The 71,862-nt window shown below is 46.3% G+C and overlaps 3 protein-coding genes, 1 long non-coding RNA gene, 1 other non-coding gene and 1 pseudogene across 6 annotated transcripts; 4 read left to right on the top strand and 2 right to left on the bottom strand.

Moving 5' to 3' along the window:
• Positions 1–1,407: 1,407 nt before the first annotated feature.
• LOC136527109 (uncharacterized) lies at positions 1,408–1,854 on the top strand. Its single transcript, XR_010776676.1, has 2 exons — positions 1,408–1,475; positions 1,614–1,854. It is a non-coding gene; the product is annotated as an uncharacterized lncRNA (long non-coding RNA).
• Positions 1,855–9,176: 7,322 nt separating this feature from the next.
• LOC136526250 (UDP-glycosyltransferase 90A2-like) lies at positions 9,177–15,615 on the bottom strand (annotated as a pseudogene).
• A 1,397-nt stretch (positions 15,616–17,012) lies between these two features.
• Positions 17,013–18,827, top strand: LOC136528737 (glucan endo-1,3-beta-glucosidase 8-like). Its single transcript, XM_066521714.1, has 2 exons — positions 17,013–17,517; positions 17,650–18,827. The coding sequence occupies exons 1-2, from the start codon at positions 17,144–17,146 to the stop codon at positions 18,743–18,745; spliced, it is 1,470 nt and encodes a 489-aa protein (XP_066377811.1). The 5' UTR covers positions 17,013–17,143; the 3' UTR covers positions 18,746–18,827.
• Positions 18,828–50,191: 31,364 nt separating this feature from the next.
• Positions 50,192–51,568, top strand: LOC136529601 (syntaxin-124-like). Its single transcript, XM_066522679.1, has 2 exons — positions 50,192–50,738; positions 50,813–51,568. The coding sequence occupies exons 1-2, from the start codon at positions 50,304–50,306 to the stop codon at positions 51,305–51,307; spliced, it is 930 nt and encodes a 309-aa protein (XP_066378776.1). The 5' UTR covers positions 50,192–50,303; the 3' UTR covers positions 51,308–51,568.
• Positions 51,569–52,050: 482 nt separating this feature from the next.
• Positions 52,051–55,332, bottom strand: LOC136528524 (uncharacterized). 2 transcript variants are annotated; one of them, XM_066521501.1, is made up of 10 exons: positions 55,127–55,332; positions 54,943–55,004; positions 54,344–54,485; positions 54,131–54,230; positions 53,943–54,023; positions 53,759–53,808; positions 53,497–53,647; positions 52,868–52,924; positions 52,662–52,783; positions 52,051–52,571 (listed from the first exon to the last, which is right to left on the bottom strand). In XM_066521501.1, the coding sequence occupies exons 3-10, from the start codon at positions 54,430–54,432 to the stop codon at positions 52,355–52,357; spliced, it is 867 nt and encodes a 288-aa protein (XP_066377598.1). In that variant the 5' UTR covers positions 54,433–54,485; positions 54,943–55,004; positions 55,127–55,332; the 3' UTR covers positions 52,051–52,354. The 2 variants fall into 2 exon arrangements, with proteins under 2 accessions (XP_066377598.1, XP_066377597.1); XM_066521500.1 differs by having other exon boundaries at positions 52,056–52,571; positions 54,344–54,463; positions 55,127–55,331.
• On the top strand, positions 52,093–52,163 carry TRNAG-GCC (transfer RNA glycine (anticodon GCC)). The gene has a single exon. It is a non-coding gene; the product is annotated as a tRNA-Gly (tRNA).
• Positions 55,333–71,862: the final 16,530 nt, after the last annotated feature.

The following is a 71,862-nucleotide window of genomic DNA, read 5'->3' as shown; positions in this document are numbered from 1 at the left end:
TCACCCCTACCGTGGCACACCTCTACGAGCGAGCCCACGGAACTTACCACGTGTCACGCCACGCATACATAAGCTTCACCAACGAGCTGGACACCCTTTTGCCACAGCATGTAAGTTTCCCACCCTTTTGGCCTAATCGAGGATATGTGCACAAATTGAGCGTCGACTAGTTGATGACGACGTTGTGTACAGGTTGAATGGTGTCCATATTGGCGGAGGCAAATCACGGATCTCAACTTGAGCTCCTTGTGCATGGCAGACGAGGACGTTTGGACGATGAGGACCCCCCTTATTTGTTTCTATGCAGTGGAGTACCATCTCCCTCACCGTGTAGCACGGCAGTTTGGTAGGCTGCAGCCTTCTTCGCTCGAGGATTTCTCCACCAGTTGGCAGCTCCACAAGTACGTAACATGCAATATTTTGTTCGTTTCACATGAATGAATCGTTGAGTAGGCCTTCATATTGCCGCTATGGTGTAAAATTTGCAGGTTCAGCAGACAAAAAAAGAAGAAGATCACCAACTGGCAGCTGGAGCACCAGCGCTACATTGATGAGTGGATGTTGATGGAGCAGAACAACATGAGCATCCACGCCGTCCATTGTGACAAGGCATTCGATGATTATCTTGTTTGGCTTGGTGAACGAACAAGGCTTCAATTGAGGCCCGCTTGGACGGAGCAAGACATTGCTGACATTGCGAGCGAGGATGAGGGCAACAACCCATATGACCAAGCTACCCAAGAAGGCAGGCAAGTTGAGATCACCCCTACGTTAGCCAGAGCCGTAAGTGATACAACTATTTCCATCTCTGAGGTCTTTACTATGATGGAGACTTAAATTCTTGTTTTTGTTGCATAGAGCACGGAGATAATGAGGACAGTGGCCGAGCAAGGAAGGGCATTGATGATTCCTGTGGGCGATCCTGATGAGGCCTCCATATTACGACAACACATTCAGGTAGTCTCCTGTCATTCAGTTGATGTTACATCTTTATATAGTTTTGTGACCAACCCCACTTACTAATAGTGCTTTCAAAATGCAGCGTGCCATGCATCGCCTCCGAAAGGTAGCTACACGCCTTGGATGTAGACGTGCCCCGGATGTGGTAGTCCCACAACAGCTTGGTGCTGGACCTTCTACTGCACATGTTGGAGGGACTTCATCTTCACATGGTGCACATGTTGGCGGGACTTCTTCTTCACATGGTGCAGCAACTAGTGCAGAGGGTGGTCAAGGACATGGTCCTTATGATGATGAAGGAGAACACCAGGGAGAAGATGATGAAGGATAGGGAGTGTACTATGAGCATGAGTATGATGAGATTGGCATGTCCCAGCTTGAAGATGCACCCCAAGGAACTCAAGGCCCCTCCGGTTCTGGACGTCCATAGAGGACGCTCAGACCAGTGGATAGGTACACTCCAGGTACCTATCCATTTAGGAGGGGAAAGCGTTACGCTCGCCGTCCACGTTAAGGTACATCTTTTGATATGGTAATCATGATACTTGGCTCAGATTTTAGCAAACACCAAATAGCTATGTGAAGGTAGTCTCATTAATGGTTTCTAACTTAGCTCAATATCCGCTAAAAGTTGTGAAAATAGACTACTGTAGGAAAAAAGAGAGACAAGGAGAAAATGATGGAGCATTAGACAAGGAGCGAGCTAAAAGATCCAAAGACTTCATATGCTTCTTTTGTGCATGGACTATGTATGCATTGGACCTTATGTAATGCACTATGTATGGACCTTGTACTATGTTTGGACTATGTTGGATGATTGATGAAGCATATGTATGGACTATGTATGGATGTTGAATGTGTTGGACTATGTTGGATGTTGAATGTGTTGGACCTTATGTATGTATGGATGTTGAATGAATGTGTATGTCGGTGTGGTCATTTGTTATGTGAAATTCTGTATGCTCATGTATTCTGTCATGTATTATGTGTATTATGTGTTATGTGTATTATGTGTTATGTGTATGCTCAGTTCATTGTTTTTTGGTGAACCCAGAAGCTCGGCGTCAATTGAACACACGCCGAGGGTGGGCACCTCGGCATTTAGTCAATTGACACCAACCCCTGGTGCATACTGGAATCCTTTGCCTCGAAGTGACGAGGTGCCTAAGCATGGCGTTCCGTAAATTGACGCCGAGCCGTTAATCTCGGCGTGAAAATATTAAACGCCGAGGTAGGCGTGTGGGCTGACCTGACGACGCCCGTGGCCTAAACGTCAGCGTGGCTCGACTCGGCGCCTAGCTGTCCAATCTCGGCGTGGGTCGACTCAACGCCGAGGTTCAGCCCAAACCTGGCGTGGGCCGTGGTGATCCAAACCCTAGGGTTGGCATGGGCCGACTCGACGCCGAGCCTCAGCCCAACACTTCACGTAAACGGCTGAGCCAAACCCTAGGGTTGGCGTGGGCCGAATCAACGCCATGGTCTTCTACCTCGGCATCGTACGACTTAACGCCGAGCCTATAAATCATAAAAAAGAAAGAATAAAGTATTAAAGACAGAGGTCTTCTAAACCTTTGGTATAGGTTGAAATCCTATTTGCATGATTCAAATGAAAAATCTTTCTCAATGATTCCTCTTCTACTAACACGAGTTATAATAATAAGAGTAGACATGCTATATTTATGTTTGTTCCTGCAGGAAAAACCGAAGGTTGGTTCGATTTCAATCCCCTATTTTTAGAGAGAGTCAAATCTTTTTTTCAGTTTGGGAATCAACCATAGTACATGAAACTTAGAGATAGGTAAACTGCAATTTATGAAATAGCGAATGCACAACGATTACACTCACATCAAAACTAACAATGGCATGTCGCAAACTAAACCTAGCATGCCTTAGGGGATTGAAAGAAACAAGTGATACAGACGTTGCAAAGGTACTACGATTACACACTCACATGAAAACTAACAATGTCATGTTGCAAACTAAACCTAGCATGCCTTAGGAGATTGAAAAGAACAACTCATACAAGCATTCCACATTCAGATTGACTAATAAAGGTTGGTCCTAATAATGCTCCCACATATTGAACTGAGTTGCGCCTTCCCCATAGTATCCTCCAGTTGACGGCGGCGGTGGCGGTGGCGGTGGAGAAGGAGGCCCGTGCTTCTTATGGTACGGGCACTGGCAGTACGGATTATTGCATAGTGCCTCCTCTGCATCATTGCTGTTGTCGTCGTCCGACTTGTCCCTGTTACCACTTCTAGGGCCATACTCTAGGTCAAAGATGCGTCCCTGTAGATATGTGATGTACTGTTGATGGGGATAGATAGGAGGAGGGTCGACCCATCTAGTGAAGCCACAGGTGTCTGGACAGCTTGAATCCTGAAAACCCATCTACCAATAAGTACTACTATAAACCAAATGCAAATCTAAAAAAGGAGAGAGTTCAAAGGAAATACAAATCCTCGCGGGCATCTAAAGAAACAACGGCCTCCACCGTCACAGTCGTTGTACATCTGCACAACGCAATCCAAACCGTGGCGGTATTTTGGCCAATCTTCAATGCGCTTGTCATATGATCTAAGAGGTCTCTCACGGATGAAGTCACTCTTCCTCTCCAAAGGAAATTCCTCTATTGGTTCTTCAAAAGAATCAGGACCCAGAGAACCCTCCCACACAATCGGAGGTCCATTCCTCACCCCCTTTCCTCTCCCTCCACCGAAACCCTTTCCACTCGAGGAACCTCCGCTCGACATTTGCTATAACTAAACCAGAAAACAAGTTGTGTGGATGTGGAGCAAGACATGGAGCACTATATATAGAGATGAAGGCAGGTTCACCATGAATGCTACTTGACAAAAAACTTGTGTGCGTACTCATTTATTGAATCTGCAAAGGCTAGATGCTTCATCTGAAAAGCCTACAACCATGACTGGTTATTTCATCTGAAAAGGCTACACCTGTGTTTTGTCACTTCATCTAAATGCAGTACATCACTCTGATATTAATTCATTGCGTATATGGATACAACAGTAAACGAATCTAGGCTTTTCAGTGAGTTTTCAAATAGACTTTTCATTGACTGCAATAGTACTTGTAGCCCTTTCAGTGACTGCAACAGCACAAGTAGCCTTTTCAGTGATACAAACAGTAGCACTACAGTCCTAGGATAGTTAACGAAGTATAGTGCATAAGACCATCTAAAATAAAAGCATAGTGTATTACAACATAATAAAAAAAGTCCAGGGAATAAGTTCATCTGAAATAAAAGCAGAGTGCATTACAACATAGTAAAAAAAGTCCAGGGCTACACGACATCGCTCATGAATAAACCAAATACCTACTGAGTGCAACGAGGCCACTTTCCCTTCCTCTAGGCATCGGGATTCTCCTCCATCGCTACCTTCGCTTGGCACACACACTCAAGCTTCTTCTCCCTCTCCGCCCTGTACGTAGCAACGTGCCTCCTTTCCTCCTCTTCCTTATGCTCCTTTTCTATAGCCTCCTATCTACGTCTCTGCTCAAACCTCTCCTTAACCTCCGCATCCCACTCCTTTAGGCCTTCTAGATGCTACTTGTCCGACTCCTTGATCTTAGTGTCAATCCACTGCTCAAAGTCACATAGTGGTGGAACGGTCTACAAGAAAAACAAATTGTTACAAAACAAATCAATAAGCAATACTTAATATCACAAGAAAATTAATTAACACACAATAAAAATTCCTCACAATCGATGCACGGCGATGTTGCTTTGTAGGTTCCCATGCATAATTGGGACACATCCAGTACCTCTGTCTATATGTTTCCTCATCTTCAGAGATGTCTACCTTGCAAGGATCACCACAAAAACACATGGGTCGAGGAACACCTTCAGGGAGAGGCTTTAGGTCGTAGGGATTTGCCCTCTGGCGACCATAGCTACAATTGAAAGAATTTAGTCATATTAACGGAGAACCAAATCTAAACCTAGGGTTTTCTATTTGTTGCACAAATAATGAATAAACATTGGGATTACCTTGGAATACGAGCTTTACCACGCCTTGGCATCCTAACATTACGTAGAAAAAAAATCAATCCAAAGTACCTTGCAACGAATGTAAAGCTACTAACACTAAATCACCATACCTCCCAAATAAGCTTTTCATTACAAACCCTAAGCAAATTTGAATCCCAACAAACACAAAATTTAACTCAATGATTATAAACCAGAACATATACAACAACAACAACAACCATACATTTGGGTCATTCAATCATTTGAACCACCATACATTGCACGAATGACATGAACATGAACCAAACCTATAATGCCAAGTTCAAAAAAAACACAAACAACCGAATCTAAATGGATGAAATGAAAGAGGGGAAAGAGGAGTACCTTGGCAAAACATCAAAACCCTCGATCTGGCCTCCCAAGAGCTGGATTTAGGATTTAGGGTTCGTGGGAAGAGAGAGGGAGTGGGAAATGGCCACCTGTTGGTTCTGAATGGAGGGAGGAGGAAGAAGGGGGCCGCGGCGTGGCCTCAACTGACCGAACCTTGGCATTGAGTCGGGCCGTGCCGAGGTTAGCGTCTCAGTATCATCTGATCACACGCCGACCTCTTGGCCCACGAAGCGTTGTTGGGCCGCCTGGGCCACGCGCCGGATGGTGCCAAGAGCTCGGCGTGACTCCCCACCGCACCAAAGTTAGGCTTGTGGCGTTGGCTGACACGACGCTGACGTACTGGGCCCCATGTGCCAGCCCCGGAGTCGTCGATGACGTGGCAAGGACTCGGCGTCGTGTCAGTCGACGCCGACCTTCATACCTCGGCGTGATTTCCTAAGACGCTTAAAAATGGTCTATTTGTAGCAAAAGTTTTGGCATGGGTCTTTTTGTAAAAAATGTTTTAAAAAGGGACCAAAATGCAAAAATTTCACGTACTTGTCACACCGTTCTTTTCACCTGTATTGTTATCCGCCATTTACTTTGACTTGTCACACTCACACTTTGTATTGTTTATCCATGCACACCGCTACGCACAGCCACCCACATAAATAATCTCTATCATAACGCATAAATCAAAATTATACTAGATCTTCTCATAAAAAAGACCCCCGCTAAAAGCCTCCAACTATTATATACTCAAAAAAATACGCACAGAAATTCGTCTTCGTTGAAATCAAGACTAATAAAACACCCGAACCAAATTCAATGACCATTGTTAGACATGTGATGGCAGGCTTCTCACCCCGCGGCTTCAAACGCCCGTGCATCTCCCACGCCCGCACGCGACTATAGTCACGGTTCGATACCTCTCCCTTCCGCCGCAAGATTCACCAGGGCTCCCGCCTCTCGGGAGCGATGGCGGCGCAGGTGATGCCAGGCAGGCCGAGTTCGTGCACGTGCTTAAGGGCGGCGGCGGCACATCCAAGGCCGATGTGGACGTCGCGATCGAGGCGCTGAAGGTGCTCAAGGTCGAGGCCGGCGCCGCCGCGCGCTGGCTGCAGTAGGCGCTCGGGGCGGCGGGTGGCGCGGTGAGGGAAGACCTGCGGCAGGCCTTCTTCTTCTCCGGCAGCGGCTCTGTCCGGTGGCTGGCCTTACCGGCGGCGTGTTGCCTCCGCGACAACCCTTCACAGCATGGCGCTGGCCTAGGTCAGCGCAGCTCCAGCCCGAGCGGCTCTCGACACGGGTGGCCCGCCGAGCTACAGCCCCAGGACGAGGGAGCCGATGTCTTCGTCCTGGGGGAGCGGCCCTTGGCACAGCGACGGCATCAACCGAGGTCAGGCTTCGCCCCCTTCATCAAATCTCCTCGCTATCATAGCTGCAGCGGCCGCCGGGGCCTCCTACCGAAGGTGCCCCCCTCTCCTAGGGAACTCAAGAAGATTCGTCAAAGGTGTTTGTGATTCTGTGATATGATACTTTACAATTTGCTCTGTCTATTTTGGATGACGTTATTGTTTGATCATTGTATGTTCTGTAATGCCTAAACTTTATACCATGCACTCTGCTATCAGTCCTGATGGAACGGCCGCAAGTCGACGGCCTCGGCGGAGATGGCGGCGATCTGCGCAGCATCGTCGAGCGGGTTCGTGCCCTGTGGCCAGCACCAGCTGCATTCCTAGCTGCTACTCTTAAATTCTCGCTTGGTTTCTTAGTCCAATCCAAAAAAAGAAAGAAATGAAAAAACTTGAAACTGAGTCATGTCGTTGTCGCTGTCAAGTGAGGAGGATGAAGATCAGTGAGCAGATACGGAAGTTGCAGGAGCTCGTGGCCAACAGTGAAATGTCACAAGATTTTTTTTCCTTTCCACCCCTGATTGAACAGAACAGCGCAAGGTAGACAAACTGACGACTAGTTATTGTGCGTCTGGTTTTCTTGATGACTGCAGCAAACCCTTAGACTACATCAAGGACGTTCAGAAGCAGGTCAAGGTATATGCCCACATCCAAAAACCGTTCTTTTCTACAGAGTGATTTGGGTTATTTTTCTCCTTCCTGAAGGAACTATAATTGCACATACATGGCTTAATTTTATATTGCAGAAATTGCTCCTAATTGCCAATGATATTGCTGGTTATAACGTTGGGCGGCTTATCATGTCTTCAAAAGTTATTGAATTTATCTTTAAGCCAAAACCGATAGGTCAGATTCTGAATCTCTTTTCCTGCTACTGTTATTCATAGTAGTACCATAAATATTCTGTGATGTTACCAGTGGATATAAAACAATGTTTATAGCTACGTTCTCTCCAAACTGTTGTTTGTCCTTTATTATACTCTTAACTTTTGATTTCACTCACCCACTATGAGCTAGCAGCTAGGTATTGATCTATGATCAACCAATAGCTGACGTAAACCTGAAACATGGTAGATGTTGAAGTATAAGAGAGAATGCATATGAATCTTGGCTTCTAACTTTTTATTTAGTGTGTGGTACAATATTACAGATGCGAGATATACCTTAGTGGTTAATCGAGTGCAGGTTATTCTTCTAAACAGCAACATTAGTTACTAGCGCACTTCGTAGTTACTAATAGTTTTATACTTCAGTAGCTAAGCAAGCAGGTCGAACTACACTTGCTACTCTTCGTGTGTCGTCAACAGCTTGTGGTCTCCTGTCTAGATATGCTAACAAACACAGATTTTTTTGTTTGTTTGCTGAAAGTTGAAGATCCACTTCAGAAAGGAACTAACTTCTATAATCAAGGTTCCATCCTAGAGGAGGATACATAGTACCAGCTTATTGTTGTTGTCCTGTGTGTCGTATACATGTGGTCCGGTGTTATGGTTAAAATTGTTTTTTTAACTGTTAAAATTATTGTTGTTGGTACATTGGGTTGCACGTATTGATCTTTTGTAATCTTATTTGCAATGTACATGGACAATGTCTTCTGTACAAGCGGGTGGGGAGGAAATATGTAGTGCAAGTCATGAGAACTCATAAAAAATTGTATTTTGATTGCTCAAAAAATATGAGATGTATCCATATCCCATAGGTGTCTTTTGTTTCAATAGTTGGGATTTCCTCAAATTTTTCAAAAAGTATGAGAATAAATACATTCATATTTGTCATTTTATATGATTTTTTTATAAAACGAGATTGAATTCTAACTTTTGCGACAAAAGTACATCTATGCTTTGTGAACGTGCATCGCTTCAATTTTTTTGAGCTACAGAAATATGTTTTTGATTGAATCTTAGTGAAGTACTTCAAATTTAATAGAATAAACTTTGGACTTCATAACCCCCGTAGCGTTAGCACGGACAAATACTGGTCTAAACAAGAAACACAAGCACCGCAAAGCACGGATCGATCAATTCAACGTATGCAAGTACAAGTGTAGAACTGAAACCTTAAAAATGCAGTACATCCAACGACGAGCTATTTTCAAACTTATGAGACTTCAAACCTCACCGTTTCAAATATCAGCATTACTCATCTGGATACATAAAGCTGTGCGATCACACCATTCACGAAGAAAACATTGTTTGTTTCGCTGAAATTTGGCTTATGCAGCTATTTATGCTGAAATGTTGTGAGGAAAACACTGTTCTTTCGCTGAAAAGTAATGCTGAAGTAGTGCTGCAGAACAGGACGGAAATGGTTTGTGTATATGAGGACACAAGTGTACAACAGGTACCTTCATACAGTACTAGTGTAGTACTTCGACTTGCATGTATGTATCTTACCTATTTGCACTCCTCTTATTCATTGATCAGAAGCAACGACTGCATCTTTCCTTACTCCACGATGCCATAGCTATAGGTCCGTTGAAGCTCGTCCACTAGCTTCTGCAACGCGACGCGTGAAGCACCTCCTTCGCTCACCGCCGACTTCGCCGCTTGCTGCGCCCATGTGGTGCCCTCGCCCTAATCTTCTTCCCGGCCTCGCTGTCCGAGTCCATCAGCCTCCGGACCTTCTCCTCAACCTCCGCCCTCCTGATGATGACGTCGACTGCCGCCGTGCCGCGGGGCTTTGTGTGAACCTTGATGCCGGCGCCGACGATGTACGCCACATGCATTGCGTTCAGGTGCTGCTCGGCTATCATCGGCCACGCCAGGATGGGCTTCCCGGCCGCGAGGCTCTCCATGACCGAGTGTTATGAACGACGTATAGGAATATGAAGTAAAGAATCAAACCACAGAGGAGACACACGATTTAACGTGGAAAACCCCTCCGATGTGAAGGGGAAAAACCACGGGCACCAGCCAGCAACAATCTCACTATCTCAAGAGTTTTGGGTTACACGCCTATGGCGGCTTACAAGAGAATCAAATCTCCACGAAACCTTAGCAAGGGTGTATATACCGTACCGTACCGCGGGGGCTCCGCCCCCCGCACCCCCCCGAGCACAGGGGCGAGACCTGATGGGCTGGCTTCAGACTCCGCTACGCTCCCGCCCAAGCCTCCGGCGACGGGCCTCCGCTTCGCTCCGTCAGAAGCCTGGCCTATATCTTGGAGTGAATTTGGAACAACTCCAACAAACTCCACCTTGAGACAAATTCATCTTGTATCATAAATCAACCCTTCATCCTGAACATAACAAAGATAGAAAACCACTGGTGCCAACAATAGTCTCTTGGACTATCCAATTAAACCAACTAAGCTTGAGCATAGCTCAAACTTAGCAATAGGAATAGGCTTTGTCATCATATCAGCAGGATTATCATGAGTACTAATCTTGCATACCTTCAGCTTACCTTCTTCAATCACATCACGCACAAAATGATACTTGATATCTATGTGCTTAGTTCTCTCATGGAACATCTGATCTTTAGTGAGGTAAATTGCACTTTGACTGTCACAGTGTAAACTTATGCAAGATTCAACTCCACAAAGCTCAGCGTACAAACCTTTCAGCCAAATTAATTCTTTGCAAGCTTCACAAATAGCCATATATTCTGCTTCAGTAGTAGACAAAGCAACAACTAACTGTAAAGTAGCCCTCCAACTCACAGCACAACTGCCAACAGTAAACACATAACCTGTAAGTGATCTTCGCCTGTCCAGATCAGCAGCATAATCAGAATCCACATAGCCAATAAGACCCTTATCAGTTCTTCCAAACTTTAAACAGGAATCTGCTGTGCCTCTAAGGTACCTGAAAATCCACTGAACTGCCCTCCAATGTTCTTTGCCAGGATTAGACATATATCTACTAACAAGACTCATAGCATATGACAAATCTGGACGAGAGCAAACCATGGCATACATCAAAGACCCCACAACACTAGAATAAGGAACCCTTGACATGTATTCAATCTCTGCATCTGTACTAGGGCACTGAGCAGCTGACAACTTAAAGTGAGGTGCAATAGGGGTACTAACAGCCTTAGCATTTTGCATGTTGAAACGCTGAAGAACTTTCTTGATATAATTTTGTTGACTAAGAAATAGCAAACCAGATTTTCTGTCTCTACTAATTTCCATACCAAGAATTTTCTTAGCACTACCAAGATCTTTCATATCAAACTCACTACTCAATAGTTTCTTTAACTTAGTGATTTCAATCTTACTCTTGGCAGCAATCAGCATATCATCAACATATAATAGCAAATATATAGGTGATCCATTAACATGCTTGATGTAAACACAGCTATCATACTTAGATCTTTTAAAACTGTGTGCTAACATAAATGAATCAAACCTCTTGTTCCACTGACGAGGGGACTGTTTCAAACCATACAAGGATCTCTTCAACTTGCACATATATTTTTTCTTGCCAGGCACTATGAACCCTTCTGATTGGTCCATGTATATGTCCTCCTCAAGCTCTCCATGCAAAAACGCAGTCTTCACATCTAACTGCTCAAGCTCAAGATCATGTGAAGCAACAATACTAAGGAAAGTACGAATTGAACTGTGTTTTACCACTGGAGAGAACACATCATTGTAGTCAACACCCGGAATTTGACTGTAGCCTTTAGCAACTAACCTTGCCTTATACTTTGGAGGCTCGCTTGGAGATAAACCCTCCTTTCTCTTGAAGATCCATTTACAGCTGATGGTCTTCTTATTCTTAGGCAAAGGTACAATCTCCCATGTACTGTTCTTCTCAAGAGACTGCATCTCCTCATGCATAGCAGAAATCCAATTCTCAGTATCACCACAACGAATAGCTTCTTTATAGGTTGCTGGCTCATGAACATTCTCCACCTGTTCAGCACAACTCAAAGCATAGTAAGACAAATTACACTCTTCAATAAGACGTTTAGGAGGTGCAATTGTCCTTTTTGACTTGCGTTGAGCAATAGGTAAATCCTCCTCTAACTGCAAAATGGGAGGAGTTTGCTGAACATCATCATGAGCATCATCCTCAGCAACATCATTATCATGGTCACCATGCTCATCAACAGGCTCCACCTGCACACCTGTATCATCATCAACATGCTCCACCTGCATGCGCATACGCTGCAGCTCTTTTTCTGGAACATGATCTGAGGGCAAACTGTCAGTAAACATCACAGATTTATTGAAAACAACACTCCTGCTCATAAAAGTCTTTCCTGTTTCAGGATTCCATAATTTATAGCCTTTGACTCCCGAACTATAACCAAGAAAAAGACACTTAACAGCTCTAGGCTCTAATTTTCCATTATCAACATGAGCATAAGCAGTGCATCCAAAAACTTTCAACTGTGAATAATCAGCAGGCGTACCAGACCATACCTCAATGGGAGTTCTTTTATTTAGTGGAATAGAAGGCGACCTGTTTATCAAGTAGCAGGCAGTATTAGCAGCTTCAGCCCAAAAATGCTTGCTCATCCTGGCATTAGACAGCATGCAACGGGCCTTAGACATGATGGTTCTGTTCATGCGTTCGGCCACACCATTCTGTTGTGGAGTATGGGGTATGGTGTGATGCCTAACAATGCCTTCCGATCTGCAATAATCATTAAATTCACGCGAACAAAATTCTCCACCATTATCAGTACGAAGCAATTTTACCTTCCTTTCAGTTTGCCTTTCTATCATTACTTTCCAGTCCTTAAAAGCAGCAAAAGTATCATCTTTCTGTTTCAGAAAATAAGGCCAAACCCTTCTAGAGTAATCATCAATAATTGTAAGCATGTAACGAGCACCACCAAGTGAGGACTTACGGGAAGGACCCCATAAATCAGCATGAACATAATCAAGAGTACCTTTAGTGGTGTGAACAGAAGTGTTGAAATGTACCCTTTTATGCTTCCCGAAAATACAATGCTCAAAAAACTTTATTTTACTCGAAGTGCAGCCATCCAGCAGGTTTCTCTTCATCAATTCTGCCATACCATGGTGACTCATATGTCCCAAACGCATATGCCAAAGGTTAGTTTTACTAGATTCATCATTAGTAACAGCAGCAACAGCGGAATCAGAACCAGGTAAAGTACACCCTCTAAGGACATATAACTTTGCAGAATTAAGATCACCTTTCAAACAAACAAGAGAACCTTTTGATATCTTCAGAACGCCATCTGAACCGGAATATTTGTAACCTTCTGCATCAAGCGTGCTCAATGAGATAAGATTTCTGGACATCCCTGGTATATACCTGACGTTTTTCAGCGTGCGTGTCATGCCATCATCAGTCTTGATCTGAACTGATCCAATCCCCATAATGTCACACGGGTTATCATCTCCCATCCGCACAACATCCCTTTTCTGCACAGGCTTATACGAGCTAAACCAATTTCTGTTAGTGCAAATATGAAATGAACATGCGGAATCGAGAATCCATTCATCATGACCAGCAACACAATCAGCAAATACTACCAGACAATCTCCAGAATCATCATTAGACGCAGCAGCAGCAACAGAGACTTTACCAGCCGACTTTTGTTTCCTCTTCTCCTTATTCTGTACTTTTCTGCAATCCTCAACATTATGATTTGTCAGCTTGCAATAAACACAGAACTTTTTATTACCATGCGGCTTGGACTTTGAACGGCCTCTTCTTTCGTAGTTCTTTCTACCATCATTGCCATCATTTGAGGATCTGTTTTCAGTTCTGTCTCTCACATGCAAAGCATCGCCCTTGGAGGACGACGTCCCGTCATTCTGCACCATGCCTCTCATCTTCTCCCTAGACTGGAGAGCCTCATAAACTTCCTTTAGGGTTAGTTCATCACGGCTCAAAAGTATGGTGTCACGAAAATTTGCATACGAATTTGGCAAAGAACATAGCAGTAAAAGACCTAAGTCCTCATCATCATACTTCACCTCCATCGACACTAGGTCGGCGACGATCTTCTTGAATTCAGCGATGTGGCTCATCACTGAATCCTCCTCCTTCATCTTCAGAGTGAACAGCTTCATCTGCATCTTACTGGTTAGATCCTTGGACATACAGATCGATTCCAGTTTCAGCCATAGTTCTGCAGCAGTTTTCTCTTTCAGACACTCCTGCAAAATATCATTATGAAGATGCAACTGAATTAGGGCGAGCGCCTTCTGATCCTTGCGGATCTCTTCTGGAGTCCACTCGGCCTTCCTCTTTCCGAAACTATCCAACGCCTCATCATAGTCATGAGTCTGCGCCAGAATCCCCCGCATCTTGACTTGCCATAGCGAGAACCGCGTGTCGTAGTTCAGCAGCGGAAGATCGAACTTCATCGACGTCGTCATGAACCCTAATAGCAACCAAAGCTCTGGTACCACTTGTTATGAACGACGTATAGGAATATGAAGTAAAGAATCAAACCACAGAGGAGACACACGATTTAACGTGGAAAACCCCTCCGATGTGAAGGGGAAAAACCACGGGCACCAGCCAGCAACAATCTCACTATCTCAAGAGTTTTGGGTTACACGCCTATGGCGGCTTACAAGAGAATCAAATCTCCATGAAACCCTAGCAAGGGTGTATATACCGTACCGTACCGCGGGGGCTCCGCCCCCCGCACCCCCCGAGCACAGGGGCGAGACCTGATGGCCGGCTTCAGACTCCGCTACGCCCCCGCCCAAGCCTCCGGCGACGGGCCTCCGCTTCGCTCCGTCAGAAACCTAGCCTATATCTTGGAGTGAATTTGGAACAACTCCAACACCAAGTTCCACCCGCAGTGACTGACGAAGCCGCTCACTGCCTTGTGGCCCAGAATGCTTCTCTGCGGGGCCCATTCACGGACGATCATGCCATGGGAGCCGCCCATGTCAACCGGCGGTGACCACGTGTCGGACATCACCACCCACAGGAAAGGGTGGCCGGACTGCACCAGCCCGGCAGCTATCTCGTCGAGCTGCCCGTCGGAGATGTGGGTCTGCGTGCCGAACGAAACGTACACCACCGATCCCGACTGTCGTCCCGCCCTCTCGTCGAGCCAGGCAAGGCAGCCCTCGGGGTCTTCTTCCTCTTCCTCGAGCTCCAACATGCCGCCGGCCGCGAGGAACAGCGGGCCGGCGAGCCACGCGCGGGCGCCAGGCTGCAGGTAGAATGACTCGAGTGGTGCAACATAGTCCTCGTCCAGCGCCGCGACACTGTTGACCAGGACGCCCCAGCTGAGCACGTCCGAGTAGCCGATTTCGTCGATGAAGAAGCGGGTCACGGGGTCCTCCAAGTCCGCAAGCTTCGCCACTGCCTAGGGGATCTCATCTGCCGTGATCGCCACGTGCTCCGGCATGCCGTGCACGTGGAACGGAGCGCTGAGGTCAACGCTGCTGGCCGCCGCCAGTGGGCGGGTGATGAGTGCCTTGCAGATGGCCATGGAGAAGCAGGACATGCCGTGGAACACGACGCGGCGGACGCCAGCGTCCGTGGCCACACGGTGCGTGAAGCCGAGGAAGAAGTCGGAGACGAGCGCCAGCGGCGGGGACGGGAGCGACGTGAGGAAATTGACCAAGGGCTCCCGTAGGCGCGCCGTCGCACGCAGGAACGACGGGAACAGGGACATGGACGGGAGGGCGTCGGTGGACTCGACGCCGGCTGGCAGCGGCGGGAACGGCAGCTCGACGAGGCGCACCGACGAGGGCAGGCGGCTGGCGGCGAACGCGCAGTTGGCAGGGGTGGTGAGTAGGGTGACGCTGAGGCTCTTGTGGTGCGCCGAGAGAGCCGTGGCGAAGTGGAGCAGCGGGAGCGTGTGGCCTTTCGCCATGAAGGGGGAAGATGACAACGTGGTCACGGCCAGCTGCTGGTGCTGGCGCGCCATTCGCAGCAGGGTTCGCTGCGGTGGCGGCGCCGTTGGCGGCGGTGCTAGTGGCCATTGCAAGCTAAGGCGTTACTGTACGTGGTTGGGTGCTGCAGAGTTGAAGTCTTGATGGGGTTATTTATAATGTATATACATACAAGCTTCATGACATGGTGTGTGACGCACCAAAGTCAAGTATTACTGATTTTTACAGTATACACACTAGGAGTCTACTGGTACATGCCACGTGTTGGGGTTTTGACTACTGTTGAGTTTAAGGATTGATCAGTATAATTAAATAAAATATATTGTTTCCTGAAAGAATATAATGTTATTATTCTTACTTGTCCCAAGTCAAAACCATCATAAGTTTGACCAAAGTTAACTATACAAAGATTAATATTTATCCCATGTCATATTGCATAGTATATATATGTAGATTCATAAATATTGATACTACTTTTTATAAACTTAGTCAAATTTAAGACAATTTGACTTAAACCAAATATCATTCTTTCATTCCAGAATGGAAGTGCATAGTTGTACTATCCTATGTCTAGGCTTGATGGGCCTCTACATGGGAGAGATATGTTGGAGTATAATAAAATTATGAAAGTATATTTTTCTTCTTGATTTTTTCAAGCGGGCTATACGTTGCAGTCATTGACAAGTTGTCCAAAACTTCTATGTTAATGTAAAGATCTCTTCGATGACATCGATATGATTTCAGCTTGATTTTTTTGTGTATGCTGTTTCTCTGTAACCTGTCCAAACCTTCTCCGTATTAAATTAAAGTAGTTAAAAATATCTCCGACAACACCGAGATAGTTTTCCTTCGTTATTATATTCCTGTAGCCTGGATCGCAGTCATTGACAAATTCTCCAGACCCTAACTATGTTATTATATGGTGGAATTTATTACTCGCATAACACCTCTGTGCTGAGGCATAGAGCCGCTCAGCAATCATTTTTCCCCAAAACACAGTACACGGGCAGGTAACTCTAAGAGAAGTATCTGGTCGCTTCCCATTGAAATAATAATTAGCCATAAATAACAAGCTGAGTGTGTCCAAACTGATGAAGTAGGCAATAATTTATGTGTCTCCCAGAAATTTTACGCCAAAACGCGGGCTTTTTGGAGCTCATTTTGTTGGTAAAAATATAAGAATTATTTAATGGTGCAAAAGACTACTAATCTGGGATATATTATTGATTTATTGTACAGAATATAAACAAGATTTGGATGTCATTTACATATGTTTTTTTTTGTGTTCATTCATACTTATTCCCCTAATAACCTTGTGTTGCACGCAAACCTCGCCTGAAAATAGGAATAGAGGTCGTTTGCATGTCCAGCGATGTATGTGTCTGGCCATACTAAAAACTAGCTAGTAAACGGGCGCTCAAGGACGTCTCCAGAAAGGTCCACTGTAGTATTATTTCGTCCTTTTTCTGAGGCCGAGGCTTCCACGTCTCTGTGGAACCGTTTTACCCGGCATTTTCCTCTCCTCTCCCTCCATCTAGAGGAGAGGAGAGAGATGCAGCTCACGAGCTCCACCGAATCCTGACCTCCCAAAGCTGTGATCCATCCAAACGCAAGGAAAATGATCAGGCGACAACGCGGCATGTCTCGGTTCCTGCAGCTGCTGGCCGGCGCGGCCGTGCTGCTGCTAGCGGCATCGCCGGCGGCCATGGCCGACGACTACGACATTGTGGAAGTTGGCGTGAACTGGGGCTCGCAGCTCTCGCACCAGCTTCTCCCCGACTCGGTGGTGAAGATGCTCAAGAAGAATGGCATCGCCAGGGTGAAGATGTTCGACGCCGACCCCTGGCCCGTCGGTGCGCTCGTCGACTCCGGCATTGAGGTCATGCTCGGCATCCCCAACGACATGCTCGAGACCATGAGCAGCAGCTACGGCAATGCCCAGGATTGGGTCAACGAGAACGTCACCGCCTATGGTGACAAGCTTAAGCTCAAGTACGTGACGTACATTAGCGCCTCTCGCATCATCCTGCAATGCCATTCATTAATCATGACCTCGCATTGATTAGTTTTCAATCAAATTAATTAATGACGATCGAAATGTTGTTGTTTGCTTGATGAGAATAGGTATGTGGCAGTGGGGAACGAGCCATTTCTCAAGGCCTACAACGGGTCATTCATGAAGACCACCTTCCCGGCGCTCAAGAACATCCAGAAGGCACTTGACGAGGCCGGCGTCGGCGACACCGTGAAGGCAGTCGTCCCGCTCAACGCCGACGTCTACGTCTCCCCCGACGACAAGCCATCGTCCGGCGCGTTCCGGCCTGACATCAACGACCTCATGACCGACATGGTCAAGTTCCTGCACGACCACGGCGCGCCTTTCGTCGTCAACATCTACCCCTTCCTCAGCCTGTACCAGAGCGACAACTTCCCTTTCGAGTTCGCCTTCTTCGACGGCGGCAAGAACATCAATGACAAGGGCGGCATCAACTACGACAATGTGTTCGACGCCAACTACGACACGCTCGTGCACGCGTTGAAGAAGGCCGGCGTGTCCAACCTCAAGGTCATCGTTGGCGAGGCCGGCTGGCCTACCGATGGCAACAAGAATGCCAACCTCAAGCTGGCGCGGCGGTTCTACGACGGCCTCCTGAAGAAGCTGGCCAAGAACGAAGGCACCCCGGTCCGGAAGGGCAAGATGGAGGTCTACCTGTTCGGGCTATTCGACGAGGACATGAAGAGCATCGCGCCGGGGAACTTCGAGCGGCACTGGGGCATCTTCACCTACGACGGCAAGCCCAAGTTCCCCATCGACCTCACGGGGCAAGGCCATGACAAGCTCCTCTCCCCAGTTACCGACGTCAAGTACCTCCCGAGCCAGTGGTGCGTGTTCGACGACGGGGCCAAGGACAAGTCGAAGCTGCCGGGCAACATCCAGTATGCATGTGCGAGCGGCGACTGCACGGCGCTCGGCTACGGCTGCTCCTGCAACGGGCTGGACGAGAAGAGCAACATCTCCTACGCGTTCAACATGTACTTCCAGATGCAGGACCAGGATGTGCGCGCCTGCGACTTCGACGGGCTCGCCAAGATCACAGACAAGAACGCCTCCACCCGCGGCTGCCTGTTCCCGGTCCAGATAATCAGCGCCAGTGGTCGGGCGGCGCCAGCTCTATTGTTGGCGGCGCTATTTGCATTGGTTGTGATGTTGTTCGTGTAGTGTGGATTTCGTGACTTCGTGTAGAACTGCGTTCGCGTGAAAAAATTATATGCATTATATTCCTTGTTGGCATAAAAGATGGGCCAAACACCAAAACACTAGAGCGTGCTGCAGATTGCCAAACAGCACATCACCGTCACCGCGCTGCTAGGTAGGTTTACAAGCAAACTATACCAAAGGGTAAATATATCACATTTATGTGATAACAAACAAACTTTTATTATAAGCAAATTAGCAAAGAACACTAGTGGAGAAACGGGCTATACTCCTGGTTCTCAACCGCCTTCAGTCCCGGTTTTAAAACCGGGAGTACCAAATCAGGACTAAAGGTCCCATCCTTTAGTCCCGGTTTCGCGCCCGGGACTAAAGGTGCGCCTTTAGTCCCGGTTAGTAAGACCAACCAAGACTAAAGGGCCTCCCGGCCTGGCCACTTGGGGCGGCCCTTTAGTCCCGGTTGGTATTACCAACTGGGACTAAAGGTTTCCTTTTTTTCTTTTTTTGTTTCTATTTTCAATTAATGATTCGTTTTGGTTTTCGAATAGGTTTTCGAATACGCATTGATATACGTATTCTATACGTTTATAATGTTCGAACATTTTATACAAACTAAAGTATGAAACTAACGTATATATTACATGCATATATATATTTTACATTATTTTATGTACATATAATATGTATGTGTTATATATATATATATATATATATATATATATATATATATATATATATATATATATATATATATATATATTACAATTAAAGGTTGCATTGTATATTCTATCATATCCTTGGGATAACAAAATTACTCCATCTAGTTTGGCTTCCATGTTTCGTTGACGTCATTGTAGAACTCGCCGGCGGGGTTGAGGACCTGGTCATTAAGAAATCCTGCTATGATCTCTTGAATTGCTTTCAGTTGGTCACGTCGTATGACTTTTTCCTTCAACCATAGAGTCTTCAATAAAAGTTAACCGAAAAGTATTAATATATATATATATATATATATATATATATATATATATATATATATATATGTGTGTGTGTGTGTGTGTGTGTGTTGGTCACTTGATTACTTATATATATGAGCAACAAAAGAAATTGTGAATATATAAATATGTTTATATAACATACTTTGAGGATCTCTTCAGGAGTTCTTTTTGTGTACGCCCCGATAAACTCGCAAACATAGTATCCACAGTAGTTGTTCCCCTATTCTTACCTCAGAACCCACTTTTATGAGAAAAAAGATCCGGTGAATTGAAAGCATGCATGGTGTTAATTGAATTATATATATATATGTAGATAGTACTTACTTTGTGTGCGATTACATCCAGTGGCGCTTTGCAATGTTTCATGTGGTGATTCTCAATGAAACTTTTCTAAACACTGCACCCAATAAAATAAAACATTAACTTGGTCTTTAATAATTGTTGCAGTTAAGATATCGAGGTATATATAGTTGCTAGAAAGACCATATTACTATTGGATAATATCTATCATGTCTTGGTACTCTGTTTGCTCTTTTCTTAACGAGTCTAAGATTCTCAACCGACTATTGGCCATATCGATGACCATCAATATCCAGTGATTGCTGCATATGTTTTTATACACAAATATGATCGACATTAACTAGAGTCAACATATATGTATATATATGGGAGATAGCTTAGCTAGTAAGCAAATAATTGAACAAATATCCATATGATCGACATTCATTATTTAACACTCACTTGAAGTTGTAGGGGAAGAGTATGTCCTTATTTTGTTGGTTCACTAAGAACCTCATGAGATTTTTCTCGAGTTCAGCTTTCCATTGAGGCAGGGGATTAGGGTGTTTGAATACGACATTTGGATCAACGAAACCAACATCATTATCCTTTCTCTTTCTGAGTTCTGTCATCTCATATCTGCATATATAAAAATATAGTGTGAGGATATATAATGTATATATATACATGTAGCTTTATATATACACACTTTAATAGTAGAAAATAATCACACTTACAGACAATAGCAGCTAATGAGACTTTTGTCGAGAGAGTCCAGGTGGCATAGTTGGTGTAATTCTTCAAACTCGACATATATAACGTCATCGCCACGGAAGTAATGTTAGTTTCTAACTCTGACAGTAACAAAGGCCTCTCCCCGTTCACACGCCGCCATGTACCACTTGTTTAGCAGGTACATTTGCGTACCCAGTTCACCTAAGGCCTCAGGGTTGTATAGACTCTTTCCACGTTCAAATTTCTTCCAAGGATCCACTTTCGGAGCAGATGGTCCTTCAGCGAGCACTTGGGCAAGGTCCATACCAGTTTCCTCGTAAAACCGAGCTAGCTCCTCAAAATCGATGTCTAAGTCTAAGTTCGAACCATATTCATTACGAACGATAAGAGGGGGGACTGATTGTTGCGATTGTTGCCTGAGTTGTGCAACACCTTTCTCTGGTCTACTCTTTTTCTGCGCCGCCTCAAATGACTTGGTGAGAGAGCGGTCGTAGTCCGATTTTGGCCGGGTCTTTTGAGATTCCTGCTTTTTTCTGGTCCACCTTCTTTCTTAGAAGATCTAGAGGTAGGTAGAAGTACGATTTCTCCGGGTTGTCCCTCTCTTCTCGTTGCTTTTTTACTTTTTCGAAGAAACTGTCCACATCTTTTTTTACTGTAGCTTTTAATTCCTTTTCACTTTTCTCGAAAGACAGTTTTTGGGGAATAACTGGATTAGATGAGGCTTTCTTCTTTGCCGGCTGGTGGGACAACGACTTTGTTTGCGGGGCGGACCTCTTAGGAGCTGGCTTCCTCTTAGTCATCAAGGGAGGCGGGGCGGGCGTTGGAGACCTCCTTGGAGGCGTTGGAGACCTCCTTGGAGGCGTTAGAGACCTCCTTGGAGGTGGCGGCGGTGGCGGCGTTGCCACCTGATTGCCTGGAGCACTATGATGATCTAGAGATTGAATAATTGGACTTAGGTTGGCGGAGGCCCTGCTGTGTGATTACAAAAAAGAATAATTAGGTATAAGAAATTGTTATTATTAATCATGCATGTCAATAGAAAGTTTGTGAAAAAATTATTTCGTTCACTTTTGTCCGCACCTATTGTCTGGCAGTTGAGGAAGCGGCGGTGGACTAGAGACCCCAGGAATAATGATGTAGCGCTTGCGCCATAGTATGAATGTTTTCTCTACTTCTCCTAGAGTCTTCTCCCCATCACCTCCTAGAATGTCAAGAGGCAGGTCACTAAAACCTTTGTTAACTCTATCCACTGAGACGCTAACATATCCAGGTGGTATTATTGCCCCATGGATTCTTGGTGTCTTGGTAGGATCTGGAGGAGAAAAAACACCGAGAGCCACCATGATTGTGGCATTCTCTTTTGGAATATGTAGCTCACATGATGTAAACGGTGCAGTGATGTCATCTAAGGGGAAATGTAGCATTGCATCATCTTGATTTGGCAACTCTGTGGAAGCGCAGCTGCTTTTCAACTGATCAGGGGGGCTAATATTAATGTTCATTCCTAGATCTAATGCCTGCCTCTAGGCACTCATTGCTATTTGCACTTGCTTTATAATTTCGTCCTGCATTCTAGCTTGCATGTCTTTTTCGCGCTCCTGTGCTTGAAGCAACGCCTCCCGTGACTCACGAACCAATTCCTCCAACCTGCTAATCCGCGCTGCATCCTCATCCTTTCTTCTCTGTTGGCTTCTGTAGGTATCTCTGTCATCAGGGAAACCATGCTCCCAAGAAATGTTCCGTCCTAAACCTCTCGTTCGGCCACTGTGTTCAGCGGTCTCGAGGGCATACGTCAATTCATCCTTCTCTCTATTGGGCCTGAACACACCAATAGCTTTAGCTTGTAGAGCATAAGACAATCTTTGTGTTGCTCTTTTGAGTTTTGTGCCATGAACCAGCTTCCCGGTCTCTAGGTCCAGTCTTCCCCCATGAGCAAAAAACCAATTCTTCACGCGTGTGGGCCAATTGAGTGATTCCGGTGCGATACCCTTGGCAAGAATATCTGCTTCCATTTTCTCCCACTTGGGAATGGCAGTCGCGTAGCCACCTGATCCCATGCCATGGTGGTATACCTTCTGTTGGGCATTCTCTTGGTTCCTTCTCACCCGTTCCTCACCCTCTTTCGATGTCTTGTACTGTACAAAATCATTCCAGTAAAGCCTCAACTTCGCAAGCGGGCCGTTAGTATTGAAATTAGGCGTTAGGTTCTTCTTGACGTATTTCGTGTATAGGGATTTCTTCCAAGTCTGGAATTGTGTGGCCATCTTCTTCATAGCCCACTTTCGAACTAGTTCCTTCAATTCATCATCGTTGATAGCATCATAATCATCCGCTTGCAACGTGAAATATTGAAGGATATCATCCCAAATTAAATTCTTATCAAGATCAGAGACAAAACTAACATGAGGCTCATTGATCTTTTGCTTCCATTCACAGGCATTGATCGGAAGTCGGTCTCTTACAAGGCACCCACAGTGTTGTATGAATTTCCTTGCATGTGGACCAAGTGGTTCGCCTATCTCGATATTGAATTCCGATATTACGTAGCGCCCCTCCAATGGCTTTTTCGGGCCTCGAATTTTTTTGCTTTTCGCCGTTGTGGTCGTCGATCCAGAGGGCTATGTATAAAAAGAATAAATCAATATCATGTGTACACATAATAGATGATAGATGTTCAAATATATATATATATAATATTCAAATATATATATAAATATAATATTCAAATATATATATAAATATATATACCTCGCCAGTATTTTCTTGCACAATATTTTCTTGGTTATCTTCAAGAGCCAGGTATTGACTCCCGTCATCTACATCCTGCTGGTCACCATCAGCAAATTGAGTGCCGGTGTTGATAATATTCATCATTTCTTCATCCATGTTGTCTCTCGAGGCAGCCATCTAGCTTTTACACCACCAGATATATCTATAAAAAATAAAAACTATATCTATAAAATGAACTCCTGCAGGACGTGCCACCTCAAGGATAGTAACATTTGTAAAAATCATTTCTGTATCTGTACTCCAGTAGACTCTATTGATTACTCTACGGTTTCTGGAAAGTTCGTCAAAGGAGACTTTGGTAAAAGTAAGATATTGATGCAACAAATGTAATAACAGCACTCTAGGTATATATAACCCGGCCGGGAAGAGGAGAGCAATGAATGAACAAGAACCCATCCAGACAGAGAGGAACAAGTGCTTCTCTCCATATAGTAATTCGTCCCAACAACACAATGGTGCTTGCCGACAAGGTTGCTAGTGTTGTGTCGTTGGCATTTTTCATGGCCGTGGCCATGCTCATTGTGGCAGGTAAGTAATTCACATGATATTTTCGTAGGTTAACAAAAGAATGGGAGTGTACACAGATAATAATCGTTTATCGTTTATTTTTATATATATACTATGTTTGGGTACGGTGATTGATAGACTACTGCGACGATATCGGGACGTGTGAATAAATAACCATCCGTACTAGTTGACCTTGCTTACGTGATCATCTCGGCGAGCATTTCTCCACCGGACGACACCGTACTTGGCCACGGAAGAGCTCCAATTCTACGAGGAAGTGAACACGGTCTTCCACGACCGTTGCCGCTCTCCCTCGTAGAATCAAAGCTCCTCCTTGACATCCGTTACTGCTCGGCAGAGAACATGCTCGCCGAGCTAAACACGGTCCGCGAGTTCAACTATTACGGATTTTCTACAATTTTCTAACTAGTCCGCGCCAAGGAGGCGAAGGTATGCCCGCCCGAGTACGAGAACTACGTGCCCTGCTACTACGTCACGGACGCCGTTGAACGTCTCAGATCTAGGGGCCGGCGTCTGCAAGTTCAACTAGTACGTGCGTTCCAAGCGACGGACGGATGGAGCCAACGAGCCAATGCCAACTTGCCCATCGAACGCCTCCTGTACGCCATCCATGCCCACTTGGGCGCGTCAAACGCCATCGGCACTACTTTGCGCTCGACGCAGCTACCGACGCCCCCAGGCATCTACCGCTACCGCCACGGGCTTAAGTTTTTCCTCAACCAAAGCCACCCTCCCCGCAGCCGTGGCCGTCGCCGCTTCCTTCCTCGCAGTTGTGACTGTGAACAAGAGCGTGCAGAACTCTAATCTCCCCGCACCGGCGACACCCAAGCCGAAAGGGATGGTGGGCACGACATTTTGGCCACCTGCAACGACCTTCGCCGCATTGGCAGCACCCACCACCGACCAGACGCGAGCCGGTCTGAGCACACACTCATACACAAATAAAATCTACAAATAAATATACACACACTGTTGCTCACATATAGCACGGCGAGCAACACAAGCACGATGGCCGGAGGTTTTAATCAAGTCGACGACGAGGATGAGCGCGCTGACGAGGACGACGAGCGTGGAGGACGATGAGGATGGCCGGAGGTGATCTCTCGACGACGAGGATGCGATGGGGACGACGACGAGGATGAGGATCGACGACGGCGATGAGGCCGCGGTGGATCCAAATCAAATATGGGCGAGGGCGAGGATGATGGCGGCGGATCCGGGTCTAGGCGCCGCGCACGAATGGGAGAGGCGCGAGCCAGGGCCACTGGCGAAGATGGCGAGAGACGGGAGAGGCGCGTGGAGGCGTCTGGAGGCTATGGGGAGCGGCGGCGGCGCGGTGGCCCTCGGGCGAAGATTGAAGACGATGGATGGGGAGAAGAAGACAAGGCGATATATATTTGGTGGATCTTTAGTCTCGGGTGAAGCCACGGACCGGGACTATAGAACCTTTAGTCTCGGGTTATGGTAAAGTGAAGCCACGGCCCGGGACTAAAGAACCTTTAGTCCCGGCTGATGGTAAGAACCCGGACTAAAGGTCTGACCTTTAGTCCCGGGTGCAGCCATGACCCGGGACTAAAGTTATTTTTTGGCGGGCCATGAAAACGTAGCCAACCTTTAGTCCTGGGTGGTTGATCGACCCGGGAGTAAAGGTGGGCTGCAGTTGGTTCCAAACGTTTTTCCCTTTTTTATTTATTTCTTTTATATAAATATGCAGAGAGTTATTAATTGCCTAATAAATAAAATATCATCCAAAAAATTATAATAAATATTTCTGGACTTTGTTTTGCATTATTATACACAACAAAAATTTGTAACCTAAACTCTTTTATTTTACTGTATAAATATTTCACATAGTGTAAATAATAATTATAATTTGCACCATGCAAAAATATACTACTTGATTAAAATCATTAAAACTATTACTTTTTGATAGGAAATAAGTTTTCACATCTTATTAACGTTGATCATTTGGTTTTTCATCACACATTCTCCACGGGAAATCCACCGTCAAGCAGAAAATTCATTTAAACCGTAGAAAATATGAAAACACAACAAAAAAAATCTGAAGTCACAGTTATTACATAATAGGTCTAATACATCACTATATATATATCAAGCAGGCATAGTAGTGAACTTCTTCTTAACGTATATCCCTTGGTTATGATCACGCCGTAACCATGGAGTGTCCTCATCATTTAGCTGGATGCTTGGGTCTTTGTTCACTATGAAGGGTGGAATTCGGTTATCCTTTTCATAATCTTCTGATATGTCTGACTTGTCTTCAATTCCGATGACATTTCTTTTCTCTGAAAGAACTATGTGGCGCTTTGGCTCATTGATTGGGTCATTGTTGTTTTTCCCTCTCTTCGGTTTTGTAGACATGTCCTTAACATAGAACACCTGATTCACATCCTTGGCAAGGGCGAACGGTTCGTCTTTGTACCCAATATTATTGAGGTCCACGGTTGTCATTCCATACTGGTTGTCGACTGCTACCCTGCCTCCAGTCGCCTTTACCCTTTGACACTTGAACAAAGGTACCTTAAAAGTAGGTGCATAGTTTAGTTCCCATATCTCCTCTATGCGACCATAATATGTTTGCTTATTTCCATTAGGGTCGGTGGCATCTATGCGGATACCACTGTTTTGGTTGGTGCTCCTTTTATCTTGGGCTAATGTGTAAAATGTATTCCCATTTATCTCGTACCCTTTGTATGTGAGGATATGCCACGATGGCTGCCTAGCCAACAAATACAGTTGATCGTCAATACTCTCATCACCCTGACATTCTTTTCACAACCAGTCGCTGAAAGTTTCCATGTGCTGACGCGTAATCCAAGCTTCAGACTTCCTTGAAAACTCGGATCGAAGCAACTCTTTATGTGTCTCGATATACGGATCCACCAAGGAGGAGTTTTGCATAACTGTGTAGTGTGCTTTATTAAAATAATTGTCCTACATACCAATATATGTTTTCTTCCCTAGTGTCCCCTTTCTACTTAGTCTCCCCTCGTGTCGCGATTTAGGAACACCAATCGGATCAAGGTCGGGAATAAAGTCAACACAAAACTCAATGACCTCCTCTGTTCCATAGCCCTTGGCGATGCTTCCTTCTGGCCGAGCACGGTTGTGAACATATTTCTTTAGGACTCCCATGAACCTCTCAAAGGGGAACATGTTGTGCAGGAACACAGGACCGAGAATGCTAATCTCCTTGACCAGGTGAACTAGGAGGTGTGTCATGATATTAAAGAAGGAGGGAACACCAACTCAAAGCTGACAAGACATTGAACCACATCATTCTGTAGTTTAGCTAGATCCATTAGATCGATTGCCTTCTGAGAAATTGCATTGAGGAATGCACATAGATTCACGGTGGCTAGACGTACATTTGGAGGTAGAATTCCTCATAATGCAACTGGAAGCAATTGCGTCATGAGCACATGGCAGTCATGGGACTTTAAGTTTAGGAATTTCTTCTCTGGCACATTTATTATACCCTTTATATTTGAGGAGAATCTAGATGGTACCTTGATGCTTGCTAGGCATTCAAACATGCTTTCCTTCTCTTCTTTGCTAAGAGTGTAGCTGGCAGGACTTAAGTAATGGCGTCCATCATCTGTCTTCTCTGGATGTAGGTTGTCTCATTCTTTCAAACACCGCAGGTCCTGTCGTGCTTCAAGTGTGTCCTTAGGCTTCCCATACACACCCATGAAGCCTAGCAGGTTCACACAAAGATTCTTCGTCATGTGCATCACGTCGATCGCGCTACGGATCTCTAGGACTTGCCAATAGGGTAGCTCCCAAAATATGGACTTCTTCCACATGGGTGCGTGACCGTCGGCATCGTTCGGAACAGGTTCGCTGCCATGTGCCTTTCCAAATACTACTTTCACATCCTTGACCATATTGAGTATATCCTCACCAGTTCGATTGCCCGGCTTGGTCTGGTGGTCTGCCTTACCTTTAAAATGCTTGCCTTTCTTTCTTAGGGGGTGATTCGCAGGAAGAAATCGACGATGGCCAAGGTACACGACCTTTCGACATTTTTCAAGAATATACCTTTAATGTCATCAAAACAATGCGTGCATGCATTATATCCCTTGTTTGATTGTCCTGAAAGATTACTTAGAGTAGGCCAATCATTGATTGTTACGAACAACAATGCTCGCAGGTCAAAGTGCTCCTGTTTGTGCTCATCCCACACACGTACACCTGGTCTGTTCCACAAAAGTAGAAGTTCTTCAACTAGTGGCCTCAGGTACACATCAATGTCGTTGCCAGGTTGCCTTGGGCCTTGGATGAGCACTGGCATCATAATAAACTTACGCTTCATGCATAACCAGGGAGGAAGGTTGTAGATACATAGAGTAACAGGCCAAGTGCTATGACTACTGCTCTGCTCCCCGAAATGATTCATACCATCCATACTTAAAGCAAACCTTAAGTTTCTTGCATCATTTGCAAACTCTAGTACCAGCCTTCCATTGCAGCAATTCCAGTGTCGTACCCAACTTTTTCTGTCCCGCATCACAAGTTGGGTATAGCAATTTCTTGTGATCCTCTAGCATGCGCTCGAACTTGATCTTCTCCTTTTCACTTTCGCATTCTCTTTGTGCGTCACGAATGGCCTGACCAAGATCATCAGCGGGCTCATCTTATGCCACTACCTCTTCTTTAGCTTCCCCCATTGCAGTATCATTGAAGGCACCATATTCAGCAATAATGTCATCATCGTCCCATTGTTCTTCTTCACCTTCTTCCATTGCAACCCCGGTTTCTCCGTGCTTCGTCCAACAAATATAGTTTGGCATGAAACCCGACTTCAACAAGAGTGAATGAAGACTCCTTGAGCTAACATATTCCTTCAAATTCTTACATATGACACATGGGCAGCACATGAAACCATCACGTTTGTTTGCCTCGGCCACATGTAAGAAAGAATGCACGCCCTCAATGAACTCTTGGGAGCGGCGATCAGCATTGTACATCTAAAGACGGTTCATCTGCATTACATGACATACATACCATATTAAAATCTAGAACATAATTAGTTAATTATACGACATGCATGCTACCACATAAGGTATTAATTTATGAAAGTCTCGCTACAATGTAGACAATCCCAACTACCACTAAAAAACTAAAGCTAAAATGCACTTCAGCAGCATAAGGATTTCGCGACCAATCCCAACTAAAACAGACAGATCATGCGTTTGTTCAACATCTATGGGCTTCTTCCGCAGGATCACTGCCTCATCAGCCACCATAGCCGCCTGTGGAAGAGAGTTTTGCACGTGTTCAACATACTCTTCCTCCCAGTACCAGCCTGAACATCCAGTGCCATCCCACTAAAATTAAAACAAAAAATTAGAACTTTAATCACAATCATCATGAAAATAAGTATAAATTAACCATAATCATCAAATGCGACAAAATAACTCACATTGTGATCCGGACACTTGTAGAAGATACGGCCCTTGTTGGGACACTCCTTCCTCACCTGGTACTCCATCACAATCTTCTCCTCACACTTGCCGCATGCAATGAGAGGAAGGTCCGGCCTCAGTCGCTTTGGAACCCGATGAGAGGCCGAGGACCCGGAAGCAGTTGCCATCTACTCTCTATACTCATTTTTAATATAATATAAATTTCTCATTTTATAAACAAATAAAATTAAAAAACTCTAAAATTCTCAATATCTCTAAACCATGAAGTGTGCTATGCATGCTAGAATTGAAAACTCAATACTAGTTTTGAATAACTACTTTAACCTTCCTTCATCCAAATACGCAAACTTTAAAGTGATTTTGAGCTTAAATGGCATACAAATAAAAAAAATCTACCATAAAAAAACCACATATATCTAGTCCACAAAATGAAATAAGCTACTGATGACACATGAGAGTATAAAGTTGGTAACCTTTAGAACCGAAGAATCGATGGAGGAATGGAAGAAATCTTGTGATACACCGATGATGAGGAAGAAGAGAGGCCGGCGATGAAGCGAGAACACTGAGCTCGAAGTGGCTCGGGCTCAGGGAGGAACAAGGGCTATATTGGAGGGGACCTTTAGTCCCGGTTGGAGACAGAAATCGGGACTAAAGGTACCTTTCTAGTCCCGGACGGAGCCTCCAGCCGGGAGTAGACTTTTACTCCCGGTTGGAGGGACCAACCGGGAGTAAAAGTTAACCTTTAGTCCCGGTTGGTAACTCCAACCAGGACTAAAGGTCCCCTGCAGCAAAAGCCTGCCACAGTAGCCGTTGGGCAGGGACCTTTAGTCTCAGTTAGAGCTACAAACCGGGACTAAAGGTATCTCTAGTTTCGGGCGTGAAAAATACCGGGACTAAAGCCAAATTTCGTGGTGGGATCAAAGGTCGTTTCTCTACTAGTGGAACCATCAAAACTCTTGCTACAGAGGAACCCTATCAGGGCCTGGACATCGCTGGGTTGCTCTAAGTCGGCAAGTAAACCTAGGATGCCACCTCTAGTCATAGTATCAATCAAGATATTAACAGTGAGTAGAATTTGGAAACTGCAGTAGAGAAAAAAAAGCTTAATAAAAAGTAAAGTAGATTAATTTGGTTTGATTCGATTGGATTTGTATCAGTCGGTCATGGCCTTTTACATCCTGGCCAGTTTGGCATGGATCTAGCTCAGACTCTTATTGTGAAGCAGCTTCTTTGGCGGTGATACAATCATTTTGAAAAACATTTGGTAAAATGGCTCCAGAGATAATATTGTAATAATTTATATCAAGTTTGTGAGGAAGATCTAGGAGAAGCTATATTTTTGTGGCTCCGGCTCCTCAGTAAAAAAAAGGCTCCGGTTTCTCCGGACTCCTTGCAAGAAGCCATTTTTTAGATGATTATTTAGCGGCAAGAGCCATAAAAAGCCGGAGTCAGAGCTAGGGACCTACCAAAGGGGCTCTTATAAGTAGTGATGATCTTGTCCCATTAGGATTCAAAACTCATACAAATAACATGTCAAAATCTAGCTTCCAACTTGGATTAGGCTAACAACTAAGCGAGTTCCCAATTCTGGCTATGCAGAATTCTATAGGGACTAATTCTTTTGATAACCATAGCCTTCTCATCCAGGCTCCATTTTGATCAACTCGACAAGAGATGTGCAAGGGTGAAGTCCATTTTATAAATAGACACATTCACAAAAAATGTCTAAGCAAGATATAGCAAACCAGTAACTGATTTTCCCATATATATGGGTGCAACAAATTTTGGTCTCGAGAGAAATTTATGGCCGGTCCTCCAAGTTGGTACTAGATGTCACATAGGTCCCTCAACTATTAAAATGTTATTTCTAGGTCCATGAACTTAGCTTTAGGTACCATCTAGGTCCAAACGGGTCATAACCCGCTCTGTTGGCTGATGTGGCACGCTGACTGTGTTTGACGGGGCACTTACATGTGGGGCCCACATGTCAGATCCACTCACCCACCATCAGCCCGATCGGTTGGGGCTGGCTGGCTCGGCTGGCTGGCCAGCCCCCTCACATGGATACTATTCACATGAACCAGCCAGCAGTACTTCTGTCTCACATAAATGAACCAGCAACGATACGAACCAGCCAACCGAACAGGCTGCATGTTAATCGTCACTGACCCGTGTGACGCATTGCGTTGGGACTCCTGCCGGCGCGCAAGCCATAGGTCCAGCCACCCGCTGCTCGAGCTCTCCTCTATGCTGTGGAAGGGACGCTGCTGGCGCACTGGGCCAACCGTGCTCGCCGTCCCCGCCACTTGCCATCACGCCAGGATATCCAGCTACGACGCCCACCCGGTGACCACCACGCTGGCGTGGGCCCGTCGGGACCGAGCTTAGACGCCGTGGCATGGAGGCTCTCATGCGGGGAGGATGGGTTCGGGGCGGGGCAGTCGAGCACGCGGTTGGTGATGCCCTGGCTGGACACAAAGATGACTCCACCACTCCATCTCCTTCTTCCTCTTCCACCTACCATCCAGTAGGTCCTCTTCCATGGTCGTGCCGTGCCCCGCGCTGCGCTGCCTCCTCGCCATCCATGTTCTCCTTCGGCCGCAGCGCCATCACCTCCATCAGCTGCGCCTCGAACATGTGTCTTCATCGACGCCGCCGCTCTGCTTTTTGGCGTCACGGATCGCACCGTCACCGGCAGGTGCCACGCTCGGCGGAGGCTGCCGTGCCCGTGCCCTCACCAGCCAAGGCCGTGCCCACCGGTGGCCGACGCGCTGCCAGAGGCCGCCATGCCCGCGCCCTCACCAGCCTAGGCCATGCCCACCGGTGGCCGCCACGCCTGCGCCCGCCAAAGGGCTCCGCGCCGGCGCGCCAGCCCAACCGTGAGCTCCGGCGTGAGCCAGAGGGGGAAGAAAAGCATGTTTTTTATTCCCCTGACGCGTGGGTCCCACATGTCAGATGCACACTCAGCATGCCACATCAGCCTACGGAGCGTGTTAGGACCCAATTCGACCTGGATGATACCCGAAGCCAAGTTCATGGACCAAAAATAACGTTTTGATAGTAGAGGGATCTAGGTGACACCTCATGCCAAGTTGAGATACCGGTCATGAATTTTCCTCATTGGTCTCCGACCCTAAATCTTGATGTCATGCCTCTTCCAATTCATATATGAAGGACTGTTCAAGTAGCCACTAGATGACCTACTAAATTTAGGAAAAATGCTAGCAAACCACAGCAGCAAAGAGCAAATGAAACGAATGAAGGGAAACAACTTTGTGACTCCCTGAATAATCATGTGGATGATAGAGTGGAATATCGGACAAACATGTAGAACCAAAGATGAACTTAATTTTAAATCTAACACTCTCGGGGTTTTTTTAAAACTAACACTTTTGGCTGCGCCTATTGCCCTGGCGCGGCCAAATGCCTGTGCCGCGCCATGCATGGTGGCGCGGCAGAGGGCTGACATGGCGGCGACTGGAAGCGCTGGCCGCTGATGTGGTAGGGCTCTGCCGCGCCACCGATCTTGGTGCGGCAGTGCCGTGCCCTGATCCATGGCGCGGCAGAGCCGGGTATAACCTCCGTCGCGGCCAGTCCCGCTACCCGAGCAGCAAAGCGGCCTACCGCCCACGCCCACCTTCGCCCGCGCCTGCCCGCCGCCATGCACGCCGTCTGCCGCGGCCACGTCCGCCCACGCCAGCCAGCCCGCCCGCACAAACCAGGCAGCCAGGCCGCCGACCGTCGGGTGCGGCCGCCGCGCCCGCACGCCGGCGCGCCTCCCCCTTCAGTCACGCACGGTGGCTGCCCTGCACCCACGCCTCCTGGCTCGGTTTTGCGCGCTGCAACGAGGTACTCCACTAATATAGTTAGCACAATTAATAAAGTTAGTAAAATTATTAAAGTATAATTAGTATAATTAGTAAAGTTAGTTAGTTAAGTTAGTTAAGTTAGTATACGTAATATAATAAGTTAGTATAGGTAGTAAAGTTAGGTAGTTTAGTTAGTACAGCTATAGTATGCCTTGTATAGATGTTAATATTTGATTAGTTAGTATAGTTATAGTTAGAAAATATATTAATGTTAGCATGGACATTACGTACGATGATTTCGATGACTTAATGAAGTTTCTTGAAATGCTTCTGCAGATGGATTGTTGCGTTAGAGTTTTGTACGGAGGAAGTGTTAGGAGAGAGGATGGTATGTTTGAGGATACGGAAGAAGAATTGGAATGGTTTGATGAACCTCCTAGCTTCAACGACCTTTGTGTCCATTTGAATATAAAGTTTGGCGGTGATTTCACACTAAAGGGGAGGTTTGATACTAGGAAGACTAGGGCACACTATGTCCTCATGCCCTTGCGTGACCCTATTCACTGGTCCCGCTACACTAGGGTTCTCCAAGGTTCCAATGTGCCCATGGCTGAGGTGGTGGTGGAGAATGGGTATAGGATGCATGGTGTTCAGGATGGCCCGTCTATTGATGGTTTCGGAGGCAATGAAAAAGAATTAGGGGTCGAAGGGGAAGCAACTCAGGATAACATGGATTTGGATGGTCAGTTGATGCAGGAGCAGTTTCATTCAACTGTAGTAGGATGTATAAGCAATGACTTCGATGTGAATGAGTTCGAATGGGAAGAGGAGGAGCAGGAGGAGGAGGATAGGATCGGTGATGTAGTTAGCAGTGATTCAGATGATTCTGATGATGACCAAGGAGGTACAGATGCTATGGCAACAATGGCTGATGTCATGCTAGTACCGGTACATACTATGCCATTACCAGTACCAACTGAGGTTTTGCAAGGTGTCCATGCTTAGGGTAGACTAGTCACAGATTTGGCTGTAGATGATATCCCCTATGATTCATGGGCTAGAATTAGCGAAGCGCAGCAGTATGTTCCACCACCACCTTACACAGCGACTGAGCTTGAGCAACTAAGGTCGAAGAACGTACCTTTCAGGGGCATTCTGAACTATAGGGATGTCAACATGACGGATATGGCAGTTTGTGATACTGGTCTCCAGATATGTAGGAATTCATTGTATAACCATGAGATAGAAACCCTTAGGAAGGGGATGATATTCAACACAATGTTAGAGATGAAACTCTTCCTTCAGGACTATGCTGTGTACCACCATAGACCGTACACCGTCACTCATTCGGACCAGGAGTTGAGGTAACACTTGATATGCAAAAATGGTTGTCTGTGGAGGTTAAATACACGAAGGAGATAGAGTGATGGCAAGTGGAGGATAACTAAAGTTGTTGAACCCCACACTTGCCTAGACAATAGGGGCAGAAAAATCATCAGCAGCTCACTGCACGTTACCTTACCCGTCGTATATTGGGGCTCGTTGATGACAACAACGACATCTTGGTGTCTTCTTTACAACAGTCCATATCTAGATTCGTTAGGTATGATGTGACGTACGGAAAGGCTTGAAGTGCTAAGCAAATTGCTCTGGCGATTCGATGGGGTACTTGGGAGGAAGCGTACAATAGGGTGCTCCGCATCTTATGTGCAATGCATTATTTTAACCCTAGCTTGAAATGGTTTGTGGACACCAAAGGGATGTTTTTTCGGGACCCATTGAGGCATGTCCTCTATCGTGTGTTCTGGTCATTTGCGCAAATGGAATATGCATTCCAGTTTTGTCGTCTAGTCGTACTTGTTGATGGCACTTTCCTGATAGGAAAGTACAGGGGCACCTTGATGATGGCTACTGTTGTTGACACTGAGGACCAGATAGTACCCATGGCATTTGCTTTGGCAGAGGGAGAGAACAATAAATCATGGTCATGGTTCATGTGGCTTCTACGTGTGCAAGTGCTTGGCCCAACTCGCACTATATGTTTGATCTCCAACCGTCACGCAGGGCTTCTTAATGCTGTAGCTGAGCATATAGATGGGTTCCCACCTCTAGTACATAGATGGTGCATGAGACACTTTGCCGCTAATTTCTGGCGACGTCAGCGGAAGCAAGAGGTATGTGACAAGGTAAAGGCTCTATGTTGTGTACGTACAGAGCACCAGTTCAAGGAGACAAAGAGAGAACTAGACAAGATGGTAAATGCAGTGAGAAAGGCCTAGTTAGAGGCGCAGATGGAATAGAAGGCTCAGTGGGCGTTAGCATATGACGAGGGGGGTTTTAGGTATGGCATCATGACCACTAACTCCTCGGAGTCCTTCAACCGTGTATTCACCGGAGTTCGATCGTTGCCTGTGTCTGGAATTGTTGAGTTCTCCTTTCATAAGTGCAACGAATATTTTGTGAAGAGGTGGGAGCTTGCGCAGAGGAATATAGCTGAGCAGGGGCGTTTTGGCAAGGCCAAAGCTGAACATTTGAAGGAGGCCGAGGAATTGGCCAAGCAGCACACCGCCGAGCCGTATGGACCCCGCCACCATATCTTTAGTGTATGGGGCAAGAGTGGCACAAGCCTGGGTGGCGAACGTTATGGTGGACAAAACTACTGAGTTGATCTTGAAAAGGTAGAGTGCAGTTGCAACATCCCTCATATCATGCATGCCCCTTGCTCTCATATGATCACGGCCTGTAGGGTTCGCCATATATGTCACCCTTGTATCTCCGTTCGAACACCGTTAGTATTTAGGAGATGAGCTTCGAGCCATACCTTGACCCAACACAGTGGCCACCTTATAATGGTTATGACTACGTGCCGCATCCAGATCTAATGAAGGTAGGGAAGGGTAGGAGGAAGAAGAAGCGACTGAAGGGGGACATGGATGCTATGAGAGGGTACGGCAAAGACATGTACGGCGGGGGAGACTTCAACGAGACCCATGGCAGGAATCTTTGCTCCATTTGCAAACAATCTGGCCACAAGGCTAGCCAACATAGAAGACAGCAGGTGATTTCATATTGTGTTCGTATTGCATAACAAGTAGTTCAAATTTTGCAATGCTACATAATGTTACTCTAAAAATTGTTAATTTGAATACTCCAACCCTTTGTTTATCATTTTGTAACAGGATGGCCCCTCCCACGCCGCACCAGCTGATCCCCCTTCTTATTGTGGAGTACGACGACCCCCTTCTTGTACCAGACGACGAGGTTCATTACGTCGTGGGACTTAGTTCATTACGTCGAACTTATGTCGAATGAATATTGTCGTCAAAAACTTGTAGACTCATAAACCAATGAAAATGTTGTATGGCAACTTATCGTCCATTTATTTGTTTCATGTTCATTTTGTACAACACTTGTAGTTTTGTACAGTACCTCCACTTGTAAGCCCACCTCCACTTGTAGTTCTGTAGTTTTGTACAGCACAGACGCGCCGTGGGCTATGGCGCAGCAAATGATTATGTTCGTTTTAAAAAAATTTAAAGCATGATACAAACAGATGTGATCACTTAAGATCGATCATGGGTAATCTGAGTACATGATACATGGGTACAATACATCGTTAGTTCAAATGGAATATAAGACAACACAATAGAATTTCTACTACATGGCTACATTGATCATTAATAAAGCATGGAACTAATAGACGGCGCAATCAAAAACCCTCAGTCAGAAACATACTGAGTAAGCAACTCATCGTCCGAGTACCAATCCTCAACCACAACCCTGTTGCTGTGGCTAGGCTCACCTACGTTGCTCTGACCTGCCTGTCGCCTATAGTAAGTGGCCTTCGCTTCATCTGCGGCCGCTGCGGCCTGAGTGAAGAACGCGTCGTCATCCTCCTCTGCCTGTAACCCCACCTCTGCTAGAGCGATGAGCTCGCTCAGTCTGCCAGTGTCGTCCTCATCCTCCTTCGCCTGCAAGCCCACCTCTGCTAGAGCGATTAGCTCGCTCAGTCTGCCAGTGTCGTCCTCATCCTCCTCTGCCTACAAGCCCACCTCTGCTACAGCAATTAGCTCACTAAGTCTGGCAGTGTCGTCCTCATCCTCGTCCCCCTCATCAGACAACACAATCGGTGATTGAACGGTGCGACCAGCTCGCTTTCTGTGCTCATCTAACTTCTTTTCCTCGTACCTTGCACGAGCCACCTCTGCAGCATGTTCCTCACTGTATCCAATCCCTTCATGTATAAAATACAATCAGTTAGCAACGTGATTATATTACATTTACAATCAGGCAATGAAAATAGGCATTCAAGCACTCACTGGCACATAATGCAGCAACATGCTCGTTCAAGACCTGCATCTGTACTCTTGTCTCCTCCCTTGCCTCCTTCCTTGCCCTCTCCTCCTCTAATGTCATCCGTCTCTCCAATCCCCATTTGTTAAGCCCAACATCGATCGGGTTACAAATACCACGCTGTCTAGCAAACTCACGCATCTTTTCTTTGTGATGTTTAACAAATAGGTTGACGTAGTCAGGTCCATATCCTCTCTTCCTTGCAAGTAGTTGCATCTTCTTCAGTTCATCCAAGAACTTAGCTTGACCATCATAATATTCCCACCTGCATTTCCTAGTGCTCTGTTCAAAAGAAATATTATATCATATATGTCTTAGCAAAAGAAACAAAATACGATTTTATGTTTACCATAAAAATAACGAACCTCTTCGTACTCAACCATATGGCCGCAATAATGGCCTATTCCAAGCTCCGAAGGGACTAGGCCATAGTTAGAATTAACACCACATTCGCACTTGACCGATGGTGCTTTGTAAATTAACCTTTCTTTCTTCTTTTGTTTTGCTTTTGGAGGTTCTTTGGGCCATTTGTTCTTAGGACCATATAACCACTCCTTGAAACGACACTTCGCCATTGAATACACCTAAATAACGTGACATTAGTACATGACACATATAGCTCAACATTTCAACACATACACTTTGCACTTACTTCCTGCTTGTTTGGACACACAAACTCCAACGTATTATCAGGGTTTATCATGGCTCGGTCTCCGCAATGGCACAGATGTGGCAGAACCTCCTAAATTATAGGGCCCACATGCACCTGTCACTGTCCAATGACCTTTGACATCTATGCATATGTTCCCGGTAACTTAAGAAGACTGTCGGGTGTCCTCGGAGAACCCCGAATCATCCACGGTTTCCGAGCAGGATCACATTACAGAGTCATTGCAGTATTACAACATTTATTCAAATATCTACACTAGAGTAAAACAGCGGAAGACTTACAATAACATAGTTTACAAACCATTTGTTTCAAACCATACAACTAAGTTCGATAATTATTACAAACCAAAGTAGTGGAGTGGCATTATAACATAATACAAAACACACAATTAAACTGCCCTACCCAAGGGCCACACATTTACTTACCGTCATCGCATTGAACAACAGTCATGCAGCACGGTCCAAAGCAGACCTGCTCATGAGCCTCACCTGCAACAAGGGTCAATGAACCCTAAGTACAAAAGTACTCAACAAGACTTAACCGAAATAAAAACTGATAAGACTCAGGAATGCAGGCTCAGGGATTCAAGGTATGGCTTTAGCAATAATCAAAGTTCTTTTGCGTAAAAGCTCTTTAACAAAATTCTTTATGTCAACATTTAAAACTTCATAAAGATCATATACCAAGCTGACACGATCCGCATTGAGATCATGAAACTTCATATCCAACACCTTCTCAAACCAACCTCAAGTTCCAGTTATTAAACTACGATGATGAACAAAGAAGTGAGTCTCCATAACCGAGGAGCAACGACGATTTGAACCGATTATAACCCAGCTGGGAATTCCAGACCACACGACATATGCAGGTCCCCGACCTACATATACCAACCTACCCTCGGATCCTCTAAACAAGAACAGGTCCGCGCCACCCGAGAATACAGTACTCCACCAATCCAGCCCATTGCCACGTGGGTACATGCTATTCCCGCCATCTCTCCACTCCCAGTGCGCGACTAGCCATTCTCGTAATAGAATAGCCAAGTTAAGGCTTATCGGAGTATGTGGTTAGTACTACAAAGTCTCACCGCACATAGTTTAACAACGGTACGGACCTTAATCGACACAGGCGGAAAGAACCCACTCACAAGACCTCCATGTCTTGTGGCTCACACACACCGAGTCCGCCCGGTCTAGATTTATTACTCCACATGCTCATATTTCATGATCATAAAAGTAACCAAAGATCCATTTAAAACTTGCAGGCGACAAGTAATCACCCGACTTTTATTTATCTAAGCATGACTAAGCATAACTAGCTATATATGAATTAAAACGGTTAACAAGGTAGATATGGAAAACAAGGTTGGTGATGCACCAATTAGGTTTTCACTCAACTCCTAATCACTTAATGCAGTAAAGAAAAACAAAAGCGAAATTAATTTGTAAATCACAAGGTAGGTTTAAATGCATCCGGGGCTTGCCTTCGTTGACGGAAAAGTCCGGTTCAGGAGACGTTCCACAAATATCCGATCCAACCTCAATAGGCGGATTAACCTCCTCCGCAACTTGATTAACTACCATGTCTTCACCTTCGTTCACTACACGTAGTAACAATGCCATGTTTAACATGATGCGGAATACGAAACATGATGCTCGATGATGGATGCAAAAATTAACAATTTGAATACAACTTTCCTTCGCGGTACAGTTACAAGTCAAACTAACTAAACCTTTTTCGTAACACTTACTTCAATTGCCAAGGATCATTACCAACTAATGACCCAAGGTCATCACTCAATCCAAAACTCAATCAAAACCTAAATCATTAAAGGTTACTATTTGCTTTTATGAATTAATTATTTAATTCAAAATTATGAAATAAATCAACTTGTTCCAATTGAGCTAAAATTTTTTGTAAAGGTTCATCACATGATAACTAAGTGACAAAACAATTTTCATAATTTTTGGATAATTAATTAAGCCTAGAAAAATCATGGAAACTCATTTATTAATTAATTGAGCAATTTTATCACATTCAAAAAGTACCGAAAAACAATATTTCATATTTTTCCTAAATAATATACATCACAGAGAGGTCACACAAAAAATTTCATAATTTTTGGAGCTCTAAATAAATCTACACAAAAATAACAAATTACAGCACTATTCAATCATTTCTGAAAAAGGAAAAATTTATTTTCAAATCACTCGCTCACACAAACAACTCGGGAAGAACCAGGAGCTCACACAAACAACTCGGGAAGAACCAGGAACTCGCACAAACAACTCGGAAAGAACCAGGAGCTCACACAAACAACTCGGAAAGAACCAGGAGCTCACACAAACAACTCGGAAAGAACTAGGAGCTCACATAAACAACTCGGAAAGAACCAGGAGCTCACATAAACAACTCGGAAAGAACCAAGAGCTCACCCTGAACGCAATGGAGCATAAAGCTAGATCGGAAGAACAACGGATGAGTGGTTCGACGTGCCCAGGAAGCACCAGTAGCTCACCCCGAACTCGATGGAGCAAAGAACGGGGCCGGAGAAGCAACGGTGAAGCAGGTCGACGATCCGAGCAACCACGACAGAGCAAAACGTCGATGGTGGCGGTGCTCCGGCGATGGAGAGCTCTAGCCATGGTGACGCACTCACGACGGCGGTGCTGCCGGCCGCGAGGAAGAAGAGCAACGAATGGGGGTTCCCGGCGAAATCAAGTGACCAGAACTGGCTGGCTGGGTGCGCAAGGAGCAGGCGAAGCTAGGACAGGCTTTGCCAAGACGGCAACGATGCTGAATCAATGGCGAAAGCTCGATGGAGCAGTGGCGGTGGCGTCGGGAAAACAGAGGAGAAAGGAAAACGAAGAACGGCGACTGCATAGGCTTTATAGGGCGGCCAGGAAGCAAAGAGAAGCCACGCAGGGGCCTTTCCCGTGCCAGCGCGAAGCCAAGGGTGGCCACCGTCGCGTCTGGAAGCAGAAGGAAGATCGTAGACGGTGAGTTGGCTTACGCGGTTACTGTTCATCAAATTTACCAAACTGCCATTCGATTTAAAAATCCAAATTACTCCCAAATTTATGTAACAACTCAAAAATCTCCAAAAATAAAAGTTGCTCCAAATTTAAAGTTCTACGACTTTTCTTTTATAACCACCCCCTAATTCGGTCTATATTTTGAAATGCAAATTTGAATTCAAAAAGGGAACATTTAAAGAATCTCGCCTTTTCAAATTACTTCAAATTTTTTATAACAACTTTGAAAACTCCAAAAACAAACTTTGTATAACTCAACAAGATCTACACTTTTTCTTTAAGGCTCAACCCCAAAATATGCTTAGATTTTGAAATGGGTTTTCCAGGGCAAACTTAAATGCTGAAATTAGGGTTTTCGGAAATTCAAATCAATACAAAGATTTTGAACTTGATTCAAATCACACAAGTCAACACATATAACATAAAAGTAAACTTGTTTTAGTGGATACATATCAAAATTTTCATAATCATTATTATTAACATTATTTCAGGTAATATATAAAACACTCCATAAAATAACATTTGCATACTATAAATTAAACATGAAATGCATTAATGACTTGATGCTTGATAATTATGCATAATGATGACATGATCACTTTTTAAGTATTTTATAACATCAGGGATGTTACAATCCTTCCCCCTTAAAGAAATCTCGTCCCGAGATTTAAAGTCTAAGGGTAAGCAATGGAAAAGGGAATGTGTCAAACACGTTAACTTTCAAGTTGTTCATAAAACAACAAGAGTTGACTTAAAATTGTAAACGAGATCAAAAGACAGTCGTAAGGGACAAAGGATGTAGTAACTTCAATGGAATGATGGAACATGAATTCCAAATGAGAGTTCCAAGATGAGTGAATCACATTAATTGCGGAGCTATAATGGATCATGACCGCAGACCTCGATACCAGCGAGCACCCAACAGTATTTCCTTATGGCTGCAGTCCACAGGAGACCCTAGGTTTCGACGCGGCACCGTAAATCATGGATCATGACACCACCATAGGGCACAACTAAAGTAACTCACAAGTAACATTTGTTAGGCTAGCAAGGTCAAGGAACTAGCATGTGTTGCATTAGGAGAGACCAAGACATGACACATGCATAGGTTGGAGAATTCAAGGATTAGTCCCAAGTCTCAACATTGAGTAGATGAGGGAAAATTAAAGTGCATCAAGAAATTCCCAAAGATGTGGAACTTATGAGCAAGTACAATCAAAGAGTGGTTTACTAGCAAATCTTGGTACATGACCAAATTCATTGGGACAAAATAGCTATATCAAGGAATAGCCATTCTCTAAATGGAAGGAGGAAGTTTTTAAACATCATTATATTTCAATTTCCTATGAATGATTATAACTGGAATATGTGCAATGTTTCATTAATGACATGATGCATGAACGATTCTTACGTTACTAAACATCAAAGCACCTAAGGTACATAAACAATAGTTCTTATTATATAGGGCATAATAAGATTACTACTCCACCACACAAAGCCTTTTTAATCAAATAAGGAATGGTGAGAATGAAATAAGATAAGTCGAAAGCAAATTGGACCAAATTAACAAGTTAAATAGATTTGTCCCAAATCATTTTGAAGTTTTTGTAAAACAATACAACAAAGACTTTGTAACGATCGCTCTGATACCATTCTGTGGCAGAACCTCCTAAATTATAGGGCCCACATGCACCTATCACTGTCCAACGACCTTTGACATCTATGCATATGTTCCCGGTAACTTAAGAAGACTGTCGGGTGTCCTCAGAGAACCCCGAATCATCCACGGTTTCCGAGCAGGATCACATTACAGAGTCATTGCAGTATTACAACATTTATTCAAATATCTATACCAGAGTAAAACAGCGGAAGACTTACAATAACATAGTTTACAAACCATTTGTTTCAAACCATATAACTAAGTTCGATAATTATTACAAACCAAAGTAGTGGAGTGGCATTATAACATAATACAAAACACATAATTAAACTGCCCTGCCCAAGGGCCACACATTTACTTACCGTCATCGCATTGAACAATAGTCATGCAGCACGGTCCAAAGCAGACCTGCTCATGAGCCTCACCTGCAACAAGGGTCAACGAACCCTGAGTACAAAAGTACTCAACAAGACTTAACCGAAATAAAAACTGATAAGACTCAGGAATGCAGGCTCAGGGATTCAAGGTATGGCTTTAGCAATAATCAAAGTTCTTTTGCGTAAAAGCTCTTTAACAAAATTTTTTATGTCAACATTTAAAACTTCATAAAGATCATATACAAGCTGACACGATCCGCATTGAGATCATGAAACTTCATATCCAACACCTTCTCAAACTAACCTCAAGTTCCAGTTATTAAACTACGATGATGAACAGAGAAGTGAGTCTCCATAACCGAGGAGCAACGACGATTCGAACCGATTATAACCTAGCTAGGAATTCCAGACCACACGACATATGTAGGTCCCCGACCTACATATACCAACCTACCCTCAGATCCTCTAAACAAGAACGGGTCCGCGCCACCCGAGAATACAGTACTCCACCAATCCAGCCCATTGCCACGTGGGTACATGCTATTCTCGCCATCTCTCCACTCCCAGTGCGCGAGTAGCCATTCTCGTAATAGAATAGCCAAGTTAAGGCTTACCGAAGTATGTGGTTAGTACTACAAAGTCTCACCGCACACAGTTCAATAACGGTACGGACCTTAATCGACACAGGCGGAAAGAACCCGCTCACAAGACCTCCATGTCTTGTGGCTCACACACACCGAGTCCGCCCGGTCTAGATTTATTACTCCACATGCTCATATTTCATGATCATAAAAGTAACCAAAGATCCATTTAAAACTTGCAGGCAACAGGTAATCACCCGACTTTTATTTATCTAAGCATAACTAGCTATATATGAATTAAAACGGTTAACAAGGTAGATATGGAAAACAAGGTTGGTAATGCACCAATTAGGTTTTCACTCAACTCCTAATCACTTAATGCAGTAAAGAAAAACAAAAGCGAAATCAATTTGTAAATCACAAGGTAGGTTTAAATGCATCCGGGGCTTGCCTTCGTTGATGGAAAAGTCCGGTTCAGGAGACGTTCCACAAATATCCGATCCGACCTCAACAGGCGGATTAACCTCCTCCGCAACTTGATTAACTACCACGTGTTCACCTTCGTTCACTACACGTAGTAACAATGCCATGTTTAACATGATGCGGAATACGAAACATGATGCTCGATGATGGATGCAAAAATTAACAATTTGAATACAACTTTCCTTCGCGGTACAGTTACAAGTCAAACTAACTAAACCTTTTTCATAACACTTACTTCAATTGCCAAGGATCATTACCAACTAATGACCCAAGGTCATCACTCAATCCAAAACTCAATCAAAACCTAAATCATTAAAGGTTACTATTTGCTTTTATGAATTAATTATTTAATTCAAAATTATGAAATAAATCAACTTGTTCCAATTGAGCTAAAATTTTTTGCAAGGTTCATCACATGATAACTAAGTGGCAAAACAATTTTCATAATTTTTGGATAATTAATTAAGCCTAGAAAAATCATGGAAACTCATTTATTAATTAATTGAGCAATTTTTATCACATTCAAAAAGTATTGAAAAACAATATTTCATATTTTTCCTAAATAATATACATCACAGAGAGGTCACACAAAAATTTTCATAATTTTTGGAGGTCTAAATAAATCTACACAAAAATAACAAATTACAGCACTATTCAATCATTTCTGAAAAAGGAAAATTTTATTTTCAAATCTTCCGCTCACACAAACAACTCGGGAAGAACCAGGAACTCGCACAAACAACTCAGAAAGAACCAGGAGCTCACACAAACCACTCGGAAAGAACCAGGAGCTCACACAAACAACCCGGAAAGAACCAGGAGCTCACACAAACAACTCGGAAAGAACCAGGAGCTCACATAAACAACTCGGAAAGAACCAGGAGCTCACCTCGAACGCACTGGAGCATAAAGTTGGATCGGAAGAATAACGGATGAGTGGTTCGACGTGCCCAGGAAGCACCAGTAGCTCACCCCGAACTCGATGGAGCAAAGAACGGGGCCGGAGAAGCAACGGTGAAGCAGGTCGACGATCCGAGCAACCACGGCGGAGCAAAACGTCGACGGTGGCGGTGCTCCGGTGGCGGAGAGCTCTAGCCACGGCGACACGCTCGTGACGGCGGTGCTGCCGGCCGCGAGGAAGAAGAGCAACGAATGGGGGTTCTCGGCGAAATCAAGTGACCAGAACTGGCTGGCTGGGTGCGCAAGGAGCAGGCGAAGCTAGAACAGGCTTTGCCGAGACGGCAATGGCGCTGAATCGATGGCGAAAGCTCGACGGAGCAGCGGCGATGGCGTCGGGAAAACAGAGGAGAAGGGAAAACGAAGAACGGCGACTGCACAGGCTTTATAGGGCGGCCAGGAAGCAAAGAGAAGCCACGCAGGGGCCTTTCCCGTGCCAGCGCAAAGCCAAGGGCGGCCACCGCGTCTGGAAGCAGAAGGAAGATCGTAGACGGTGAGTTGGCTTATGCGGTTACTGTTCATCAAAATTACCAAACTGCCATTCGATTTAAAAATCGAAATTACTCCCAAATTTATGTAACAACTCAAAAATCTCCAAAAATAAAAGTTGCTCCAAATTTAAAGTTCTACAACTTTGCTTTTATAACCACCCCCTAATTCGGTCTATATTTTGAAATGCAAATTTGAATTCAAAAATAGAACATTTAAAGAATCTCGCCTTTTCAAATTACTTCAAATTTTTCATAACAACTTTGAAAACTCCAAAAACAAACTTTATATAAATTAACAAGATCTACACTTTTTCTTTAAGGCTCAACCCCAAAATATGCTTAGATTTTGAAATGGGTTTTCCAGGGCAAACTTAAATGTTGAAATCAGGGTTTTCGGAAATTCAAATCAATACAAAGATTTTGAACTTGATTCAAATCACACAAGTCAACACATATAACATAAAAGTAAACTTGTTTTAGTGGATACATATCAAAATTTTCATAATCATTATTGTTATCATTATTTCAGGTAATATATAAAACACTCCATAAAATAACATTTGCATACTATAAATTAAACATGAAATGCATTAATGACTTGATGCTTGATAATTATGCATAATGATGACATGATCATTTTTTAAGTATTTTATAACATCAGGGATGTTACAACAGAGGAGGTTCCTCGAGTCGTCTAACTGTGGCTAAGTGCTTCTCCTTAGCCATCATTGGAGGGGGGTTAGGGGGAGGTGGAACCCACTGCTCGAAGTGCTCTCGTGGATGTTGCCCTCTCCACCAATCGTCGAAAAGAAGGTACCTGGGGTCAAACTTGTCTGCACCGTCGATCCACTGAAAGAAAAAGCACCTCTCATGGGCCTACACAACAAAAATTCAACAAAATATTAGTAACCTAGTAATACAAATGAAGAAGAAAAATATAAAGAAACAATAACTTACATTAAAACGACTGCACGTGTAGAAGCAACGAGCCGCTATGTCCGGATGTCTCGATTGAAACACGTTGGCCGGACGACCACAGTCACAATTAGGGACAGGGAGTTCAGGAGGGACGGGGGCATCTTTGCTAGACTCGTCGGGGTACATTTCTCTAGGACGACCCCGTTTTCGCCATAACTGCTCCCGAAATATGTCTTCCATCTAATAAAACGGTTCAAATTAAACACCAATCAAAACAACGCAAATTAATGCAAAATGTAATCATTTGCAATGCAACTAAAATATTATAAACAACAATTATAGCAACAAAAATATACATGGCAAACATACTTCTAACTAAATAATTAACCTTAACATTGACAAACTCATACTAATATCTTCACCATAGTTTTCAAACATAATTTTTCTACTAACCTTAACTCCCATTCATAATATCCTATCCACCATTCAAACGAAAATAAAATGTGTGTCATTACCTTGAACTAGGACAAGGAGGGAGGGAGGCGGCCGGGGAATGGAAGGGAAAGGAGGGAGGCGGCAATGGAGGGCCGGGCTGCCACCGTTCGTGGCGCGGCGTGCTTGGATGAGCGGAGGCCGTTTTGCTGCTCGGGCAGCGGGACTGGCCGCGACGGAGGTTATACCTGGCTCTGTCGCGCCACCGATCAGGGCGCGGCACTGCCGCGCCATGGATCAGGGCGCGGCAGTGCCGCGTTAAGATCGGTGGCGCGGCAGAGCCCTGCCACGTCAGCGGTCAACGTTTCTGGTCGCCGTCACGTCAGCCCTCTGCCGCGCCACCATGCATGGCGCGGCACAGGCATTTGGCCGCGCCAGGGCAATAGGCGCGGCCAAAAGTGTTAGTTTTAAAAAAAACCTAGAGTGTTAGATTTAAAATTAAGTTCGAAAAAGTGTTAAAATTAAAAAAAATCAAGATGAACCGGATCAAAATCGTGACCTCTAGATGATCTGATAGAGTAAAAATACATTATCAGATGAATTGGTGAAATATCTACTTTAACCATTCCAAAGAATAATTACAATGAATCTATGGGTCGCCAGATGAATAAATGTTGGCTACTGTGATCACCAGGAAAAAATGGTGAGATAATTAATTTGGTAAATCTAGAGATGATCTAGGTGGAAAGCATGGCCCACTAGATGATCTGGTGGGTGACCAAGAACGACACCGAACAATCCAATAAAACCAAAGAAGATAGTATTGCCTAAGAAGAAAGGGGCTGACACAATCACAAACTATAGACTGATTAGTCTCATCCGTAGTATTGCTAAGCTGATCTCCAAAATCTTACTAATCCGGCTTGCACCATTTGTACCCAACCTGATCTCACTAAACCAAAGTGTCTTCATACGTGGTAGAAGCATCCACGATAATTTTCGATACATCCAGAACTTAACATGTCATTTTCACCAAAACAAAGCTTCGATGCTCCTTGGCAAATTTGACATCACCAAGGCCATTGATCCAATACAATGGGACTACCCTCTCGCTCATGCAGTAGCATAACTTTCCTATGAGAGGGGGGATTGGGTGGCAAGCTTGCTATCTACCTTAACTTCACAAGTCTTGCTCAATGGCATTCCGACACCCCTATATATCACCATATATAGAGGGCTTAGACGTAGTGTGATCCACTATCCCCACTTTTATTCATCCTTGCCATCAACCCTCTACAATTCATCCTCTACTACACAACTAAAGTAGGGCTCATCTCAAGGTTCAAAGGGGTCTTTGCATGGCAATGCACCTCCATGTATGCTAATGATGTAGTTATTTTGCACATGGCCTATCAAGGAGGATCTACAAGTTCTATAGCAAATCCTAAATTGGTTTGTGGAGGTATCTGGTCCTTGCACAAATGCACAAAAATCCTCGATTTTACTGATTGTGAGGGCCTCAACTTAGATGGCATTTTGTCAAAATTCACAGATGAAAAAAAAAACACTTCCCCGTTAGGTGCTTGGGCCTCCCTCTAACGATCAGGAAGCTACAGAAGGTGGGTTTCCATCCACTTTTAGACAAAGGTGTAGGACGAATGACACGCTGGCGGGGGACTAAACACACAGACTATAGTCAGCTGGGTACGCTCGTCAAACCCATGCTTACATCGCACATGGTATACTTCTCCTTTGTACTATTACCCCCAGAACATGTGATTGAAATCCTTGTTAGCAACAGAAATTAAAGCGCTTTTTCTGGGCTAGAGATCAAGCCCTCACTGCTGGAAAATACAATGTTGTTAAACTGGCCTAGGTCATGCAAACCAAAACTAAACTTGGAGGAATCTAGATCCTTGACATCAACAAATTTTCTAGAGTGCTCATACTCAAATGGTTATGGAAGGGATGGAAATCACAAGACAAACTTTGGGTAGGCATAAGTACGACCTGTACTGAAATTGACAAGTTATTGTTCATAACATCGGTTACGATAACCATTGGAAATGAGGCAGCACAATAGCAAAAGTTTGGCAATCTTCTTGGAATCTTGGTGGCAAGGGCAAAAATTGAGAGACGTGGTGCCTTTAATCTTTAAGGCATCGCGAAGGAACAATCGCATTTTCCAGGAAGCTCTAGACGACAACACTTGGATATATGACCTAACCTTACTCGCAATAGTTCACCCCAACTCTTACAAGAACATGTCCCACTTTGACTAGTAGCCCTTCGAGGGGTTCAACTATCACCAGATATTGAGGATCACATTACACAGAACTGGACCCCCAAACGATGAATTCACAACATCCTCTGCACACAAGGCTCAGTTGATAGGATCCACGCAAAAGTCATCTACATACTAAGAGCTTGTTTTGGAAAGCATGGGAGCCACCAAAATGTAAAATCTTCACTTGGTTGGTCACACAAAATAGAGTGTGGACATCGGATAGATTATCACATCAAGGATGGCCTTGTAGCCAATTTTGTGCCCTCTCTGCTGAAGTGAGCCTGAGACAGTGCTGTCAAACATGTCCTTAGTCGCCTGCCTTTTGGTTATAAAAAAAAAAAGGTTGCTGTGTGTGGCCATGCTAGTGCAAGCGGTCGGTCGCACACGTGAGAAAACGGCTCTCGGCACCTGCCGTCGGAATGACCGGAGCAAGACACTGGCGAGACGACCATGCATGCCGTATTGCCACAATTAGGGAGAGAGAAACGCTTGCTTCCTAGAGGGGAGGGAGGCCTTCCTTTCAACCACTTCCCGCCATTTGCCGATTTCTTGGACGCCATTTGCCGATTTCTTGGACGCCATTTGCCTTCCTTTCAACCACTTCCTAGAGGGGAGGCAAGCCATGGCCATTCTTTGAAACTAAACTCGCTGTAGCTCGATCTTGCTCCGTCATTTCCTAGATTTCTGCTGCATGCCCTGGTGGTAGATTGTGTTGTCTCCAATCCAAGATGAACGACCTGTTCTCGTCGAGCTCGTTCAAGAAGTATGCGGACTCGAGCCCGGCGACGTCGGCGGGGGGCACGGATGCCGGCGGCGAGAGCGTGGTTAACCTGGACAAGTTCTTCGAGGACGTGGAGGCGGTGAAGGAGGACATGCGCGGGCTGGAGGGCATGTACAAGGGCCTCCAGTCTACCAATGAGGAGACCAAGACGGCGCACGACGCCCGCACCGTCAAGTCCCTCCGCTCCCGCATGGACAAGGACGTCGAGCAGGTGCTGCGCCGCGCCAAGGCCATCAAGGGCAAGCTCGAGGAACTCGACCGCTCCAACGCCACCTCGCGCAAGGTGCCCGGCTGCGGGCCGGGGTCCTCCACCGACCGCACCCGCACCTCCGTCGTCGCCGGCCTCGGCAAGAAGCTCAAGGACCTCATGGACGACTTCCAGGTACGGTACCATACAAGTTGTTTGTTCATGCATCCATTGTCGTGTCCTGCAACGAAGTACGCAATTATATGCAGGGGCTGAGGGCGAGGATGGCCGCAGAGTACAAGGAGACGGTGGCGCGGCGGTACTACACGGTGACAGGGGAGAAGCCGGAGGACAGCACGATCGAGGCGCTCATCTCGTCCGGGGAGAGCGAGTCGTTCCTGCAGAAGGCGATCCAGGAGCAAGGGCGCGGGCAGGTGATGGACACCATCTCGGAGATCCAGGAGCGGCACGACGCCGTGAAGGACATCGAGCGCAGCCTCATGGACCTTCACCAGGTGTTCCTCGACATGGCGGCGCTCGTCGAGGCGCAGGGCCACCAGCTCAACGACATCGAGAGCCACGTCGCGCACGCCAGCTCCTTCGTGCGCAGGGGCACCGTCGAGCTGGAGTCCGCGCGCGAGTACCAGAAGAGCAGCCGCAAGTGGATGTGCATCGCCATCCTCGCCAGCATCCTGCTCATCGCCGTCCTCGTCTTGCCCGTGCTCGTCAACCTCCGCATCTTGACGCTCCCCACCAAACGATGATGATTCAGTCGGAGGCTCTCTCTCTCTCTCTTCTTGTTACGTTGTTCTTCTCTCTATATATACATATCCGTGCTTCATTTCTTTTGTCAAGGATTCCGTTTTGTTTCCAGGTTTGTGCCATTTTATCTGTTTTTTTTTTCTTGGTAGAAGTAGTAGCTTCCAAAAGCATGCTTGTGCTTCTTGATTGTTGAGAAGACATGCATGCATGGGACTTGTGGAGCTGTGAATTACAGTGACTTTTGTAACAGTTTGGTAACTTGAGATCGAATGCCAATAGATGTGGATGATCAGCTTTCTGTTACATAAAGGATATTTGAAATGTGGATTTCTATATGAATTTAGGAGGAAGTGCTATGAGATTCAGATTCCTAACCAATTGGGTTTATCTTTGTTGGTTGGATTTCATATCTAATAATAAACAGCTGCGGTTGTTGTTCCCCTAGATTTCATCCACACATGACACATCGTATACTTGATGGTCACTATTTGACTGTAATTACTATTAGATAATACAGAAAGGGCGGGCCTGGTGCAAGAGGTACTTACCGCCTGTGACCGGAAGGTCCTGGGTTCGAGCCGTGATCTCCTCGCATCGCACAGGCAAGGGTAAGGCTTGCCACTAACATCCTTCCCCAGATCCCGCACAGAGCGGGAGCTCTCTGTACTGGGTACGTCCTTTTACTATTAGATAATAAAGGGGGATTATGTAATAGGAAAACTGGAAATGTCCACGTTTGACTGCTCCTAACAAAGTAGTAATGAACCTACCAAGCTTTTCATCAAACGCACCAGTGGTCTAGTGGTAGAATAGTACCCTGCCACGGTACAGACCCGGGTTCGATTCCCAGCTGGTGCATTTTTTTTGTGGTTTTATGAATCAAAATCATGCATTCATGCTCCCATTATATCAACTACATATCACTTTTACTTTGGCAACTCAACCTTTAACAGGTCCCATTATATCAACTATATATCACTTTTGCTTTGGCAACTCAACCTTTAACAGGTCCCATTATATCAACTATATATCACTTTTGCTTTGGCAGCTCAACCTTTAACAGAGAAGCCACAGATGGATCTAATGCTATCAACGATGGAGTTTATCTGAGCATGCGAGGCTGCAGTCCCAGCAAACTTCAAATGTTTTGGTGCTTCAGCCCGGTCAAAGTAAAAAGCTCCTGAGGCTAACTTCTCCTTAGGTTGCAACGCCAACCAAACCACTGTATCAGCTCCTTCGTCATTTGTTCTCAGGTTTCCAGACAACCTGAAATGATGGATTGCACCAGGAAATTATCAATACTTGATAGCACAGAACTATAACAGGGCAAGCATGAACAAGGACAGCGAACCCCACTTTTCTGACAATCCGGGCAAGCTCTTGGCGACCCCAGGCGTATCAGCCCATCCAGGATGCATGGAATAGAAACCAACTCCCTTGTCGCCGTATTTCTCAGCCCACCATTCAGTGAGTGCCACCTGAGACAGATATTCCATTAGCATACTAATATCTCAATTTCATACAGAATTGGGCAGAGAATGCATAGTTCAATCTGGACAGACCTGAACTCTTTTGTTTCGAGCATATTGTTGTGTCCCATCGAAGGTGCCTTCGGTGAACTGAGGTTTTTAAGCAATGAGAGATGATGAGATTAAGCATAATGGAAATGAGATAAGACTAAGAGCCTGACATGGGGAAAAAATGAGAGGCGTGATGATTGACAATATCATATGGGAGTGAAAAGGAGTACATTCAAATCCTAGTTCACTTTCCGTAACAAACAAAAACTGACAAATTCCACACTTTCTTCCCTTAACAGCTCCAATGATATAAAGGAAAGTGGCTTTTGTAATAAACCCTTCACAAGTCACAACCTACAGAACAAGTGTACTTTCAATGATACAAGTGTAAAACAATCCAAAATCTGGAAGCTCTAACAAGTAAGGAATTGCACAACATCCAATGCAAATTGATGTCTTGATTTGCAGATCTGTTCACTGCTATTTCATTAGTTTGCCAGGTTTGCAAACTTCGCCTCGAATGAACCCTCATGGCATGTTTCATCACAAACTTTAAAAAGAAAAAAAACAGGGCTTTCTTGCTCCACTTCATGAACTATGGTTCATCTCTTCAGACTACAGGCTAATATAATGTAAACGAAGGCAAATGAAGGCACATAGAAAAGAATTACCTGTAAGTCCTTGTTCAGTGGCTCGGTGTACATGCCTCCTGATGCAACTGTGATGACACGAGCATCTGGTGCTGCATTCTCCAATAACGGCATAACTAGCTCTGTTAAAGTGTATGTCGCAGCTACATTGACAGCAAAATTGAGCTCCAATCTGTTCCAAAAAGGGAAAAGAAAAGGGCAAGTATATGATTTTAGTTTTAAAATTATTCATATGATGTATAAACTAATAGGCTGTTCGCAAATAAACCAACATATCGCTTACCCTTCTGCTGTAGTCTCACGCTTGTGCTCTAGTAAGCCAGCATTGTTTACCTAGATGGCAAAATAGTAGTTTTATTCCAACATTTGGTTCATCTAATTTAGAGAAACTTCAAAGCATTGACATAAAAACTAAAAACAGCTGGGATAGAAGCAAAACTGCAGTGTGTTTGAAACAGCATACTCACCAAGACATGGAGTGGTTTATCCGTTGAAGTGAACTTTGTTGCAAACGATTTTACTTCATTGATAGATGAAAGGTCACAAATCTGCCACATGATAATAGTGTTGAGTCTTATTTTCTCATAACCAACACACACATCATGAAGAACAGTTGAATCTTCCAAACATGTAGGAGAATCAGCGAGCATCATACCTCCAGATGAATATTTGCATTTCCAGTTTTGGATCTTATTTGGTTGAGAGCAGCCTCCCCTCTCTCCTTGTTACGACAGAGCATATAGACAGTAGCACCACTGGAAGAATACAAACCAATATTTTTTTATAGGGAACCACATAATGAAATCAGTAGATTGACCATTTCTTTTCCAGAACAAATCATCACTTTAAACAAGGAATAGATCCATACTGTGAAGCCAAACCCTCAGCTGTAGCAAAACCAATGCCAGAATTTGCTCCAGTTACCAGGCAATTTTTCCCATCCAACCGGATCTGCATATCCTCCTCTCTGAATTTCTTTGCATGCTCCCTGTAATTAAAGGTACATGAGCCTGATCATGCACCAAAAAACAAAACAAACAAACTAGTGTCATGTTCGTTTCAGAGGGGAGGGGGGCGTCTGGGATCTATTGTGCGGTCATACACTACAAAATTTAATCGTTTAGAGTGCCGAATTTTCAACCCCGTAATGTTGATGACAGCTTTCGGCCAATTTTGAGGATCAGGTTTTGCTGATCCTACCTGTTCCACAAAACCCTTTCAATTACCGTTTGAAAATTGGGGTTTTTAACCTGATGAAATTAAGCTAAACAGCCAGTGCCATGCTAAATTTTGGATCGGAAGGGGCGCTCAGCTTAGCTATCCTAGGCTAAATTCAATCTAAGGAACAATCGATTCCTACAAGGTCAGACTCGCAACAAACTAAGCATTCGACGGCAAGGAACGCAGTCTCACAAAATTGTGCGAGTCGGGGAGATGATTGAGGGGCCGAGGCGGAATGAGGCTTACAGGAAACCGGATTTGGTGAACTGGGTGAAGCCGTAGAGCCCAAACGCCGCCGTCCTCCATGCCTGCAACCCCCACAAAAACGCAATCAACGCAGGTCACACACGCGTGAAGGCAACCAGAGCAAAATTATGTCTGCTCGCGCATTATCTGCACGATTAACAAGGTCTGCAGACATAATAATCACCTTCTGGATAAACATCTCCGTCTTCCCCTCCCTCTCTCTCTCTCTCTCTCCCTTCTTCTTCTTCCGCGCCAAGAAACGTGGCCTGGCTCCCCCGGCCAGGTGCCCGTTCTTTGTAGGAAGTACTAGCACTCTGCAGTTTCCTTCGCTCTGTAGCCTTCTCGAAGGCGAGGACGGAGAAGGCAGAACAGCAGGATGGTCAGGACTCACTCAAGAGGCCGCGCCTCGGTGGCCGATGCTGCGCCGCGCAAGATGGCAGGGCCAGGCCGTCGTCTCCGCCTCCACCGGCCGTTGTGCTGGTGGGCCGCTGATGCAGCTCTCGGGTGGGCTGGGCTGCACGGGTGTCTTGCTTGGGTCTCGTTTTGGTTGGGCAAAGCTGAGTTGGGCCGTACCGCTGGGTGAGGGGAAAGCGGAGGCCGAGTGTGTAGTTAGAACATGGGCCTGTTCGGTTCGTTGGATCCAGTGGCGGCCTCCTTTCGCTGCCGCTGCAAGACCCACATCTAATCTTGGGCATTTTTTTTTTAAAAAAACTGGGCTTCTGGGCATAGCAAACATTGGTTCCAATGGGCTGTTGACTTTCTGTTGTCCTGCTCCATGAAAGTATATGAAATGGATTTTCTCAACAAAAAAAAAAGTATACGAAATGGAAACTAAACAAAAAATAGCAAAAAAAAAAAACGTTGATTAGTTTCGCTCATGACTTAAGAATACGTACAGGAACTTCTGTAACTGGACACTCGACAGGGAGCGGTACGGTTAAAAACGACGAGGGAAAAAAAAACAAATCGTTCTCCCTGTAGCTTGACTTCAAATCCATGCATGCATAAAGTTCAGCGAACGAAAATCTCATTGGTATACGCAGAATTCACATTGGTACGATCAGAGGCAGCGGCAACAGTAGGGTTTGGGGCTCCATGCGCGGCCGGACGAAACCATCAAATGATGGGGGAGACAGCGCAGTAGCAGCCATAACTACTAGCGGTACTCGTAGGCTGTCCGATCTGCAAACGAACCCATTTCTCACCGCAACCAAAGCGGCTGGGCTGCACAAAATGCTTAGCTTATTGCAGTGCGCTTGGGTCTCTCGTTCTCGGTTTGCTCCAAATGATGCCTCAAGTACTGTCACCAACCATTTTTCTATGCTGCCGTTTGGATACATAATTGGCCGTCATCGGTTTCTTAAAAGAAAAATAGCGGCCACGTCGATGCGGTACTGACATCGGGACGCGAGGAGAGTTGTACGTACTGGATAGATTATGGCTGTTTGCCTTTGCGATTAGGGCCGCGGGTAATTATTGTTAGCGCCGCGCGCGCCCCTGCCGGCTGCCGCCAAGCGGCTGCGACTGCGCGTCTCCACGCGTGAGCCGCGTCGCGCTGCGCTAGTCTGTCGTGCAAGTCACCGGGGAGCAGCATAGTACGGCTTGGGGCTGAGTTGGTGTAGCGGAATCTCTTGTGGCGTAAGCTAGCTGTTCGATCCGTGGACTCGATCGTCAGGTATGCTTGCGTTGTTCGGTAGGTATCCAAGGGAAGGGGTCGTGCCAACCACTAATTTGATTGCGTCGAGATTAAGTTCTTGTTTAGATACACATGGTTCGTTACTAGTTGGAGTTAAAAATTGGTTCAAATTAGCTATTAGGAGTCCTCCTATTTAGATGTACTAGAGTGAATTTTTAGCTTGTTAAGCCCTAATTCCAATAGCTGCTCTGGCCGTGATCGTTCTTCAAATCTTGAATCATGAGCACATTTTGGTCTATCAGGACATGCCGTCCAAAAGAACACTCTCACCAACTATTATATCACTTGTATTTCTTAAATATTTATATGACTCAACTTGACTAGAACTCCAATAGAGTGTTTGGTTTGCCGGATCAAGTTCTCCAGTTCTTCATGGCTCCGGACGAGGTGGCTCCGGTTTTTCCAGCGAATAGGTTGATTCCAAAAGGATGAACTGCAGCCTTAACTATGAAGTGCCAGATGACTGCCTTGTTCGCTTGGCTGATAAGGTATGGCTGAAAGTACTGCTGGCTGATTTGTTGCATAGAAAAATACTGTTCGTTGGCTGAAAAAATACGGCTTATAAGCCAAGCGAACAGGACGGACATCATTCCACACCTCAATCAAACATGTTGATAGGTTGGACTTAGGTTCCGATGGCTTCAGAGCCAATCCGTGACACAATCCAAACACATTGCAAAAGTTCACATGAAAATAATGCACATTGCAAAAGTTCACATGAAAATAATGCTCTGGCATGTCTTAGGATAAAACTGGATCCCTTATATTTCAAGATGGATGGAGTAACCTCTAGCATGTGTTAGGGCTCAACCGTTTGGATAGGATTGAGATTATAAAAAAATCTAAGCTATGGCTAGATACTATAAAAAATCTAGATAGGAAAATCTATCTGGAGAATCACAAAGGGTCGTTTGGATCTCTAGATTATAGGTCATAAAACTTTGGTGGTTGGATTGAACTTGTCCATATTACCCTTGCTTGTTTCCTACTATCCCTTATGTCAAGAAGCTATTGCGGAGAAATTGTGGAGGCGGCGGCCAAGTAGTTACCGCGGCAGCGAGTAATTCAGCATGAAGAGTGGATGACTGGAAGCTCACCCAGTGTCACCGGTCTCTCATGCCAAAATTTCTTACGAGTCAACAAAAATCGTTGAAACAAGTGAACATCCAGAATCCATCATGATGCTATGACATAGTCTTCTGAGTTGTTGGGTTGTGTATGATTTCAAAGTCTATTAGTGACACGCCCGGGGGTCCATGGACACCCTAACAATTTATATTTAGTAGCTATTGCCCAAGTTAGAGTTTGAGTTTTGCTTAAATTATTCTGTCATCGAACAATTTTGCCGTTCAATGGTTTGTGGAACCATAATTTGTGAGCTTAATCTATATTAGCAATATTTCAGATTGTGTTCTATCTTGTTTATGCTTTGTGTTCTTTGGTCTGCAGATAGAGATTAGCCATCATGGCAAGGCCAATCAAATAGAGCACGGTTGATAACCAGATGAGATTACAGTGTTTATTTATGATCAGAAGTCGGGTCAAGTTTCCATCAAATCAAGAGTTATCTTCACTTAATGAAAGATCAGCACCTCGTTCAATCAGGATCATATTTCAAGATTTAAACTTCATAGTCCATATGATTAGCCTGTGAATTTGTCGACTTTGTGCTATAAGTTTGGTACCAATAAATATACACGCTTCAAAATAATTCTCACAGTTAAGATTTATTGTCATTAACAATATTGGGCTGTGGTATAGTTAATCAAAGTGTTAAACTGAATGCCAAAAGCTAAACAATAAATCATCTATCATACATGTAGCCAAGCAAAAGGTTGTTTGATTGATCTAAGTAGAGTTTAGGTGGACATGGCCAACTACAATAGGGTTTGTTTAACTTAAGCAAAAGCAAACAATGGCAACAAACATAATACAACGAAAAGCTATGATCAAATTCCTTTCTCAGAGACAAGGCCAAAATAATACTTGTTTTGTCTCTTTTAGTGGAAGGAGTATAAATTTCATAGAATATGCTAATTTATAACTTTTTAAAAAAGCTATGAAGAATTAAGAAATATAAATGGTCTAAGAGCTATACAGACAAAACTAAGGTGGTTAGATTACTTGTGTTGTGACCTTTTACCATGTAGGTTCGAGTATCCAACTTTGCACAGACACACATGCTTCTTTTGATACTCGGTTGTATGTTTTTGGCTAATTATTCTTTTAGTGGTATGTCACAAGTCGTGTAGTTAATAGTGAAACACAAAGTGTGATTTCATTAATCTTAAAATCTACTACTCTATTCTCTCGAAGATGTTCATAGAAAGATCGTACGGACGTGTGTTCATATGAATGGATGTGTGTATACATATACATGATTGTTAATTTACATCTTTACATTTTTAGTCAAAAGAAAAAAAAAACACTCCCTAGGGATTATGTTGTAACGGGACGTCTGCAAAGTGACACTTGATCCTGTTTGGCTTATCTCATATTTAACTTGTTCGATTTCTTTTTTCAACTAGAACAGTATTTTTTCAGTCAATTTCAGACCAGCGAACGGGGCCGTAACAGTCAATCACCGAAACCACTGTTGCGATGGACCGTTAGCCTACGTACGGACGTACACCTTCACGATTCACCAACGTTCTGGTTGCTGCACGGGCAAGTCAAGTGCTTGATGGTTCGTTCTCTGGATCCAAACCAAACGCACCGGATGGCCGGGCGGGGGGACAGCGACCACGCCGCCGCAGTGAAAACCCGCATGAAACCTCGTGCCGGCGACGCCGATCGAGCCACCAGCCAGGACGCGCGCGGGATGGTAGCGACGCGCTGCTGCTCCTCTTTCCCTGGGCAGGAGGCAGGAGTAGGGGCAGGAGCCACGAGTGTCCAGTACCAAGCTGACTGACACTGAACTGAAGGGGGAGAGGCGGTCAGTGACTTCTGCTGCAAACCCCAGGCCCCTTGGCGTGCCGGCACACGCAGCCCTCACGTGCGCCTCCAAATTTCCCGAGGATCTCGCTGTACGACCGCGCGCAGATGTTTATGCGCGCTCCCACGGGCGGTAGGGCCGACCGGTTGGAGGCGAGCTGGTCACTGACCGAGTGATCACCGACAGCCGCCTGGTCCAAGTATCACCCACACAGCCACGTCCCCATCCGGGTTCGGATCTTCAGGCTTTCTGTCCAGTTGGGTCTCCGGAGGCTCTCGAATGGCTTGTTGGCCTAATCATATATATTCCCCCGTCCATCCAATAGTGAAATTTACATGTTTAACTAACAGTTAGTCAAATTATATATAGATTTACGACAAATGCTTTATCAGTAGATTTGCATTCAAAGTGTTCTGAGATGATATTGTATTTAGGATGTACGTATTAGATAATAGGAGTACTATATGAAAAATAATTATTATGAATTTCAAACTTTAAAATTCGTATTTATACATTCCCTCTGTCTAATAAACGCTGTCTAACAATCATGGCATTTGACTCTCCCTACATCAATACTTGCTTAACTCAATTCTCTAGACTGTGCCCAGGATAAGGCAGAAGCCGAAGCACATTCCATAGCATACGAGAGAGAGACCATTTAGGAGAGATCTCCTTTTATTCTAATCCGCTAATCCAAATCCTTGACCTGCTTTGCTTGAGACGAAGGCCCTGAGTAACACCCTCGGTGTTACCCCGTTAATCATCTACTAAAACATATTATGAGCATCATACTTGTGTGTTAATGCATATGGTGTAAGTGTGTAGATCAATTTCTGTAACTCAAAATGATCAATAAAAATGCTAAACGAAAGTTGGTTCGATGGTTCATGCATATCAAGTAGGATTTAAAACTAATTTTTATTTAGCAAAAATACTATAGAACATGTCTGTGATACTTAAATAAAGTTGAAAATGCAAACTTTATAGATGACAATGAAATACTTGTTGTTGAAAAAGAATATTGCTAAGTAATATTTTCAGTAGCTTGGAAATGTAATATGAAATTAAGATTACCTCAAATGCTTAGAAAATTTCTAAGTCTGTGGACAGCTAGACGCTGCTATGTTTAGTAATTTATTTGGAGAGATTGGGTTAAGTAGTGGTGTAGTGCTATGATTCGATTTAGGCCCCATTTGGCAGGGCTTCACTTCACTAGTGTCGGTGTTTCGGACCGGGGGGGGTCCTCAACCAACTAGTGAATTTGTGCTGCGTGTTCCCAATCCTGGATGGTGATGCAAAGAGACACAAGGATTATACTGGTTCAGGCAACTGGTGCCCTACGTCTAGTCTGAGAGATCGATCTTATATTCTTTGCACCGAAGTGCTGGTAGTAGGGGGTTACAAGCATGGTGAGAGAGGGAGTTAGTCCCAGGTCTCGGCGGGAAGCGATGTGGGCCGCTTGGGACGTTGCTCTCAAGCGGCAGGGAAGTGTGCGTGTTACAAGGTGTTGTTCTTCGTGAGAACCTATCTCCCCGAAATGGCCCAAGTCCTTTCCTTTTATAGTTTGAAGGGAGGACAAGGGTAGTACATGAGCTAACTATACGGCGTCGTGTGAATAGAGGCGGCGTGTCCGAGCCCTGTAGCTTGTTCCTGTGGCGGTGTGGTCGTTGGAGCGGTCCGTCCTTGGAGCGCTAGGGCGACGTGTTGGTCACATCAGATCCTGCGCGTCACGGGAGCTCCTGGGCTGCCTCGGGACGGGTGCGGTGGTTAGTGTGCGGGTCGCTGTGGATCGACTGTGCGCGAGGCCGAGGCTCAATTGGCACCAAGGCTGAACCGCGGTGGGGGGTCTCGGCAGACGCGAATCCTGAGATAGCCGAGACCCTGGCGTAGAGTGCCGAGGCCTGGAGGGAGCGGTCGATCTGGTACACTAATTCAGAGGCGGTGATGACCCGAGCCAGACTTCCCATGCCGCATTGTCTTCGGGGCGGGAATTGCGGGGCACAGTGCAGTGCGACGCTGATCGTGGGCATAGCGCCAGGATACAGTGGTCGGTAATCCCCATCGTGCCCCATCTCAGCCGGTATGGCGCTGATGCGACTTCTTGTCCCGTCGGCCACTCTATAGTGTTGGGCTGTTGTCCAGCTGAGATTGCGGGAGTGGTTGACGCATTTAATAGGACGCGACATGCTGTCGGGAAGACTGGTCGAGGCGGGAGTGACGGGTTGTTGACAAGCCGGCCTCGAGCGATACGGAGAATAGTTGTCTTATTCGAGGCTGTTCTCACGGGGCCTCGGGCGAGACGGAGATTGGGCTCCTTGCCGAGACCTCTCGCGAGAGGCCTCGTGCGAGGCAGAGATTGCGTCAGGGCACCGAGACCTCCCATGTAAGGCCCAAGGCGAGGTGAAGAGCCTGGTGGGCTCGGACGTGGCCGGTGATGAACCCATGGCTTACCCTCTAGCTTTGTTGTTGATGGGATTTAAGTGACCCTTTTGGTGTACGCTCGGGGTACCCCATTCTATGGTACCCGACAGTAGCCCCCGAGCCTCAGGGGGAGTGCGTGCACTCTCCCTGAGGGTTTGTCGAGACTTGGCTTGTAGCCGCTCCCGTAGGGATTGTGTTTTGCTTCTTGAGGTTTCGGTGGGTGCGCGCGAGCACACCCGCCGGGTGTAGCCCCCAAGGCCCTGGAGGAGTGGAATCACTCCTCCAGGGGCTTTTTTCATTTTTTGAGTGAGGAGTTTTTATCGTATTTGCCGAGCCCACAAGTGCGAGTTCGGGTCGCGGGGTCTCGGCAAGGTTGCAGGAAGAGCCCCCTAGCCTCTGCATGGAGCAAGAGGTCCATCAGGGGTTCCCCTGGCTTTTTGCACGACCCTCACGCTTCCTTTTCGCTTGGAAGGAGGGGTGGAATGTGCCAGGCTAACCTCGGTGGCACGAGCGTTGGCACTTCTGGTGAGCTGTTATCGGGTAAGTCCGAGTGGAGGCCCGTGCCCCGTTCGCTAGGGGACGGCTAGCAGTCCAGAGACGCACTCCAAGAGTACCAGAGGGTTTCTCTAGTGGGTGCCGAGGCCATTCGCTGGGCCTCGGTGGCTCGGTGCCTCCCTACGGTAGGATCCCATTCGGAGACCTCCCTGCCGGTCTCAGACACGACTTAGGACGCCCCGAGCGGTCATTTGCTCGGGCCTCGGCCATTCATGGGCTTGCCCCTAGTCGTCCCTGACCCTGTTGCCCTGGGGCGGCTGTCGAAACCTCAGGGGGCCCAGCCTTCGAACCCCTGGACCGTAACGGGCTCGGTGCCCTTTATCGTATTTGTAACGAAACTTCTAGCGCAGGTTTAGGTCGTTTGTCTTTGTCTTGGGTGCAGGAGGGGCCCCCGAGCCTCCGCCTGGAGCAGGAGGGTGGTTAGGGGTCCCTCGGCTTTTTTGTTTGACCCTCACATATCCTTTTCGTTCAGACGGAGGGTTTGTTTGCTGAGCCCATTCGTGTGCGAGCCGAAGCCGCTGGGTCTCGGCAAGGTTGCAGGAAGAGCTCCCTAGCCTCTTCACAGAGCAAGAGGGCCATCGGGAGCTCCCCTGGCTTTTTATACGCCCCTTGCGCGTGAGGGTTTGTTTGCCGAGGCCCCTTTGGGCGCGAGCCTTGGTCGCAGGGTCTCGGCGAGGTTGCAAGAAGGGCTCCCTAGCCTCTACACGGAGCGAGAGGGCCGTCAGGAGCTCCCCTGGATTTTTGTATGACCCTCGCGCTTCCTTTTCGCTCGGAAGGAGGGGTTGTTTTGTCGAGCCCCCTTGAGTGCGAACCGGGGTCGCTAGGTCTCGGCAAGGTTGTAGGAAGAGCCCCCTAGCCTCCGCATGGGGCAAGAGGTCCGTTGGGGGTGCCCCTGGCTTTTTTGCATGACCTTCACGCTTCCTTTTCGCTCAAAATGAGGGGTGGAATGTGCTAGGCTACCCTCGGTGGGCACGAGCGTTGGCACTTCTGGTGAGCTGTTATTGGGTAAGTCCGAGTGGAGGCCCGTGCCCCATTCGCTAGGGTACGGCTAGCGGTCCAGAGACACACTCCAAAAGTACTGGAGGGTTTCTCTAGTGGGTGCCGAGGCCATTCGCTAGGCCTGGGTGCCTCGATGCCTCCCTACGGTGGGATCCCATTCGGAGACCTCCCTGCCGGTCTTGGACACGACTTAGGGCGTCCCAAGCGTTTCGCTTGCTTGGGCCTCAGCCCCGTATAGGCTCGCCCGTGGTTGTCCCTAACTCTGTTGCCCTGGGGCGACTGTCGAAACCCCTAGGGGCCCAGCCTTCGAACCCCTGGACCGTAATAGGCTCAGAGCCCGGTTCCATCATCTGAAAGGAATAGGGTGGGGGGAATATCTTCCCCATCGACTCGGCAACGGGTGGCACGCCTTTTGAGGCGGTTTCCTAGGGAGGTGAAACGACGCCTGCTGCCGCAATGCCGAGCACGACGTGGTGGATGGGACGTAACTGTTCCCGCAATTAATGAGAAAGAAGTGGGCGCGTGGGCGGTAAAATCGGATCGTGGTTAACCGCGTCGGATCGAGGGGAAACTTCCCCGATTTCATCACCCGTCCGTTTCGCCCTCACCCTGCATAAATACCCAAAGAGTCTCACCCCTCCTCACCTTACCTTGCCTGCGTTAGCTCTGCCTCCATCGAGCCGTCGCTAGAGCAGCGGGTGCTAGGAAGAAGAAGGGAGAAGAGCGAGCCAGGGAGAAAGCGAGAAAGAGCGAGAGAGAGAGAGAGAAGAACTCACCGCTGCATTCGATCCCTCCACCACATCCATGGCCGGCGACATCGTTGTCATCGAGACAGACCCTTGGGATCTGTCGGACGTCACCAAGGAGATGCTTCAGTCACTCGTCGACGGTGGACTCCTTCGTCCGGTGATGGACCCCAACAGGCCAGAGTGGATCACCCCATCGGGTGAGCCGGAGCCGAGGCCTCACGACGGTTATGTCATGAGATTCGTCTCCTTTCACGAGTGTGGCCTTGGCGTCCCAGCGGATCGGTTCATGCGGGCGCTCCCGCACTACTATGGCATGGAGCTCCACAACTTCAACCCTAACTCCATCGCACAGGTGGCCATCTTCGTTGCCATCTGCGAGGGGTACTTGGGGATTGCTCCCCATTGGGAGTTGTGGCTCCATCTCTTCCGGGCGGGGCACACCACTAAGTCGACGGGCACATCGGGCATAAGGAAAGCGATGATGGCTAGTGGCTACACTCTCCAAGTGCGCCAGGACCGCCAGCACCTCTACATCCCGGCCCAGCTCGCGTCATCTAATCGCCGATGGTACACAAGCTGGTTCTACCTTCGCAACGACGACAGAGGACTTCCCCCCTACACTGGGTGGATTGTGGGGAGCTGCCCGGAGAGGTGGAAGTACGGCGTCCCAAGGGAGGATCAGCTCAAGCTACAGCCGCTTCTGGAGGGGCTAGAGAGGCTACGAGACCGTGGCCTTACCGTGGCGGTGGTCGTGGCTGCCTTCCACCGCCGGAGGGTGCTGCCACTGATGGCTCGGCGGCAGCGTCTGTTCGAGATGAGGCCAGGTGAGCCCAATGAGGGCATCCGGATGTCCTCCTCTGCCCTCTCCGACGAGGAAATTCTTCGTTGGGTGGGGGAGATGGTGGAGGCAAAGCTGAGGGGCGCCAACTTGACCCCCATCGCGATGCGCCCGTCATGGGGGTTCCTCTCGCTGGTAAGTCGTGCGCCGCTGTAGCCCCCGAGCCTTCTCCGTTTCTCCTTACTTCTTGTTCCCTTATGCATGTTCGCCGTTCCTACAGGGGATGAGGGACGTGCGCTCCTCTCCGCTGCCCGTTCTCGAGGACGCGAGGCGGCGGGCGATCAACCGGATGCACGCCGAGGCGCAGAAGAAGAAGAAGGACGCCAAGGCAGTGAAGCGCACGAAGAAGATCCTCGCGTGTGAGGAGTTGGATAAGTGCCGCTGGCAACAAAGGAAGGATGGTTTCCCATTGGAGGAATCCCCATCGCCGTCGCTGTCGATGGAGGCCTCGGATAGGGATGACGAGGGCAAGGTGGGGCGAGGACCCCTAGACCATCTCCTTGACATAGTGGAGGTGGTGCCCGGGGCATTAGCAAGTAGCCCGGCACTCCTAGGAGGAGGAGGAGGAGCAGACCCAGGGTCGGCAATTGCCTGCTCCGGGGCCGAGGCCGACACGCCCAAGGCGTGGGCGTTGGGCAAACACGCCGTCAGCCTAGTGGGCTCGGCAGCAGCGGTGGAGCAGGTGGTGGTGGAGGCGATGCAACTGCCCCCGTAGAGTTCCGAGGGGGCGCCGGGGTCATTGAGGACCAACCGACGCCGATGGACACGGAGGCCTTGCCTCTACCGCCACCACCGCCCTTGCAGACAAGGGTCGCCATGGTGAAGCGGTTACTGCCCCGCTCGAGGTAGGTATATTTTTGGTGGGGTCGTAGTGCTTTCCGTTCGTTCTTTTGTCTCATGCTGACCCTGTAAACGTCTTGTCCTCAGCCGGAAGCGACCTGCGGAGGTGCCTACCTTGGCACCCCTTAAAGTGCTCAAGGTTAACCCTAGCTCCACCGCCCACTGGGTGGTGGAGGTGCATGCTGCCCTACATTGTGGCATGGCGTTGGCGAGGGCCGACCCTAAGGAGCCGGCCACCCAAGGAGGGACTGCCGAGGTGGCCCTGACATAGGAGGGAGAGGGTGTGCCTCCGCCCCGCGAAGGTGAGGCCTGTGGGTCGGATGCAGCCGAGGTTCCCTTGGCCACTGAGACCATCAGGACCGAGGTCCCCAGGGTTTCACAGGCCGGGGCGACCGAGGCTGCGGCGCCTAGGACCATCAAGGCCGCTGCGGCGGGCACCAGAGCCCTTACGACCGCCGAGGCCATGATGGTGGAGGCCGGAGCCCCCCAGACCACTAAGGCCACGATGGCGGAGGCCAGAGCCCCTGGGTCCACCGAGGCCATGATGGCAGAGGCCGGAGCCCCTGAGACCACCGACGCTGATGTGATTGTGGTGGGGCTGTCGGCCCAGAATGTGGAGATGAAGGCGGCGGAGGCCTTGGCGGCACCCTTGGTTGAAGGCCCGCCGCCATTGCGGGAGAGCGCCCGGGAGGTGGAAGTTCTTTCGATCTCCTTTGACGATACTTCCCAGACGTAGGATATGGCCTGCGCCAAGGTGGCCGGTGTCGTGGACCAGCCGGCTCCATCCCCGGGCAAGGGAAGCTCGGCCCTCGCGCGGGTGCGACCCGAGCCCCACGGGTGGAACCACCCACGTGTCCTATGGCAAAGCCGGGATGATCCTAAGGCAGAGCCTTTGTTTGCTCTCGAGGACATGGCCGAGGGCGGTCGCTGGGACACGTTCGAGCAGTACCGCCAGCTGGCGGAGCGGTCTCTATGGACAGCGCTGTCCGTGGTGGCCAACGATTTGCCCGGAGTTGCCTAGGTTTGTGCTTTCTTTTCCCATGTGGTGGTCTTTTTCTGAGTTTTCTTTGCGGGGATTGACCCCTGTTCTGTTTCCCCTAGGAGCTTGAGACCCGATCTCTTGGGAAGTCGGTCTTCCTCTGCCGGGAGAGGGATGTCTAGGACTAGCTTCAGCGGCAGAAGGGCCTTCTTGCCGGCGCCAACGAGCTCCTATCGGCGCAGAGCACAGAGGCGGAGGACCTCCGCCTTTGTTGTGCAGATGCGAAGGTCGAAGCAGCCATGGCCTAGGAGCAGCTCGCCCCTCTGGCGGCATGGTTCAAGGAGTTGGAGGAGGAGCTCACCCGCACGGCCGGTGATCGGGATGCCTTCAGGGCTCGAGCTGTTGAAGCTACGGCCTCAGCCACGGCTCTTGTGAGGCAGCTAGGGGTAGAACAGAATGTGCACTAGCTAACGAAGGGCGCTTTGGATGAGGCCCTTGCAGCAGCTGAGGCCTCGTGAACCGAGGCTGTGGTTTGGAGGGTAAAGGCCGAGGGTGAGTCCTATTCCTTTTCGTTTTATTCGCCTTTTCTTACGTTCGTTCCCTAACTTCCTCGTGTGTCGCAGAGCTAGGGAGTGAAGCTTCCTGGGCGGCCGAGGCTTCTCGGGTCGAGGCCCATTGCCTGAAGGAGAAAGCCGAGGCTTCCCGGGCTAAGGCCCTGCGCTGGAAGGAGAAAGCCGAGGCCTGTCAGGTTGAGACCCAACGCTGGGAGCAGAAGGCCAAGGGTGAGTTACGTAGGCTTCCGCCCCTAATTTAGGTTGTTTTTCCCCTCGCTCAACCCCATTCTGTTTTCTGTGGTGCAGAGTCGAAGGCGGAGGTTACCCGAGCAGTCGAGGCTTCCAGCGCGGTGCAGATGGTGCTCAAGACTGAGATCAGGGAGCACGAGGTGCTGAAGAGTGCCGCCCATGCCACCTACGAAGCCCTGGTGGTCGAGGGGGTTCAGTCAGGCAGCTCCCTTGGGAGCCGTCTGATTACGCTGAGCGGTCAAGTACGTGAGCGGCTCCGAGGAGCGCTGCATACGGGCGTCAAGTGTGCACTGGCCGTCATCGCCTCACACTACGTTGGTGTCGACCTTCAAGCCATCAGTGATTGTAACACCTTAGGTTTTAGCCTTGCATAACTTGACTTGCATAACATGAGCATGAGCATCAAGCATTCATAAATCATCATTTACAATTGAAACATTTGATCGAAACATATGAAACATTGCTTGTTATCTCGTGTTTCTTGGAACATGCATATGATCATGTGCAAATGAATGCAAGTGGGTAATGCTAGTCACTAAAACACCTTAGCTACACTTAGGTTAACAAAAGGAACCTTGTTCATGAAGGTCACCTTTCATGATCAAGCACTTAAGTAATAGTACATGTGTTGACCTGGATAGCTCTATGAGTGACCACTGTATGAAATGATGGTGTGACCTTGTGGATTGCTTGAACATGTGTAGAGTATCATTATGAACAATTTTGGTATTCATGGTTAGGGGTAATTAGGTCATTAAGCCATGCTTTAGTGTGTTTCATCTTTTAAATGTGACATGTTTGACCAATTTGGAACTAGGTGTTAGGGACCTTGCATGGAGGAGTTCACTAAAGCAATGTTGTAGTGTTTGACATAAGGAACAACTTTTATTTTCGTGTCATTAACTGATTCAGCTCCTAACATGCTTGAAATTGAATCACAAAAATCAGTAAAATCAACATCTCATGACTTAGGAAATTTTGCTAAGTCCTGGATCACTGACAGCCGGACAGGCCGACTTTGATCATGATTTTACTTAGTTTATGTTGCGTTTTAGCATGAGATCATTGAACAACTTTTGGATATGGTACCTAGGTCTACCATTTCTATGTGGAATGTTTGCACGTTGGAGCGATGGATTAGCTGGAAAAGTGTCGCCAAAACGCGCTGTCAGGCACTGCTCGAGCAACTGACGAACTGAACCGCCTGTTCATCAGTGGCCGACCAGAGTAGAGTCCGCGCGCCGCGTGGACGTCGCGGCTGGCCGCACGTCGCCGGTGCTCTGCCCAGCTCGGCCAAGGCAGGCAGACGCGCGCCTTCAAGTCCCCAGCACCCACCCGCACTCAGCCATGCCTCCAGTATCACATTTCTGCCTCCTTCTTCACCGCAAGCACAGCCGCTGAGCTCCAGCAGCTCCACCGTAGCCATCGCCGCCGCGCAGCTCCTTCGCCAGCCAACCGTCGCGCCATTTCTTGCAACCGTAGACGCGTCGTGCTTCGACCTACCTACTTGACCCCTTCGCAGTCGCATTGGAGCCAAGGTGAGGGCCCATTGGCCGTTTCCGTCGCTGCCGCCATCACTAGCGCCTCGCCGGAGCGCGCGCTCGCCGTGGCCGGGGCATCTCTGACCACCTCTAGCAGTAATAGTGGGTGCGGTAGCTTCGTCGTAGTGTGTAGATGCACGTCCAAGCTTGTTTCTGCATCTCCATGGCCTCCGCCGACGTAGCGCCGCCGTCCAACTCTGCTGAGCCGCCATGGCCGTCGCCGCCGTACTTCGCGTCGGTCATCCGCCCACCTAAATAGCTCCGTGCGTACACTAGGTCAAGGAGATCATGGTAGTCCAGGTTTCGTCGCCAAAAGGGTCACCGCCGGTGAGCTAGCACCGCCCCCGCGCCGTCGCGGCGCCATGCCCTGTTTTCGTCTCACTGGTGGGTAGGGCCGGCTGACAGTGGGGTCCCGCCAGTCAGCGACAGAAGTGAAGTGGGCTAGTTCATTTGTTCATGTTTCATGTGCCACTTTGGAAATTTGATAAGTTGAGCTAGGTAGCTTCAAAATTTGTGAAATAAATATGATTGTGTTGCTTAGGAAGTGTAGTATTTAAGAAAAATATATTCTTGGCTTCAACAGTAGAAATTTATGGGGATTTAAATAGGGATTTCAAATGTGCTTTTGAATGCATTCAAATTTGTTTATTTTATATCTAGAGTTCCTGTGCTCCAAAAATTATGAAATTTTTGTGGTAAGCTAGTATTAGCATATATCAACTCTGGTAAAAATTTGAAGACCAGTGCATGTGTAGATACATAGTTATAGATTTTTATTTTATAAATAGTGAATCCTTGTATAAATTTTAATAAATTAATTATGAATCTAAAATTCATGAAATTTGTTGGAGGGTATACTAGTACCATAAAGATGATAAGAAAAATAGGAAATCTGTTGCTTGACACTTTTCAATATAGTTTTCTATTTATGCTATTTTAAGCCTTGCTTCCTTGTCATTTTTGTATAGGATGTTCTACTTGATAAAATGACATGAAATTTTTATAGTAGTCCTTTTATAGCATTAGTAAGGCACTATAAATTTTTGAGAATTTAATAAGTATGTCTGATATATGTTTAGTATTTAACCTAGATATCTAAATAAAATAATAAAGGTAATTAAATAAATAGTTTGGACTTCACCATTATATTATCTTAACTGTATTTGGTATATTTAAACTGTTGGTAGATTCTAGGTTGTCAAATTTTGAATGATTACATGAAGTAGAAGTTTTATTACTCTATATTGCATTTCAAGTAGTTTCCGGACAAATTCTAGAGTGTGATGAGTTGCATGTTGAAACTTATGTGTACTGTAAAAATGATTAATAACAAAATTGTAGAGAATTTGATAAGCATTCCAGAAAGTCTAGGATCACTGTTGTTGGATTAGTAGAACTCCAGTTATGAGTGAAACAAGTAGCTACTGTTGTGGCATAGTCGATGCAATGTAGAAGTAGTTAAGTACTAATCGAGAAGAGATATGCACCTACTCAATAAGCATAATGCACTTGTTCACATATATGCATTCGTAATACTTATGCCATACTCATGCATCTAGGATCAGAGGAAGAGATCACGTTGCTGGAATTCGAAGAAGCAGAGGAAGGGAACCCGCAGGAGAATCCGCAAGCCGCAGCTCCCAAAGGCGTGGAGCAGAACCCTGAAGAGCTTCCGGAGTGTCCTGACCATCGCCCTACTTCCTTTCTATGAGGCAAGCCCCGGAGCATTATAAGTCTCCCAGTAATTTACAAATGTTTACTTACGTAATTATGATTGATGCATTAGGATATAAGAGTGAATGAAACCACTTGATGCATGTACATTCCTTGTCCAGATATTACACCTTTAACTGGTATAGGTCCAAGATCGAATATATATGCTTAGCCATGCTTAGACCGGTAGAAGTCGGGTGATGTCCTGTCACCTACGAGATATAGGTGGATACCAGAGCACGGTTGGCTATATCTGCTATCGTGGAACAGAACCATGAGGTAAAAGTAAATTGAGACCGGACGGGAAGTTGATAGCGAAGCAACAAGACATGGAGGTCTTGGGTGTGGACTTATCCCCGTCTGTGTCGATTAAGGACCGTACCGTTGTTGGCGCTTCTGACAAGATTGAACGCATGCCTCTCACTTAGCTGGCCGGATAACTCGTTCCGACCGCGAAGCCGAGTAATTCAACTCAGGCCGAGAACCGTTCTGTTGTGTGCTCCTTCCGGGGAACGATCAGACTGAGCCCAAGGGCAGGCTTGGCCTGAGCATCCTGGCATCTGGTGTTCCAGATTGTGCGGCGCAGTACGGACCCGCGAAATGTGTGCCGGAGTTGTACCAAAGGTGACCTAAGACTATCGTGGCTGGTAGATCTGGGTTTGTGTTAGGAATAAATTCCCAGCTGGTTGAAATCGATTCGAATCACCGTCTCTCCCGGATAGTGAGAAACTTGGCTACTCCCAACATCGTAGCAACTATGTTATGAAACATGATGGTTCAGATGAATATGGAATTACAATACCTGCTATGGTTACTATTGTATGCTTCTAAATGATATACCAAATATTTGG

The sequence above is a fragment of the Miscanthus floridulus genome, chromosome 19 (assembly GCF_019320115.1).
Source record: "Miscanthus floridulus cultivar M001 chromosome 19, ASM1932011v1, whole genome shotgun sequence".
Lineage (NCBI taxonomy): Eukaryota > Viridiplantae > Streptophyta > Magnoliopsida > Poales > Poaceae > Miscanthus > Miscanthus floridulus.
This window is presented reverse-complemented; position numbering and strand designations above follow the sequence as displayed.

Bases quoted from the DNA above. Each gene is read 5' to 3' on its own strand.
- LOC136528737 (XM_066521714.1), top strand. From the start codon at position 17,144: ATGATCAGGCGACAACGCGGCATGTCTCGGTTCCTGCAGCTGCTGGCC. The intron at 17,518-17,649 runs GTACGTGACGTA...TGATGAGAATAG, and splicing joins GGTGACAAGCTTAAGCTCAA to GTATGTGGCAGTGGGGAACG.
- LOC136529601 (XM_066522679.1), top strand. From the start codon at position 50,304: ATGAACGACCTGTTCTCGTCGAGCTCGTTCAAGAAGTATGCGGACTCG. The intron at 50,739-50,812 runs GTACGGTACCAT...AATTATATGCAG, and splicing joins ACCTCATGGACGACTTCCAG to GGGCTGAGGGCGAGGATGGC.
- LOC136528524 (XM_066521500.1), bottom strand. The intron at 52,925-53,496 runs GTAATTCTTTTC...TAAAAACCTCAG, and splicing joins CACTGAACAAGGACTTACAG to TTCACCGAAGGCACCTTCGA. The intron at 52,572-52,661 runs GTGGGGTTCGCT...CCATCATTTCAG, and splicing joins TTGCCCGGATTGTCAGAAAA to GTTGTCTGGAAACCTGAGAA.